A 70250-nucleotide genomic window follows, 5' to 3' on the forward strand; every position below is an offset into this window, starting at 1 on the left:
CATGTGCAGTTCTGTAATGCATACCTTCCACAACATCTATATATAAGTATGTAAAGTACACGCTGCAAGCACTACATGGCGTGTTTATTTGACTTGAGCTAATAATAGAGTTTGTGTGATCTTGGTGATAAACTGGTATGAGCACACAGATATACATATCCTGTCAAGGGAGCGAACCTCTGGTGTCTCTTTTATGAATGAGAGACCTCCGCCAGTGCAAATCACGAATAATAACAGCCTGGAAAATACAAACAGAATTCGACACTGCTGAGGGAAAGTTTCAGAAAAGCCATCCCAGAGGGTCAGCTCCAGCATCCGAAGTGAAGGGAAAGCAGGAAGCAGTCCTTGAATATGCAAGCACTGGGAGCAAAGGCCTGGGCTCTGGCATCCGGGCCACACCGTTCAGCAAGCCTGTGCCCTGCAGCTGTGTGAGCTGAGAAAAGAGGGAACTCATTTCTATACTTAACACTGTGTATATGTTATAGATTATAGAAGACTAATCAGTACAAGAATGGTGCCTCCATGCCTGAAAAACAGTTTAGTTTGATAAAGAACATTAATGTCAGACAAGTAAACCTAATAAGGTATATAACTAATCGCTAATCACTGTGTTTAAAGTTTATGTACATCTCATATATACTTTATATTTACATGTAAAAGAAATTTTAAAAGATTTTGAATATTAATAAATTCCCAGTGACATGACACTTTTGACCATGCAGTTGCTTTTCCTTTTCTGAAAAAAAGCCTGGCACTAAAACTGCAAGACAACGTGTGCAAATCCATTAACCTGCACAGCGCCTTGAAGCGATTTACCATGCTGTTTGCAACCACTGTAAAAGAGGCTGTTTTCCCATGGTGTAACAAAATGTATGGGTCAGTTTTTTGTTTTTTTTTGAGATTTTAGATAAAGTACAGTGCAGGTAAATCAACTATATTACACTGGTAAGTACAAAATTAAATTAAAATTTAAATTCAATTAAAATGAGTTCAATGTTTAAGTGGGCACACAAAGTAACAGGCAAATAAACCATGTAGCATTGCAATAAAGTAAGTTATAAAAATGAAACACAGTAAACAATGAACAATAACATTGTGTAATGGGACAAGGGGGAATCTAGAAGGGGGGGGTGGGTAGTTGGACATATGGATAACTATTAACGACAGGGGTAGATGTGATGATGACCAATATACAATAAACAAATAAAATTTGATTGATTTAGTACAAAACAAGCATAGCTATATGTTGTTTATCTCCATGTAAGTAAGAAAAGGTAGAGATCCAACAGAAAATGGAAGAGGTGTGGAGATAAGGGAGAATAGGTGCGGTAGAGGGGTTGGGGAAGGTACGGGGGACAGGGACGAGGGCTTTGTAATGAGAGGGAGGAGCAATATTGAGACCGGGATCCTCTCTTGGCAAAAGGTGAACAGGGCAGGACGCTTCTAACACTACCTCTGTTGCAATACTATTGTCAGCCAGCTTCCCTTCTCTAATTGAAAGTGCCACATGATCTATTGATTCACAATGCCAATCTGTCACATCATTGCTTTAGGCAACATCCTGCATAAGACAAGTCTAAAGCTACCTATATACAAATGTTTGATTCAGTAAAATTCAATATAAATGCTGTTCGTCAACTGAAAAAAAAATCAAAAAAAGTTCCAAAATTTGATCAAGCAAACACTGGTTGAGATGTCTAAAAATTAATCAGATCCAATACACCAGTGCAATCAACAGAAATGTTCTGATCTGACCAAATAAAGTTTTTGAATCTACACTCAATATTGATCACTTTTGAGCAATCAAATTTAGAAACTCTGAATTAATTTATAGTTGATTTGATGAACTGAAGCATTATTAGGGACCTTTTCTAATTTAACCATTTAAGAGGTATGTGATTTTTATTGAAATAGCAAAAAATAACTGCAAACCTCTTATATATTTGTGATGGACAGGCTGGGACTTCATAAGTCTGGAAAGGAAACTATAGAAGAATTTACATTCACTGACAATAGGTTAACATTTATCATGTGGTTAGAAATTGGGATTTGATTTTTTTACAGAAATAAAGGCCAGCATCATCATAAGGTGATCTAATAACCACAGAAAAAGTGTTTGCTTGAAAACAATTTTACTATTAAAAGACGGTTCTTCCTTCCAACACATTATGCCCAGAATTAGTATGGGCACTATACCATACAAATATATAAAGTTATATGGATACAGGTGCCTTGCTAGGAAGAGCTGATGGTGGGAAATATTGGTCTAGTGCTTAATGGTTTACAGGTCAATTGGGTCCACAGGAGTCTTCTACATTCAGTCCACAGGTGCCAGTCATACGCTTACGTGTCCTCTTTTTCATAAAGAAGAAAATTATATTTACAGTATGCTAGAAAATCAATGGGATAGTAGACTGTCAATGGTCATCAAAATACCTTTCTCTGAGTGTTCCTCACAAATAATGTTCAAGACAGTCCCAACATGCTTTTATCATACCCAATACTGAGTATGGATAACCTCTGTTCTGACAGGTAGTAGTAAGCGAAGACCTGTCAATGTACTTGATTTACAATATGGTAAAAAAATTAGGATTTAAGAGATTGAAGGAGATCTGTAGCTCTGAGCTGTAATAAAAAAATAAAACAAAACAAAAACCAATGTTATATATATATATATATATATATATATATATATATATATATATATAAATATATATATATACATATTGATTATGATACACATGCCTAAATTAAATGAATATAATCCAATAAGGGATTACATCTTCTTAAGATTGGGTTCCTAATTTCAGCCAAATTTGACATGCCTGTTTAAGAGCCAAGTTGGGAGAAGACTTATATACAGAGATAACTGAATGATTTGACTGTTTCTTTTTTTTGAATCACTGTAAGTGCAGGCGCAGTTTTAAAGAGTGGATTTATTCCATGACCTTGTCACCATCATGATCTCCATTCTTAATGTAAACTACATCTAGGAGCATTGAGCTGGCTCACATCCCAATAATGTTCTATTATCAGGGCTCTTGATCTATTAGCATGTGCACAGCATGGTGTCATAAAACTGCAACTTAGAAAATATGTTGACAGGATATTTTTTCTCAGCACTGACATGTCAAAGGGACCTTTCAATGTGTTAGAGGATCTAAATGAAATGCAGAGCAAGATAAGCACTGTAGCAGAGAGCTTCATGTTCCCTCAGGCCCTGTTGGTGGCAGCAAGAGGAAGATATTGACAAGTTTCCTCCTTTATAGTAGAGCAAACTCTCCAGATAAGACCTGGTAAAGATAACACTGCTGTCAGTGGAGATTTAAATCAGATTAGTGCTTTCTTTAACCAGTCTCAGAAATGCATTCTCTCCATTACCACAACATACAGTGTAAAGGAAAGAAAAAACAATCCACTGCATACTAATTAGGCAGTAAAATAACTTGCATTTTAAATATATCTATGCATCCTGTAGATGATATTCACTGATATTAGCAAACAAAACAAAATATACACCTGAATATACAACTTTTGTTAGATTGTTAAATGTTAAATATTCATCACATCTAATTAAAGTACCAGAGACTGTAAGAAAAAAAAATATTTGATTATTTTTTGAACCAGAATCAACACAATATAATACTATGCTAGATTGTATTGATTACCTTTGTCCATTGTTGTAGGATTCCACTGCAATGTTCGATATTAGAAGCATGGACATGTGGACATGATGCGACCACCACAACATGATAAGAAATAAAAATAATAAACCATTATTAAATAATAAATATGCACCCTTGAAAGATATGCCTTTGCATGTGTTTTTACTTTGAAGCAGGAGTGAAATAATTGCAGCTGACTAAAAATACAACTTGTCTGATAACTAGTTACACCACTGAGAATGATAGACGTTATCTGCTGTATGCTTTTACTAATGCTTTTACTAATGCTGATATGCCTAAATTATCATTATGTCAAATATCTTATGACTGTAAATAATAATGTATAAATAGTACATAATATACATTTATGTGCACACATGTGCACATTCTTCAGATTCACACATGGTTTCCACTGTAATACAGGAGTGCTGGGGAATGTAGTCCGCCAATTATTGTACTTTGTATGTCACAAGGTCCATCCGATTGACTCTTCTACTGATTGAAGATCACAAGAAATAGTTGTAATGTAGTGTGCAAGGTCATTTGGCCTATGAAAAAGATATTCTGTCATTTTGCTTATATGCAATGTTTGCATTCAGTGATCAACATGCTTGCTATTACAATTTGCTTTGTTTATTTCAGGTTAAGATGAACTTTAACAAATGTGTACAAATGACCCTAACTAGCAGAGTTAACTACTGAACATCTATTTCTGAAAGATTAAGAAGATCAAAATGTGTCATTGCACCGAAAAGCAGAAAGACCAAAGAATTTGTCTTCCAAGCGGAATTCCTGTTTCATTCTTATGGTTTAAGTAAAGGGAATAGCCTGTCTTCTTGGTTGAGGTGTCTACTTGAACTATATTAGGAATGGTAGAGCTAGTGGGAAAACATCTAAAGCTTTAGTGGCAGCTTGTTTAGTATTTGGATTAAGGTTTGAACATTCCAATATTTCCTTGTATGAGCTCCACAATATTTTGCTATTAGATTGAGGACTGCCAAAGCTCTTTGTGATCTACTAGAGGTCATAACTTTATATGGAGTCCGTGGGTGTTTGAGTGCACATATATAAATACCATCATATCACTTTGAAGAAATCTGAGTTGGGACAGTGGTACATGTCTTAAGGTAGTACAATATTTTTTTATGTGCATGCTTTTTATGAAGAGTGTGTTACATTTCATAGGATCTATATTAACAACACATTATCACGTCAGACTAACTTCATTAGGTCACATAATAAACTTGGTACCTCTAGGCATGGCGGGCCCACTCCTAGACTCGATAGGTAGAGTTTAATTATACCTAGGAGTTTATCCAATTTGTCCATCTCTATCACCATCATCACCTTTGTGGATCTGTCAATGTTTAGCTAAACATAGGTATGTATTATACAAGTAATGCACCCCTACTGTAATTTCAAACACTATGACAACACAAATTTAGAATTCTGTCACCTGCAAAAAAGAACTTGACCTTCCGTTTGTTGATACGTAATACCTTTACAACTGTTATAGAAGTTTCATTGCAATTGTTTTAATGGCACAAGTACCTTCATACTTTTTACTTTATGCTTTGGTGTCTTCTTGGTATTATTTTGTATTTCAAAGTTGTAATTACGTCTTTTATAGTAGTGTGTACACATATAAATGTTGTTCTTGAAGTTGTCTTTGTGTGATACAAGTAATATGTCTGTCACAGTGTGGAATGGGTGGCAGCTGGGACATAGGGCAGCTGTCTACTCATTCCTGCATTCATTATTTCAGACAAACTCACAGGAAACCCGCCCATCCATGCACTTTAATCTGTCATTGCCTTGGGAGTGTGTGGATAGTTTGAAGATGTTTGCAGAATCATCCAGTGTTGATGCCTTGTAGGGTTATTATTACCATCCACCTAGATGGCTCATTGCTGTCTATATATCACAAGTCTGAGTAATCTGAGACTCTGGGGAAAATTTTAGACAAACCAAAGAGTGGTTGCTAATGATACCAAACAAGAGCAATCATCACTGAAAAAGTATAGTTAAGTTATGCAATGATAGCATTGCTTTTTCTTTACACCACACAATATCTGATACAAAATAGACACCCCTCTAAATGCACTTGTAGGGTCATTTGATCTGCATAGGAAACCAACAATTTGTCTTCCGGCAAAATCGTACAAGTAAACACAAGGTACAAGTTGATTTACAAAAAAAAGCTGTTCCTCAGCACCTCAAAAAAAGAAACCAATGCTATCTAAAGGCCAACCAATGTGCTGAAACATACTCGCTAATACTTCATGTGTTTAAGTGCATTGGGGACTAATTTAAGATGCCAACCAGTCTGTCTGCCGGATAAAAAAGAAATTGTATTAAAAATGTCTTTATTTACTGAATAAATCATAGTAAATATTATATATATATATATATATATATATATATATATATATTACTGAATTATCTAATAGTTAAATATACTGGTTATAGGTCAATGGTATACAGTTTTACATCACTTACAAGGTATAAATTAGAATTTGATACAATTTTATTTCATTATTTGTTTACAACTTTCCTAAAATTTACCATTTCATAAAGGGGAGCTCCATGACAGAATGTTTGGAAAGAAAACTGGCCTTTAAAAAAGAAAGATCAACAACAGCTTTTTCTTTTCAAACTTTTCCTTTATTAGAACTTCATAGGCGCCCTATGAACATCATAGGCAGGTTCACCATCAAGGGATGGGACAAGGGATTATTCTGGACTGGGCCCTATTTAGAAGAGCTTGACTTTTGCAATGCTGTATCTTTTAGAAATGGGCGAGGGACCTCAGGGAGTTTACCTAGTATGGGGCCCAGAAATTTCTGATAGTGGCTCTGTTGATGGGCAGTGTGTAACTGGACTGGTATTTGTGTTTGGAATAGCAGATCAAATTATAGACTAAAAAATAGAAAATGTAGTAGGAACTACTACAAACTGTAGTAAATACCATTATTCAAGGTGTAATATATTATGAAGTTTTATTTGTGGTCTTGAACAAAGTACTTTATTATAAAAGCACTATACATTTACCTTAGTCTATAAGCTTTTGCTGTTTGTTAAGCCTAAACCTTACTCTGTGCATTCTTCTACAGACTTTTGTGACCATGTGCTTTGGGATATGTTAGAAACCAATATATTGTCCACTAGTCTCCTACAGCACTAAAATTTACTTTGATATAGCACTAAATAGCAATATGGTTTACTTAAATAAATACATATATTGGAAACCTACATATCCCAGATAAACACTTATATACTGGCAATGACATTATCTGCAAGGAGTTTGTATGTTCTCCCTGTGTCTGCATGGGTTTCCTCCAGATAGGCTAATCAGCTTCACCCCCAAAAGAAAAATTAAAATATAGACCTTAGACTGTGATAATGACATATGACTATAGTAGGGACATTAGGTTGTGAGCCTCTTTGAGGGACAGTTTGTGATATGACAATAGAATTTGTAAAGCACTGTATAATATGTTGGTGCTATATAAATACTGTGTAATAAAGTTATTTACTCATTTATATGTTTGTAATATACTGTTATCATATCATTGCTTATCATTAATGATATTCAATACTAGTATTATTAAAATCTTTTTCATATTGAAACTGACCGTATACCACCTATCCTATTCACATGGTTACAAAAGTTCTGTAAAATTGTCTGCTCTCACAAGCAACACATAAATCGTCATCACACCTATTGATTTTATTATTGACTGGTAATATATAGCCTTTGGTAGACCTATTGATACTATGTGATAACATATATACTCTTACCATCATTACAGTAATATTAGCCATTATTACATCCATGACACTATTGGACATAATAAGTATTGATTATTGATATTTTTGACTGGCATTATGTAGCCTTTGCTAGATCTATTGATATTATGCAATAACATTTAGACTCTTACCATCACGCACAGCAATTATATGCAATATTACACCCATTATATAATTTGAACATAAAGTGTGGTTTACCACACACTCCCAAACACTTACCAATAGCTCCACATGTAAATATACATTCCATAGTATGTAATTTCATATTCAATAGTTGTTGTCTTTTTCCATTATTGAATTCACACGTTTACTTATTTATTCCAATTTTTATTGGAAGCATGCAACACTACAACAAGTATTTTATACTTTTTTTTCTTGGCAATCTTTTGCACACTTTTTACATAAACTCATACAATTATTGTTTTCATACATAGTTACTCTCTGTGGTTATAAAGTCCCTTGAAGAAGCCTAGATAGGCGAATCGCATTAGGACGCTACATGTTACTTCCAATCAATTGTAAGGTTCATCTGTTGAGATTCACTATGTCTAGGGTGCCAGTTCCTTAAAACAATCCCCTTCCAGTATTACTAAGGGGACGGGAGCATATGATTATTTGTGTTGAATTTTGATTTTATTCCTTGTATTACCTGTATGTTATATGACGTATTATATAACTTACCTATGAAAATCGCATATTTTGCTTTGCTTAAAAAAACCCAGCTTTTCTCTCTGTCTTCATTTATCTTCTATACTGTAATTATTATAATTAATATAGTTATATGTATATAAATAATTTACAGAATCATTTTTAAAATAGAATGTTTTGCTCCAAAATATGATTGTCTACAGTAAAAGCAATATTAACAAATAAATTAAGGAAGTTCCATGGAAAAGCACAATAGCATTTATATTGTGGTTTAAAGTCAAAGCTTATTCCTTCTGGAAATCCTGTCTATGCCTCAAACATAACATTTCCTCATATAAAGATGTGACATAGACATGGAATTCTACATACTGTATTGTCTGGAAATTAAGAAAGCCGAAGGAAGATATCCGGGAATAAACAGGCTTCAAAAAATGTTTCATTTTCTAATAAGGCCTAATTAGGAGTCCTAGGCAAAATAATTAGTGAAAGCTGATTCCCCCCTTCCTGTCTCCAGATAGCAATTAACCAGCAGGAGGGGGTGTTCACTCAGTCTCTGCCTCCCTAGCCTGAATCAGGTTGTAGGACAAACCATTTACTCCGACTGGGATCACATTATGTTACAGAAAACTTTTTAGTTGTTAGTAACTTATTATATTTCAGCTGCTGGTAAATGGTAGTGTGTTTGATTACTATTACATTATCTGCTATAGAGATCTAAGGGACAGTATTCTGTTCTAAATAACTATTTATTTCCAAATCGATACCATGATTATAAAAAAATGGGGCACAAGAATAATGAAGTATGTATTGTGTTTGTTGACAGTACACACAGGATGTAGAAGGCGCATAGTTCCAATGCAGTAACTGTGAATGCTCAAACATCCCTTATATAAAAAGGGGCCCCATGTGGGGAACTACACAAACAAACTGGACTACAGCATCAAATGCAGCCAGATGCAGCAGTTTGCATTCATTTTAATCCAACAAAGTAAAACATAAAGCAAAAACTTCTGCTAGTGCTAGTCGTTTGCAGCTAGCCAGTTCAGCACAATTCTCCTGTGTAAAGAAATAGGGTGTTGATTTACTAAATGAGTGGAGACTGTTACCTTATAAAAAAAAGAAACACGTAGTTCATGTTCACTAAACATTAAGCTGCGCTCACCATTAGCTGTAGTCATCAGTCTAACATGCCCTGCACATGCTTGGATGTTTAAAGCAAATACAGCTAAGCTAGGTGAGCATTCATCTATTAGAAATCAGTGTCTACTTTTATTTAAATTTTTTATTCTATTTATCACAGAAGTAAAACAGAATAAACTATTCTGAACTTTGTTTTACTATACAGTTTTCAGTCTACCTTTTGTCTATCCTTTGTTTGAGAAAAAAAGATCATTTTTAACAACATTTTAAATAATTCGTTTTTCTTGTAAAGGATATTTCAAAAATGTGATTTAAAAAATATTTAAAGTCTGTATTATACTAGGTTAGAGAGATTTTTCTTGTTTGATAAAGGAAATATGTCACAAATGAATTAATATGACACAGAACAGTAATCAGCAGTGAATTATCAGTGATATGAAAATCTTTTATGCAACCACAAAAAAATATAAAATATATTCGGGAGTTCACAGTGTTCCCTGATCTGGGAATAAGATAATTATTTTACACAGCTTTTACACATTGCTTTTTTTATTATTATTACATTGTAGCATTGGTCTTCATGCTGGCAGACTCAGAAAACACTTTACTTATTTAATTGGTAAAATTGCTGTATCTTTAACATTTTTCTATTGGTGATTGATTTTATAGAAGGCAGTTATACCAAAACATCATTTTTCCAGTACATTGATCACAGTTTAGTAATTTAACGCTCTAATGTGTTTTGTGCATATTTAGTAAGAAATTAATACTTGTCAATATCCATGTTGTGTCTAATAAAAAAAAAAAACTATTTAAAAATTATGATAGTAAGTAATTAGTAATTACATTTTAAAATCAAATTATAAAACATAACTATAGACAAAAATAGCTGCTCCAATTAAAGAAAACATATAGGAATTTTCTTTCTACTTGTTTTTTTCTTTTACTTTCTAGCTGGCCCCAGGGAATCTTTGTTCACAAATTCCACTAGCTTAAGAAATATTTGCAGAATCACTATAAAGGGTAAAAAATGTACAATATAAAAATGACCACAACTAAATACAATATATAGGCACTTACGCAAAATTCATTTTTATATAAAAATAGAAATGATATATACTAATGGTTGTTAAAGAACAGTCAGGAAGATTTACTGAAGAGCTGCAAATCTTCACACAACAAATTGTATAAATATTTACCTAATTTATCCACTCATGTGCAAATAAAATATTAAAGTTATAATTTGCTTTTCACCTGATTAGACAACTGGAGAAAATATTTACACATTTCTGTGATTGAGTTATTGAGTGAAGATTCTTAGATTCTCCTAAAACAAACTTATTGCTATGTATTACCCGTATACATGTACATGTAAAACTACAATTCATAATTTTAATTTTTAAGGAATATTTTAATCAATTAGTGGATCTAATTTAAAGTGTTTAGGCATAAATTTAAACAGATCTATCAGCCAATACCCAGGAAAATACTTCTTTAACTCACAGGAACAGACTGGCAGGCTTACAATACCATAGCTTTATGTAAGGGAAGTTTCCCTATTTATAGAAGTCCTTTTTAAGGATAGGAAATCTGGCAACATGAAATTTTATTTACCTATTTATTGTACCTATTTTGTTTACAGCGCTGCATATTATGTTGGCGCTATATAAATCCTGTTTATTAATAATAACGTTAATAATAATAATCCAACACACACTTGTCATTGTTATTAGCCCTTTGTTTGATAAATCAGTGGCAAAGCACTCTTTGTGTAAAACAGCACACATGCCACATATGGTAAAATAATTTCATAAATCTTCTTTTACTTTAATCATAAATATCCTGCTGCCACCACAATATTGAGCAGTCCTCTTTTTAACAATCTACTTTAGTTGGTTACTGTAGCAGATTTTTCTCGTAAACTGAATTGTAGTAAGCCTGACCAAATTCCCATGCTCAAATAAATGTGCCCTATTACAGCATTGCCAAAAATATTTTGCTTTTCTACATGTAAGCTTAGCTGAGAGAAGTATATTGTTATGTACTATAGTACAGTAGCTTACTACAATGTGGCATATACATTTGGCTCAGAAAAAGCATTACTTGGTTTAATAATATATATCTGAAATGTGCAACATATTGACCCTTGTTATTGACTATTACAATATTGCTCTCTTTTACAAATATATATATATATATATATATATATATATACATATGTATATATATTATTATTATTTTATTACTATTAAACAGGATTTATATAGCGCCAACATATTACGCAGCGCTGTACATTAAATAGGGATTGCAAATGACAGACTAATACAGACAGTGATACAGGAGGAGAGGACCCTGCCCCGAAGAGCTTACAATCTAGTAGATATATATATATATATATATATATATATATATATATAATTGATTATATAATGTAACTAATTATATAGAAAGAATGACACAGAAGTTGATATACTAAGAGAAGAGGCTATTCACTTCACAAAGTATACATTAATAAATATGATCAAATTGCATTCACGTATATCAGGTATTTTGTAAATAAAAAAAAGAAAAACAGGATTTTTTCTAGAATCTAATGTGAACCTATCACCATGTTCACTAATACCCCAATAAAGTAATAAAAAAGCCTGGCCTGGCCCAACAACCCCAACCTATACATATCCACAAGCAGTAATTCATTATTCATAAAATAAAAAAAAGTAACAGTCTGAATTTTTTTTGCAGCAACCCCTCATAAATTAGCAGAATCATCATATAAAAAAGTAGCTGCTTTGTGGCTTCAATTTACAAGACAAAATCATGTGACATATGCCATGGAAAACCTTACTGAATGATGATACAATGGATTGAAATTATGTTAAATGTTTCCTGCTCAGTTCACTAATTTCCTGGTGTTGCAGTATAACAATGTTTAAAAAACAAGTTTAAGAAGGTTTCTAGGTTTTGTTATTTATTACTATTTTATGCAATGTGCTTAGCTCTATTCTTTGAGATTTTTAGAAAAGGGGCCAGCACTAAAAATAAACACAAAGCCAGCTGTATGGGTAGTAAATGTCAATGAGCTTTTCCTTACTAAGAATGCTCCCTTTCTTCAACATATTTTATTGCCTATAAACAGATAAAGTTGTCCTGTGTGCCAACACCAACATCTAATACATGTATACAGAACAAAGTATTTTTATAACAAACCTGTCACATGTCAAACTACATCACACCTCTGTAACTGGATAATTGGCTTCATTTTTCATATTTATTATGCAATTGTAAATAGTCATCAGTTTAAACATTAATCTTTTATTTACACTTATTTACATTTGCAACAGCAGAGCAAAAAACTGAATTGAGACAGCTTTTGGAATTCCTTTGTACATTAATGTTGGTAATTGTTATTTAAAATGATGATGATCATACTTAGTGAAGCATTACATTGAAGGATGGGTATGGACCCAACCATATACACCAAGGAAATATATATATTGCTTCAGAAATCAAATAATATGCAGATTAAATAAATAAAACAGGGATTTGTATTCACATGATTGGATGAAAAAGTGAATCATTTCTCAATTTATTGAAGAGAACATTTTACCCTGCTGTTGTAAATCAGTCCCAATAGAAATTGCCTGGAAAACAGTTAAACTTGCCAAGCTGTCTTCTTATCACTTTATTTGCACCAAGAAAGAAACAGGGGTCTTTTCTATAGTACATAACTGGGGGACAAGGAAGTTGGGTATACATATTAAACAACAATTTTGTCATGCTAAAACAAAATTGTTTTTTCTAAATGTAAACTTAACAGTAGAAAAGTATATTGTTATGTAGTATAGTTATTACAATGTGGTGAATAAAATATTATTTTTTAATGAAAACATGTATGTTTGATTCAGAAAAAGCATGACTTGATCCATACACATATGACTGATATGTGCCCCATATTGGCCCTCTGTGTACAGATCGTTATAGAATGTCTGCACATGTAGTTATCTATTTTACTCCCTGCTCAACAAAGGGGACTAAAGAGAGCTTTTGATTGATAAATTATACAGTGCAACTGGCAAAAAAATACTACATGGAAAGATGAATTAAATTAATCATTTCCATTTTTTATAAAATCTTTGCCTAAACCTGTACTTTTTGAGGCTTAAGATATGTAGAACCTTCAATAAAAAAGGCTTGCTTGCACATAGTAAAATATACTCAGAATTTACAGTAGACATTAGATCAGCATTATGGTCAGGAGGATAGAATTTTCATGAGCAGAGGTTAATAATAGCAACTTTTTTATTTCCTCGGTATAAGTTTTCTTTACATGCACTGATCAGCAGCTTCCAATGATAAAATGGGTACAAAGGCCCCCCTTGGAATGACTGTGTATCTATGAAATTGCAAACTGTTTATAATATTAGCTAAAATAAATCACTCACCATGCTTATCCTATCCTAGGCCTAGTATCCAATTGCTCTATGAACATGTGCCTGCGCCTACAAATATGGATCCCAAGAATTACACTTCTGTTTGTGTGAGGGGCTCTGATCTTTTCTCATTAGAAGTGAATTTTCCTTTATGTCATCATAAAGCAGAGGTAGTTTTGTGAAGCTTTGATTTCACAGAACACTAACAGGCCTTGAAACGTCTTCTCCTCTCCAAGAGTCATAAGTCTATCATTACTCTGCCCCATATTAAGCACAGCGATTAAAACTGAGAAAGCCACCCTGGAACATTATGTATTAAATCTGCTTGTAAATTATAGTCATAATCGTGCGGCCATCGTTAGAATGAATCATGATTCATCGTCATAGTTCTGAGCTATCTGGTTACCTGATTTTCCACTGAGCTTTGATTGACGCCTATTTCATGGTTAACTCTTCATCTGTTCTTCAGTTTCCATCATTCTGGGGGGTTTCCTATACACGGGAAACTCAACTGGCTGGAAAACCATGAAAAGTAGCTCACCTACCGAGATGACTGCTGTATACTGACAGGTCCCCTTGTGAGACTATGGATATATAAGAACCCCTCAGCTTCAGTCAGCCTGGGTCCTTGAACCTTGACAGCTTTGAGAACGTTATTGCTTCTTAATCGAGAAAGCTTCAAACAGCAGTGGGATGTTATCTCTGGCTGTGTTTAAACTGAGCCACTGCTGGGGCCAGGGGTGAGGAGGTTAATGTAATTCTTCCAATTTCTGCAGAGGTGTTTGCTAGATGTGGATTCATTGTGACACTTGGGGCATTCACAGATCACAGGGACCTCAGAGTACCTACACACTGTGATTACAGGTCTCTGTTCTAATTATCATCCGATACAGTCTAACATTGTGTGTAGTGATGATAGGCAACAATATTAAATGACTAAAGCGGTTTATAGTCAGAATGAGTCTGCTATGCAACTGAATGCAAATATATCCTGTGACAATTAGTGGCTCACTAATACAACAAATCAGAGACACAGGAAAAAGTTTTTAAAATCCCTGTGTGTGTGTGTGTCCTTATTTCGAGTGCCCTAAATGTTTACATGTATTACCAATATCCCAACAAGTTCCTTTACAATCCATTTTTGTTTTTAAAGCCAAATTCCAGGCAGAGATAAAACACAGACAGCTCTGTAATTATTCATATGTGATAAAATGTATTTAAAAAAAAACAAGTAGTATTAGCACCCTGCTTAAAAGTTCTGCTTGAATTGATTAGTCATCAGTTATTGTACACTAACTGTTATTAGGAACTTCATTCAGCAAAATGTAGTAGCTATTGAACTAAAATCTACATCATACAGGATCAGACTTTTGCTATTAGACATTAATGAACCACCTTGCACCATGCTGGTATTTGTAATCGGTGAAAGGACAAGGTTCATGGGCATCCAAGGCAAAATGGTCAAACTATGACCCATCTTTATAAGCTTTGAACTACTTCAGCTGCATTGGTTGCAGGCTCTGCCCTTCCTGCATAGTCCTCCTGTTGAGGACAAAGTTATGTTTGTAGTGGGACTAAAGGCTTTCGTGTAGAGGCATACCTAGAAATCAGTGGGCAAGCCAACAAACCCGGGAGAAGAGTGGCAACTGCCATGTTTCCAAGCCTGGCTGTGATTTATACATTAACACTCACGATAATTCTGATTTATTAACTCCATAGTTGGTGAGGATGGACTATCATGGGAGAACCTGGGTAATCCAGTAAACCTGGAAAGGATCTGGTCCCAGATAGGAGGCATTTGCCTACTAATAGCAAATGAATCATCAAGGTTCTGCCTTCTCCAATCTTAAAGAGCTTCAATAAATCAGGTCCAGTAAGTACACACTGTACTCTAAACATACACCTACGTGAATGCTCCCTAAAACCTTCAGCCACAGACATCTTACCTCCAACACTGTGACACCTTCTGCTGTTTCTCCCTTGGATTTCCCTTCTCCATCCCAAGCTTCTTTCCCCAGACAACCTAGGTTTCCTTAGGCTCCCCGTCTTACCTTCATTCTTCAGGCGCTAAGAGGAGGATCTGAACCCAGCAGGTGAGGCAATTTAAAGTAATATACCTGGAGATATGGCCAATTACAATTGTCCTCCCTCCTTAGCTCTGTACAGGAAATCAAAGGAGCAGAGGAAAGAAAAGTAGCAGAAACCCAAGCAGCTTTAGCACCTAAATGGGGTAACAAATGTCTGGACCTCTTACCTTTCTGGGTCCCATGAAACTAAAGAGGTCATAGGAGTGAAAGCTTTTGTGCCAGTTAATTCTCTGTTATTATTTGTAAATGTAGGTGAGAACACAAACCTTACTTTATTCTTATCAACATCATAATCAATAAAATATTTATTTAAGGTGGTAAAATAAAACCCCTAAATGGCTTGTGCTGGTTCTCTATAAATCACTTTTGAGCTGTTTATGATGTTATTCTATGGAAGTGACTTTGTCCCTAGGCATTGTTTTAAAGGAAAGGCATTCAAAAACCAGAGCCTGAAGTAAAAGCAGAATAAACGCTAAAATAAATGCTTCCCTCTTGGCTTTATGGCGATATTTTCCTGTCGAACCTACTAAATAAACACAGTATATATTTTACTAAGGTATATTATATACGGAAGAAAATTCCACAGCACTGACTTTATTTTCTTTTGCTAAATTGATTGCTACCTACAAGGTGACACATTGGCAGGTCGGGATGTGTTAGCCCACGGAATGATTCCGTTGTGTATCGAAGGATAAATCAATCAGCTGAGATTGGTTGTCAGCAGTGTGGCCCTATTCCTACAATAAGATGAGGAAAGTGGTTATCTGGGACTTATTGTGCCACAACAACTGGAGTCACAATGACCATGGCTTATGCGTGTTGGGTACTGGGTGGTATATTAGTAAGCCCCTTTTCCTGATTTATGCATAAGGCTGCTAGGGAGAGCCTGCAGGGGATTCAGCTATTGTATGTTGGGGTCACATGTAGCCATAAGACAATTACAGTCTCTCAAGATCTTCCTTTACTTTCTTTCCCAAAAATCTTAACTGAAAATTAATTATTTGCATGGGTTATACCTTTCCACGCAAGCAAAAAAAGCGGATTGATGCCTTCATCTTGGTTAATTGATATTTCTGTCTTGAACTTTTGGTGGTGATAGGTCTTGAAGCCATGTTATGATGGGTGCCAAAAATACATCTATGTTGCCAGCTGCAAGTTAATATTCCCTTAAATTCATAATGCTTTTTTACATAAAAAAACAGTTGTTGCCTTGTCCTTCCAATGAAATAGTTTAGCGGTATTCTTGTATGCATGGGCAAGGTATTTGATATGTGGTGTCAAAGTCAGTTTCTAAGCCTTTGTTCCTCCACAGTCAAGCCAAGAATCAAGCTGCATTTAGTAGCCAGTCACATAAAACATTGGTGCTTCATTTGTATAAAACACCATTGAACAATGAGAAATAAAGAACATCTATAATTGTCCTCCACTGGATGCAGTTAAACAGTTAAAATGTACCAATATTTTTTTTTTTGATAAATACATATAAGGCATATATAATACAATATTTCTATAGTTTACTTTATTTGTAGATGATCTAGTCACTTAGTACATAAAAGGTCCTTAAAATGACATATCTGTCATTCTTTTACCCATAATAAGGGTCTGGATTTTGTTTGCAGAAAAGAAAGAGTTAAGCGGCAGCTAGAAATTCTTTCCCAATTGCTGGGGTACTTTTACAAATCAAATAGTAAATAAATCCTGTAATTATTCATAGTCAGTTGTGAGGCCCTCAGCTTGGTGAATTTATCACTGTGTTTTTAATGCTTGTCTGTGTATCAGAAATGATTGATTCTAGGGAAATACAATCCTGTGATATGTATTCTGCCGCAAGCAGAAATGTCATTTATAATATGCATATACCAAGAAACACGGGGGATGCTATAGATCACTCAAAGTCTAATAACCATTTACCCAATAAAATGTTATAGCTTCTGGTGTGTTTAGCATGTAGTAAACCAGAGCTGTATTTATAGTAAGGCCAGTGTGGAATACTGTAGATTTTGTTTTAATATGAGACCAGGGGGTTCCTTCTCTGAGTTTGGGAGAAACATCCCATGCACAAAGTCTCATCTTGGATGTAATAGGGAGACTTAGCATTGTGTGCTATGTATATTCGCTGTGTAAGAAGGCCACCTATCCAGGCAGCAGGGCCTATGTTTGGAGAGCAGGCTCTCCCAGCTCCCACAGGATCAGCTTTCAGTGTTCCTCGTTTCTTTTGGCTCCTGGTGCTGTCTAGCCATGGAGACAGGGCCTGAACATTGAGCTATGAACTGACTTGTGTGTATGAGACCTTAGCTGTGAGGCAGTAAATACTCCTCGCAGGGTATAATCTGACAGGACGTTTTATGAATAACATTACTGCTCTTAGAGAATGACAAGGTATTCTGTACTCCAAAAAAAAGTACAGGGATCAATAACCCATACCCACAATTTAGAAAAAATGAGAGTTTATACAAAAAAAATAATAAAAAAAAAGAAAGATTTATTTATTGCAAACATTACTATATATCTGAAATTATTTTAAAAAATCCCAATATATATTGCTTGTTTTGGGCAATGTCAGTGCTATTTGTTTATTATTATTTTTTATTATTTAAAATTAGTAGTAAAAATTACAAACTGTTATTAGTTCTTTTATAAAAATGATATGGGGTACATAAAGTAAATGTAAAACCCAAACATTTCTATTTAAATATATTAAAAGAAGATTAAAATTGCTATGGGTAGATTGTTGTTATTTTTTGTTTTCCTCTTTTTGTTCTACCTGCATCTCATTAGAGAGATTTCCCTATAAACACAGCAGTAACATATATTCTCCATGCTAGGGAAATACTCTTAGACAGTTGTCACAGGCATCATTGGAAGATTCTCCTGGTGACAACTCAATATTTTAGATTTACTTTAATTCCATAGGACATTGATAATCAGGTCTACTTAGGGAGTGAAACGAGGCACATTAAGCACAAAAAAATAGGCTCTCACCTCCAAATGCAAAAAAATGTAGGCCCTTAGTTATGATTTAAAACTGAACTTGAGCTCAGTAAAAACATACACACTGTAGTAATACATGATATCTGAAATGAGCAGTTTTGTATGTGTAAGCACCAATGTGCTCTGTAATCAGAATATGATCCATTTTCAGTAGTAGTTCCAAATGGACGACCACTCTGCAGATCAGTGTCCCCACTGCATACAGCAAGCCCGGTCTCTGATACACTTACTATAGTTACTACTTACATAAGAAACGCTCTTAGTATCCAATCAGCTATTTATTTATGATTGACTCATAAACCACAGCAATGGAAGAAAAATCCCCACACATATTGACACCCTTCTTACAATCTCCTATATGGTACAGTGTACACTGTGAATTGCAGGTTTTATTAGTCATACGGGCAGCATAAGAGTAAAAGAAATGTTGTATGACTCCTCTACTGCTGTGCTGTGTGCTCAAATGACCGCAGAGGCATGGAAGCGTACTTTAAACTACAACAAGATATACAGAATGATATTCGTAAAAAAAAAAAAACATTTAGTAACAACACTATTAAGGGTATTTTTAATGTTATCCTGTGCCAGAGGTAAAGCAATAACTAGCAAATGTATACAGTTCTGTACATCAGACCTATGCACATTTTGAGAATGAAAGAAGGGTTTTGGGTAGGGGATTTGGATATGCAAGAAGGACAAATAGATAGATAGATAGATAGATAGATAGATAGATAGATAGATATCTGGATTTAATGACAAGATAAATGGAACTATTTCTTTCCACAATCAACAATTTGCTTCCTAAATGTAAAAGGGCTCCAGGCATGTGCACTCTTTCCTGTTAGTGGTGCTTCCTCCAACATGACAAATGTAATGGAATATGGACAGTTTATCTGGTGGCTCAAAGAACACTGAAGAGTCCTGCACTGATTTAACCCATTCTGTCTTGCATCAAGTCTTCACTGACGTAAGGTGTTTCGTCCATTTTCATGTACACTGATACAAAGATAGGCTAAAAAAAAATGGAAAAAATAAAACCTTAATTAGGCAAGTTTGCTAAGTAAAGGTAAACTGGTACTTTTTTTTCTTCCATATCGGAGTAGGTAGATGCATCTGATGTTCAGATAATTACTCATGACCACAGGTAATCAGCATTTGTGCCTTGCTGCATCCCCATACTTTCACAGATATATCCAAAATGATAAAATTCTCTTATCCATAATAAGGGAATAAAATGCTTTGTTTATGTGGAAAGGAAAGACAACATTTTAACAACAAAATACTGCTTTGATCAAAAGATTCTTGTAATTTTAAACAAAATAATTTTAACAAATATAAATTGTAGCAATAGTAGTAGTAGAATTTACTACAAGATTATAAGGAGCAGTTGCAATCGTCTAAGAAAAACAATTACAAATAGTTTATAGAGAGAATCATTTTTTTAAATATAATATATGCTTGACTGCCGATTAAAACTGAATATAACATCATCTTATTTGTTAACCTTAATGAGTATTACATTTGCAAAGTTAATATTTTTTTTTTCTTTCGCAAATCAACTAAAGTATATTTTACTATCTAATGGATCGTTTTAAAAATATGTAACACCCAACTAATTTTGTTTTTACTGATATATAATTTGCCAGTGAGAACATTTTATATACTATAACATGTGAAATGGGGGGGAGCTTTTTGCCCAGTGTTAAACATTCAGCATCAATACAAAGCCTCTGTGTCACTTTATAATATTACCATTACAAATCTATTTGGCTTTAGGCTTTGTGATCCCCTTGGGAGAAATATATATCTGGAAACCACGTGGACTGGTTTTAGATAGGCTGCACCCAATTTTGTAATGTGCTACTACGTCAAATGAAAGATCAGTTTCAATTTTTTATAAGATATAGGCAAACATTACAAGAAAAATAGCTGTTTATTTTAATGCCAAAACCATTAGTCATTTAAAGGTATGCAATGCATTAGTCATGAGGTCCCCACAGACACAGGACAAATATTAATCACATAAACCTTATGATTTAGTTATATACAAACAAAGAATGAGTGGCCAACTGGTTCCATCAGTAGGAATCTGCATACATGAGATTTTGGGCACCCTATACACAAATTTCCAGAAAACGTATTCATCACAATGGAGAGCAGGTAGTTGATCAACGTTTCTAAGTTTGATTTGCCACCCATAGAGTATCATATTAAGAAAGACAAAAAATTACTTTACACAACAAAAATTTCAAGAAATACAGTGTGTTTGTGTACCGAAAGTATCAAGACAGTTATCTATCACAAAGTAATATTATTTAATGTACAGCACTGCATAATATGTTGGCGCTATATAAATACTGTTTGTTAATAATAATAATTTGATCATGTTCCCACAAAAATCCAGTCATTTAAATTTCCCCTGTGTATGTGGCATAAAACACATAACCACTTTTTTTACTCACAAAAAAATATTATTCCTAATGTACAATATAAGCATATATGAAGTTAGAATCTTGTTTTTATTTTTATTATCATTTCTGAAGCTCCTCACTTAACCTCTGCATCCTGATCATTCCCATAATGTAATCACCTCCTCCTTCCCATCATGAATTTCATTGTTTGAAGATCTTCTATTATCTTCTCTTTTCAGTAACATTATTTCACATAATAGAAAGCTCACGTTCACATACAGTCAAAACAATTCAACCTCATTATTTTCTCCAGACTGCCATCAATTCCACCCCTTTGTACCTACAGACACGAGTCAATAGACCCAACTGCTGATTATTAGGGATAAACAGACTTCAGGAACATTAACAATTTTGATATCAATGATTTGCACTGGTGCAGAAAGTCTCATTGGGTGTAGTTCAGCTTGTTTTAAGGTGTCTATGTATTTATATTTAATGTTATTCCTATGTGTATTTTAGTTTTTTGTGTGTATTTTGTGTGTCACTTACTTATTTTACTTTTTGCTGTTTTCTGTGGAACCAAAATTAGGATTGGGAAGCTGTTGGGGGGCTGTTTGGATAAGTTAAATTGAACGTTCATAACTCTCAGGAGTCATTTATAGCCCCATGCAAAACCACCAAAGATAAGTAATTTTGAATTTGCAAATTACTAAAAGTTTGCTGTAATAGTTTTCACTAAAAATGGGTAAATGTTGACTCATTCTGAATAATTTCTGTAGGGAATCAGAAATGCTCCTTCTGATTCTCTACTGACCAGTCATTGTTTGTATTGGCTCATGGATTAAAATGCATGCCCATATGGTCTGGTGTGAATGTTTATTCACTAAGCAAACACTCCTGCTTCTACCTAACTTAGTAAGAACAATACCAATTAGCAATTCTATCCAATCTTTTTACATAGAAGAATAATGAAAGTGTTTTCACAGACTTAAAGTCATAGAATTGCAATGTTCATTTCTAGTGGTATAGTGTTGGCGAGAAAAAAAGACTTGTTAGTGCTTAATAATGATTATTGTAAAATGATCAAACATTATGACTGTACATACAGCCACCTGGCCAGTACTCTCACTTTCATACAGCTACTCCTTAGTATTGCCAATTCCATTTACAGAAAGCTCTGGATATTTTAGATGAAGTATAAACACTTTTCTTAGAAAAATCAGTAAGACATTCATAGGTTAGCCCAGTAGTACAAAACTCATAATGGTACTTGTCTGCCATTAGTGATTTTACTATTAAAACTTTTTTGGTATTTGTCCTTTTTGAGATAAGGAAATCAAATCAATGCCTGGGGGTCACTAATAGAGAGATCACCAGTAAGAGGAAAGAAGTCCCAATTTCAGGATACATGGATTTATTCATAACCTAGGATAGAATATTGTGTCCAATTCTGAAAACTTAACTGACAAAAAGATAGTAATGAATATTGGTATTCCATGGACAGGCATTAAAAATGATGCATGGCCCAAGGGATGAAATATATTTGGGAGGGACTAGGGAACTTATAATGCACAGACAAGGGGGAAAAGGGGGAACTTTGAGATGATAAATCTTTAATTAACAATCCTTTGCTATTATTAATAATCTCTGAATAAGTTTCAGGAGGGAAGTATTTTTATAATGAAGTTGGAGATGGAGAACACAAGGATATGGATTCAAGCTAACTGAAGGAAAGTTTAAAAATAACCTTAAGAGTTGGTTATTGTAGCAAAAGAGTGCTAGATGCATGGAACAGAACAACAACAATATATATATGCTTGGAAGTAACATTGGTCCTTACATGTATAAGTAACTCTTCAATGTCCTTAAGGGCAAGGTATGGTCAATCCAATATCTGGCCTTACTATTCTGATATTTAAAGTCCACAACAACTGCATAGCTACAAATTGGCAATCTTGTCCTACAAAGTCATTGCAAAAATGCTTTGCCGTGCCTGCTTAAACATCAGGCAGATATGATCATACAGTCACCAGGGTGTCTATTTCGAGTATTAATTTGCAGTGTACTTGACATACTTTCCTCTGTAATGTGTTATTGTTGCTGTATATTATGTCAATATTTGGCCCATGTTGCAGTAAGGAATTCCCCCTGTCCCTACAGACCTTCCCTTTCCAGCTCCTATTTATGTTTCTTTTCTTGACTGCTGGAAGGGAAACGCTAATTTCTGGCCTGATAGTTAATAAAAGTTTCTTAGTGCACAGGATAGTTTTCTTTCTGAAAGCTGAGAAATATGCAAACAGCCAGAGCTCAAGCCTTTCAAGTCCCTTTCATTAGCTGCAGGAATTCAGCCCTGTGTATTGTGCTGGCTCCTCCAATTAATGAGTTACTGATGGAGAAAGCATTAACTGGAAAGGGAGGCCTTTTCCCTTGCTTTCAGAAATATGCAAATAGTGGTCTGATGAGAGGAGTTCCGAAAATATACAATGTTATGGGACACTTGATGAGTGAAATTCAGCTTTAATGTGTCATCACAACACCTTTTTTCTAGAGCACCAACCTTGCACATTACAGCAAAACAACCCTGTTCACACGATCTCTGAAAAGAAGGGTTAAACCCACCCAGGACAAAACATAAAGCACCACATAAAACATGTTACTTTGTTGTGTCATACACAAAATATACTTCTAATTTGGAAATCAGTCTCACTTTAAGTGTTAATAAAAATCACAATAAAAGTGGCCACACATGTTACAATATTTCAGCACAGAAAGGATTATACCGGTAAGAATTCTAGTCTTGCATTGAAAGTATTAAGTATTTTCCATTAACACATGAGAGGGTATATTGGTGTAATTATTACTTATAATGGCTGAGTGTTTCTATTATTTGATCCCCTGCCTGGGATTGACTGGACTGTTGTGGTTTCATGTGCCACTAAATGCCACACAAGTGGCATTTTTAGCATTCTCTTCCCATCAAGCCCCAGGTGTGAGCTGTGTTTTCAACACAGTATAGATAACAAGCGTGTATGGGGAGCTGCTTTCCCCAGTGAGCTGAGAGCTATGGGACATAGTAACTGGGCTTTGTCCGCCCAGGCACACAATTTAACAAACATGCCGCAGGTTTATGTTTTACAATAAAAATTGCACAACTGGTGTAGAATTTCTGGTTTTAAATAATATGATCAGTCCAAATTCCACCATCTGCTTGATGCCCATTGGGGCAAGGACAGATATATAGATAGATAGATAGATAGATAGATAGATAGATAGATAGATAGATTGGTGCATGTATCTACAGACAACTACAACAATTATTAAATTATGTTGCAACTAAGTCTGTTCATCACAAATTCCATCGTATATCAGAAATAAGAATATAATTAATATGTATAGTGAATGTTGCTACTGTTATTTTTTTTTAATAAATAACACTAACCGTTGAATTTTTTAGAATAAAAAAATGGCATATTCATTTATAAAGATCATATAAACTATGCATATTTTAAAAAGGAAAGAGAAGAGGCTTTGGAATAGAAGTTTGGGGTCCATTGGGTAAATAAATAAATGAAAATCTGATACATGATATAATGCAATTTATTTTGGAGAATTTGAAACAGTAGTATAAAAAAAGAATGGGTAGATATAGGATGATAAATAGCTATTTGTGTGTTGTAATGTGTAACCTATTTGATATAAAAAAAGATGATGTCAGTAATACAGAAGTATCCTAGTGCATACAAATGCTAATCAAATACCACACAAAGTATGAACAAAAATACCAGATGTAATAAGAACCCTAGATCCATCAAGGAGTTAAGTGTTTTAAGGATTAAATCTGCAATTTTTATAAGAAAAAGGTATGTGGTACATTATGGATTTGTAGGGTGGGGTTGGGCATGGGGGTTTATGATGTGTCATTTGGGATGTATGATGGGTCATGAAGGTACATTGTAAGCCTTGGAGGTGTGCAATACAGTCATAGAGAAATATGGCTATTAAGGAGTGTATCATTGGATGTTGGTCCATAGAGGTGTGTAGTATGTCATGGGAATGCATGCAGTGTGATGGTGGTGTATGGTGTGCTATGGTGTGTTTATGGATGCCTCTTGGAGGTGCATGGTGTGTCTAGGGTGTGTAGGGTGAATTTTAATGGTTTAAGTTGTGTTAAGGTATGGCTTTGCCATAAAACAGGGATAAATAATGTGCCATAAAGGTGTGTAGTGTGCCATTTGGATGTATGGAGTGTCTTGGAGATGTATGTTGTGTCTTGGGAGTGTATGGTATGTAATGGGGGTGTATGACATGTCCTAGGCTGTATTGTGTATTTTATAGTGTGGCTAAGAGGGTGTATGGTTTAGAACTAGTATGTGCGTCTTCAGATTGTAAGGTTTGTCATGAATATTCCACCATACTGTAAAAGCAATGTGAAGAACTAACCGGCCCGCATTTGCCACTCTTAGATTGTAAGCTCCTATGGACAGGGTCCTCCTCTTGTGTCATTCTCCGTATCTGTCTGTCATTAAATTTACACGCCACATAATATGTTGGCGCTATATAAATATGTTCATTAATAATAATTAATAATAATTTATGAAGACCAGTAAATCCATATATTTACATGTATACTTATAAGGATAATGACTCATAAATGCACAGTTATATAATATAGTACATACATCCACTTGATCATTTTATACAGCATTTGTTTGGGCTAATATCTTATTATCTATCTGTCTATGACAATTTATAATATAAGATTTTGGACAAATAATATATGGGCTGAATAAGTTTTGTGTGTGGTCAGAAATGTTTATGTAAATACTATTATAATGATTGGATTATTTCATTTTGGAACAGATGTGTCCTTTATACCTGGCCTTAATAACATAAAACTTTCCGTGGCTCAGGGTGTGCCAGGAGCATTGTGTGGATGAAAAAACACAGCAGCTTCTACAGGTCCTTTAACGATCGGTAAGGGTAAGTCCGGAAAACTCCATTCACAGCTTTTCTTCCGTACCGTGCGCTATACAGAACGCATGTAACGGACGGTGCGCTAACATTACACTCAAAGCTCAAGCTAAGAAATGTACCCGGGTAAAAATAAGGTTTTTTAATGCCTGCTTGTCTCATACCCTGTAATAAAATTACGTTTGCATGCCTAGAAAAAATATTCTGAACATTTGCTAATGCACCGTATATCTAAATATATCAGATATTTAAATAAACGTTAAAATAGAAAAACTAAATGTAAATTCGTCCGTTTTCCGTGCGTATTTTGTGTTTTATTTTATTATACTCCTGCAATGTTTAAAATAAATCACTTTATGCTCTTTGTATTATTATGGGGAGAAATTAGTCTGAAAATATACATACAAATAATATTTGGTGTATATATTTTTATATACGTTTATATCTACAAATCTGACTATAAAAGTATCAAAACTGTAATAATAAAACAAAGAATAAACTACAAATATATATATTCAAAAAATAACAAACATAAATAATTTACTACAAATAAAGATGTGTATACATAAATAATGTCAAAGCTAAATTATATACTGCAAATATTTTAATTTATTAGAGATATTATATAAATTATCAAAAGTTAAAGTGCTGATAAATCTGATATTTGATTTACTATATCCCGGTCTAGGTACACACAATCATGTGTTCTTTTCTGGTTTGCTGACTGCAGCCTAGCTGAGGCTTATAAAGCTCCACATTTATAGGGGATAACATGAACAGCACTCAGTTAACAGATATTTAATAGATGTCAGGTCCAGACGCCTATTTGGACCAGTGAATCTCATAGCTTGTGCTCAGCTGAATTCGTGGGAATATTCTATAAAACCTGTATATTATAATAATAATGATGTACCTGTAAATGATATCAGTTACTGGCCGTTCTGCATCAATGGCAATAATTATGAGAACTAAATTTCCCTTCAGGAAACCCTAAAAGAACAATGTGATATCTGAATTGCTGGCCATGCAGGAGTTTTTATCAGCTTGTGATGTGCAGGATACAAACTATAATAGCCATAGAGATTACCTGTAATAAGGCTAGACTTGGAACTCACCTGTGATAAGACTAGATAGAAAACTCACCTGTAATATAACTGGACATATAGCTCACCAGTAATAAGATTACACAGAGAACTCATCTCAAATAGGACTGGATATAGAGATCACCTTAATAAGATTGCACATAGATCTCACCTGTAACAACAATGAATATAGAGATCACCTGTAACATAACTAGACAGAAAGCTCACCTGTAATATCACTGGATATAGAGCTCACCTCTTTTAGGACTGCACAGAGATAATATTTAATAGAACTGGATAGACACCTGTAATATAATGTAGACTTAGGGGTCAGATAGCAACATGTCACACATAGACATGATACATAAGTTACACACTGCAGTCACGTGTCATTTGTCATTTGATAATAATCTATATTCATGGTTCACCTGAGCTGCTGCAACAACACACACCTAACACAGTACACCGATAAATACTGCAGAGCACACATACATACAATATATACACATAAATAAATATATATATATATATATAGACAGATTTATTTAGAAATATAGACAGATAATGAGTGATGTGTAGTGGATGTTCAGATGTAAAATATATCAATATAATTGATGTAAACAGCTTATTTACTAAACCGCAGTAAATATTCATTCTGCTAACTAAATCGTCTCTATTTCTAGGAGTGCAGGATGTTCACTTAATAAATGTTTAGTATAGCGTTGTAAATATATTGAAATGTATAATATATTGGTATTTAAATAATAAGACCTCGATGACTGAAGTGATCACGGATTTAGTATGGTTATATTAAATTGTTACTATGCTTTGTGAACATTTTCTATGCTTTCAGTAAACTTTCATCGTTTTACATTGGGTTAAAACAGAGAAATAAAATAAAAAATGATAAACTTATTCATTATATAGCACAGTATGGATTACATATGTAGTAAAACTGATAAATGTAAAAATCAAACCGAATAAAGGGTATATGATATGAAGTCACCAGAGAAAAGACCTGCAAAATGTAATGTAGAGTCAGCAACCCACAATATATATACATCATAAATCTAACCCTAATCCACACATGTATGTGTATGTCATGGGAAGCCCACAAAGACAAATTCATGTCCTAAGTACACCTAGGTGTAAAATTGTCCACACACTACACTATTATATATCTAGACATATCCCTCACTATGTGTGTGTAGTGTATATACAGTAGATATAAATATATATAATTAAAGGTAGAGAGAAGGTTATATAAATAAAGCATTGAGTATGTATAACATGTTATGTATAAATATATAGATATGTGTATGTGTAAATGGAAATATAGGTAGATTGATATATAGATATATATTATATTGAGTTAAATAAAAATGTAGCTATATATAAATATAGGTTGATGGGTGTGCTTGTTGTTCTGGGTCAGCTGTGTGGGTCCCCACCAAGTGTGACTGCTCAGTGACAGATTGATCTTATGCCTAGAAAAGAGAGAAGAGGAATAACTGGCTACTGAGACCTACCTATCCTCCTCGGTGGTGAAAGGGTTAATGCAAAGCAGTGCAGGTTGATGACCTCCTTGTGATCACAAACAAGCAGCATTCATTTTACCTCCTAATAGGGATCGACAAAGCAGCGAACATGTTTTCACTACAACACTCACTCTGATCCAGCAATAATAAAGCAATGCACCTTTACAATGATAGTCTGTTGTGTTTAATAACACTATATACATTCACAATTGTATATCAGCCTATTGGTTTATTCTTGGTAAGTGTTCTTTGGCAGGGTGCCCATCGAGTGGCCAGGTAGATAGAAAAGTAGGCTGTGAGTGTGGTGCTCGCAGTGCAGTGGCGCAGTATATGCAGGAGCCCCTGGACTCATATAGCATACACCTGCATTCAGACAGAAGAGGCGCTAGTGCAATGAGAGTGCAATGAGAAGCAAGAACCCCCTGCCTACCTAAGGATACCAAGCACTGCTCACAGATAATACCAACTGTTCTCATCTCTGGAGGAGCTCTGCCTATACTTCCCATACAGACCTCCATTAATTAAGCTGCCATCCAAGGCATTTTAAGGGACACTACATCCATCAGAATAATCCATCCAGCAGGAGAGAGTCATGAGCTGAACTCTTGGAAGCACTCGGGTCATTCTCTGGATTCATATGTTCCACACCACTGCCTAATCAATTTCTACAGGGAAAAAAAGGTGAAGTGAAATGCCAGCCTTAGTGGTTGGTCCATGGAGGCTGCCTTAAGAAATCCTGTGTCGGATTTATAGGGCAAGAGAAAAAGGAGCCAGGACTGCATGCTGTGATGGGAGCAGTATAAATAAATCCCAGGCTACTGTGTCTGATCCAAGCTCCAAGGACTGCTCTGAGGACAAGTCAGGGATCACCCTGGGACTTAGCAAGTAAGGAGACTGCACACACTCATACAATTATTCTCATTGTTATCAGTGGAAATGGGGCTATTTATATATATAGTGTAATAATATATTTATATATTTAAAATAAAATGATAAAATATTATTAGATTCACAATTATTTATAGGCAGAGAGTGTCATTTATATTACCAATCAAATAAAACTAATTGTTAGTTTAGTGTTTAATTGTTCCTGTTAACACTAGAAGATTTAAATTGTCGTTTTCTATAAGTTCAGAAATTCTAGTTTTTATTTCTAAACACATTGCATTATCATTATCATAGATTTTGTACTACGCTACAGTTAGCTTTTGCTATGATTATAAATGCGGTAAATATAATTGTGTACAGTAATTTGCAGAGATCACTAATACAAAAATAAATATGCATATCGATTTAGCTGAATTAAATGTTAAATAAGTCAGAAATACAAAAATAATACCAGCATGGGCAATACATGATACTAATGATTTATTAAACAGCAGCGAATATTTATTTGGCTTTTAAATAAGTTTAATAAGTTTAATTAAGTGAAACCTTAATGAAAATATTGTTGTTCCATTCCATATACTGTTTGTTTGTTATTTGTGGCTTTTATAATCCCCTTTTATCTGATTTATATGACTGGGTATGCAAGCTGATCATAGCTGTTCTTAATTTACTAAGATAAGAGGATCACTTTGCTAATATTTTTGTAAATCGCCTCCAATTTGTAGAATGATCAGAGCAGATATAGTGATGGCCCCTGTGTCAGGCATTGTGTGACATTGCTGTGTGTACAGCTCTGTGACCTTGTCATTTCTGGATGGGTTCTGCTGCTGTGTCTCCATCGTATCACCATTGTATAGAAGAATCTTGTTTGTAGAGTCGAGGTGATCATAATATTTGAAGGTATTTTCCAGCCTCACCATGCTGATCCTGTTACATGGAATGTACTAAGTGCCAGTAAATATGCTAATATGTCTGCTTTCCATCCCAGGGAAAATAAGGCTTACATTGAGAAAAATGAAGAGTTGTAACAAATCAGTCATTCGATATGTTGATATGAGGATTAAGTGATGGCTAAACACAAATCTGGACTGGGGCTGTGCAGGAAATTTGCTTAGTGCTCAGGATCTCATTACTGCACAATAATAAACAGATTGATGTCTGTGCAGTGTGGGCACCGATTGTACACCGATTGTGTATTCCTGATGGATGGCAGCACTGGCACTATACCCAGGCTGGTCATACCCATCCTAGCAGGCTCACACAAAGACAGAAAACAAGGTTTGCCCTGCTGATTTAATAGAATTCTATCACTAGATCTGACTCGAATTTCCTGCAATGGTTGGGCATTTCAGTATAAAAGCAACAGGAAAAAATAACAAAGGCACAGAGCTGGGTGTTGACGTGTCTAAGAGTGATAAATTAAGTGCCCTTTAACCCCTTTCCAACCGGGGGAATGGACCGATGTGTGTTGTGAGAAAAGGATGTACATGATGATGTAGGATAGGAAGAACCGGGACATTTTCCTGACTTTATTTCACTCAGAGAAGAAGCAGAGATGTGAGTGATGAGCTATGAATGTCATCCATGGGATTGTCTGCCAAGAGACACACAATCTACACTCCACATCTCATAACACCATCATAAAAATAGTCATTAGTATTAATATTATCATCATCATTATTATTATTATTACTTTTGTTGTGTTACCCACTATTAGATGCAATTGTCGCATAGAATCATCTTCAGCAGCCATTGCTATATACAGATAGGCTTTGGTTATTTGGATAGATGTACATGTGTGACTGTATGGTTGGGTTGTCCAAGAAGTATAGAATATAGCTGGGATTGTGCTATGTACCAACCAAATTATATAATATACATTGCATAAACCCAGCCACAGTATAAACCTATTATGCCAATTCAATATTATGAAAAAACCCAACTATTTCACACACTAAATGTACAAATCCAGGCATAATATTTTCCTAATGTACAAACCATACTATATCACACACTAAACAGGATTAACACACTAAATGTACACATTCAATTATATAATACATTTGATGTACAAGCCTAAAACTATCACACATTTCATGTACCAACCCAACTGAATTATACATTTAAAATACAAACGTATGTATCATTCACTTCATAAACAAATCGAAATATATCATTTACGTAACATACAAACCCAACTCTATAGTACACTTGATGTGCAAGTCCCGACATATATTATACTAAATGTGAAAACCCAACCATATACCACATTTAATCTACAAATTCAACTATGTAATGCACTTAATATACAAACTCAGACATAATATATACCCAATGTGCAGAGCTAACAATATTATACATTAAGGGTGCGAACCCAGCTATATACTACACGTAATGTACAAATAAATATATTTTATATACTTAATGTGCAAACCTTACTACATAAAACACATAATATACAAACCAAAATATGTCATACATTCTATGTACAACCCGAACTATATAATACAGCTAATGTACAAGCCTTGCTATGTAATCCACCTATTATACAGAACTAACTATACCATAACATACACTCAATGTACGAATCCACATATATTATACACTTAATGTACGAACCCAGCCATAAGTGTGTGGCTTTGTCATTTTTGAGTAAATCATGGTTAAGTTTTTCCTTTCAATGTATAATACAGCTGGGGTTGTCCTTTAGGTGTAATAAGTAGTTATTGGTCTGCCATTGTGATTGGGGTTGTACATTGGCTAGACATTGATCATACAATTAGTATTCAGGGTATAGGTAAGTATGCACACAAATCTTCTGCCTCCACTTCTTTCACATATTTTGTACCCTAGAACCCCTGAAATTTTACATTTTCTGATTATGTATTAGATGGGCTGGCGTTTTTTTTTTTTTTGTTTGTTTTTTTTACCAAACTGAATCTGTATTCATTTTATGTGTATGATGTATTTAAAAAATAGAAAATATCCTGATATTTGTTATTTTAACTAAATAATTTAAAGTTATTCATTTTTTTATTTGGACACAATATACGATGACCATGATTATTACAGTAGCCAAGTCCATGATATTTTATATTTTCAAATAAAACCATAAAACCCCTGAGACCATTCTAGACATTTGGCATTAGGTTTACAATAAAAACTTTGTGACAGCCCACAGCCACCAATCATATTTAAACAATCCTTGTCAGTGGCACACTGATAATTCCTACAGCAGAACGTGTTAGTAAATGTTCCCTTCCCCATGCTTGTCTGTCTGCTTTCCAGACTGTCATAACACAGAACACACAACTAATAGAACCAGTTTACCAGCTACAACTAGCAGTACATCCACTGACATAGCTAGGATGGTTTACTAAGGACTTCACAATCCTAACAAATTATCCAAGGTGCAGATCAAATATATCAACAATGATCTGTTATTCATATGATTTATATGAATATATAATGTATACATAATATATATACATTGTGTAAATATGTACTATAATTATACCAAGGAGGTGTAAATAAAATAAATAAACAGGAGTTCTTTTTACATGATGATTTATTAATTGATAAATTATTAAGCTCAAACATTTTCTCTTGAAGAAAATCCAAATATATAGGAATTTGCTGTAAACATTGAAGGCTTCTCTGCTATGGTTTACACACATGTAATAAACATTTATTAGAGAAATGAGTGGAGATGTCCCCCAGTAACATGCATACAGAGCTGGCATTTATCTCATTATTATCTCATCACCAACTTCATGGTCACTGGGCTGTCACTGCAAATCCATATACACCAGACTTTTGTGGACAACCTTATCACCTGTGTGGGGGAGTAAAGAAAATAAATATATAATATAACATTATACCTTCATGTATAATTTCTTCTAGAAAAAAAAATGATCTATATAATAAATATATATATATATATGTATTACACATAAACATAAAGAGTTCATATTATAGACATTTCTCAAGTGAAAATGAATCTTAAATGTATTTTTCTTATTCGATATGAGATTCAAGGTTTATGCAGAAATGTGATGTAGTAAGCGAGGAATAATCCGATCCCAGGTCTGCTAACTCGATAATTTGGAGTGGTGGCCAAACCTTGGTCCTTCTCATTTTGCTACCTTATTGGACCAATGATTGATGTTAATATGTGGAGCCTTGGCTGAGTGCTGCATATGACATGTTGATGTGTACAGGTCTCTAATATATTATTATTATTATTATTTATCACAGATAGCCATCATTCTCCTGTATAGCACTGCACAATCCGACTTTTCTGAAAGAATCTCTGTGTTACCCAACAACCAATCAAATCCGCTTTCCCGTTCTTACACGTATCAGAGAAGTGAATGGAAGAATGTGATTGGCTGGGAGTTCTTTTTTTCTTAGGCCATGTATCAGGTCCATGGCGGATCATTTCAGCCTGCCAGGAGTGCATAGAGTGCAGAGCTTCCCCTGTACATTGTACACATCAAGAGGAGAAAGAAATTGCATTTCTTATTGTGCCATTTCTCCTGCTCACTTGTGTCAGGGTCCTTGTGAAAGGGCCGTTTCAGCAGGTAATGTGAGGAGGATACAGCAGAGTTTTAATCCCCTGTTAATAAGATCTGCCACTATTTCTGCACAAAGGCCTCTTTTCCCCCACAGTAATATCTGGACATTTCATCCACAGCCCCATTGTATATTCCCATCAAATCCATCTACAAGGCATCCTGCTCTCAGACAGATTACAGCCGATATTTAAATTTCAGATCGAATTTTGTATAAATATATCAGAATTCTATAGGACACAGGCTGCATGCAATCCCAAGCTCATGGTGTGTACAACGCACGTGTATAGGTTTAACCTGTGCAAAAAGGAAGTATTCTCCTGATATTTTATGTATACCAGTCACATGAGCAAAGGAATGCGAAGATATGTATATATATATATATTTATATATACAGGAGATAGATAGATAGATCTTCGCATTCTTTTATTCTTTTGCTCGTTAATTTTTTTTTGCCCGGTATTTTTATTATAGCCGCAATTTAAATTCATCCAAACTCTATCTAGCTCATCTAACCCCAAACTAAACATCCAAACTCAAACTTTAGGTTCTTGTTTTATTCTGCCCTTACATGTGTGTTTGGTGTCTATATATAATAATACAAATATAATAATACTAATAGTTATATTAGTAATTAGTGGTTACTTTTTATCATTTTAAAATGTATGTATTCGTGACTATATATATATAATACAAACACACACAGATATATAAAAAGTTTGTGTATATATATATATATATATATATATATATATATATATATTACAAACAGGTTTTAACTATACAAAACTGACACTATATAAAAAATAAACATATATATAATGTACCCCTATGTAATTATAAAAAGAATAGATGAATATGGAGATGTCTCTATATGTTGTATAGAGAGCTGTGATGGGATGACGTCCTCTGATTGACAGCACTCTATTTCCATCCAGGAGGCGGGTGCTCGGTGCCCTGAGGATATTCGGTGACATCACCCATCTACTGCCTTCAGAAGGGAGACTGGGGACAGATAAGGGCTGCTGGGGGACACCGAATCCAATCACATTGATACACACAGGGCCGAGCTATTTGCACAATCCAATCAGACAATGTAGTTTGCAGGACACAACTTGTTGCAGCTCATCTATAAGTTCTCTTGCTGTAACCTTTTTTTATTTTTATTGTTATTTTCTGTTGTATAGTGTTAGTCTCCTTTTTCTTGCATGGTGAGATCACTGTGTAGGGGTGCTGTATGTGTGCTCCCCTATGGAAGAGAGCAGCCCTCTGTCCCCCAAAGCCAATGCTTTCAGTATCGCCTCTCTGATTTCAGAACAAGTGGACACAGAGGAGCAAAGCGCTGCCCTGGACAAGCTCTGCAAGTTCCAGTGTCACCCTATGAGAATGCACTTCAGTGCTGTTACCAGGGATATGGAGGGTAAGTGTCCTCATCAACACCCCACAGTGTCACTTAGTCACCCAAAACCTCTATCTGTCATCATTACAGGGTCTCCTTGGCATCTGGCAGTGCCCGGTGTCTGGCAGCACATGGGCATTTTCTGTGATATTCTGAGAGCAATTAATAATATCTTACCCAATGCTGTTCGCTGGGTTGTAGCGATGTACAAATCATTCCCATACATTTTCAGCAATGAATAGTATTTTATCGATGTGAAGACATGATCTTATTCTAACTCCCATAATAATATATACGGGACTTTATAACTGATCACACAACACATATACCTAATGATAAAAAGACAAGGTGTGCATGTGAGGGGCAAATTGTACAGCCGATGGAGATCATTCAGTCTAATATCTGTGAAATTAAGCTTTATATTCCTATTATTTTATATACTAAACTTGTCATATAAATGATTTCAATAGATTTTATCAGCAGCAATTTTTTACATATTGTCCTATAAGGTGCCCCTTCCCAGTTTGTATTCTGTGCACTAATACATGGATCACAGGCAGTAACATATTTCACATTTTCCAGCAACAAGCAGAACCCAGTTTGAAGGCAGACAAAATCTGTGCCGATCCCTTCTACGTTTAGATACATGACCACTTGTATGAGATGGGGACACTACTTTACCCCTTCATTAGCTCAATAACACCCCAGAAGTGCCCAATATGCCCCCATTTCTGGGTAAAAGACCTACCATTGCAGCTTCTTGTCATCCCAATGTGCTTAGCAATGTGTCACCTATGAGTAGGGAGAAGCAGTGACCTGTCCCTCATTGTGTACTAGGGTAGGTATAGAGCCAGGGGGTTGGCACCTCTTTGGGAAATGCTATTTGCTTTATAGCTGTTTGTTTTGTTGTGGATTGAGCTGCACACAAGGGTTTAAACAATAGGAAGGGGAGGGCAGAAGGCAGAGAGAGGAGGGGGTGTACCAAGGGGAACGCCTTATATATCTGCCCTGAAAAGTGGGTGTCATGAGGAGGAAGCTGTGTTAAGAAGAGGCACTTGTGTGTCAATCATCCCATCAGGGTCCCACAGGCGAGGAAAAGGCACATTACCTGCAAGCTGCACCAAACAGAAAAAGAGGAACCGGTTTTGTAGCAGGAGGGAGGCCTGTGTGAGCAAGGATCAGACACACTGGGCTCCTGCACACACCAGGGATATGTACTGGCAAAGCTTCATTTAGGAATGCTGCCCCCATACTTCAGAACTCCAGGACTGTAACTGCTGCCAATCCACTTCTGTACAACTCCACTGCACTGGTAGCACTGCTTGGATAGCCCCCCAGGACTCAGCAGCTCCTCTATTGTTTTTTTTTTTATTTTATCTGCTGATTTTCTTTTTTTTCTTTGGAATGATTTCAGCAATTTCCAGCCCCTGGCTCACCCAGCTATCTCACTTTTGCGATGTTGCAGCTTTCACAGCCAACAGCTTGAGCAGTCTTAATGCATCGGGAGGCTACCACCTCTCCCCATCCCCGGGAGACCCCTACAGCCAGCATGAAGCCCACTATGAGCAGTGCTCAGCAGCCCAACACTCCTACAGCTTCGGCCCGGGATCCAGCCACGCGTGTCCGGAACCTGAGAGTGGGGCCTCGTCCTCCAGCTGCTCGTCCTCCTCCACCCCGGGCAGCAGCAGCAGCAAAGCTCCGATCAAGAAGAACCCAAAGGTGGCCAACATCACCGTGCAGCTGGAGATGAAGGCGTTATGGGATGAGTTCAACCAGCTGGGCACCGAGATGATCGTCACCAAAGCTGGAAGGTAAGGACTGACCTCTACCTGAATTCTCTCACCGCTCTAGTATAGCCCCTTCCCTGCAACCTGCCCCTGATCGCTCAGAGAGGGTGGAAGGCTGGGAGCTAGCAATGGAAAATCTGACCATTTTAGAAAGATGATTTCATGGAGCGAATATTTAGCCATGTAACTAACACAATTCGCATGCATAAACCTAATCATTTATCAATTATTGGCACACAATTTGTACTCATTTTATAATCAGTGAAAAAATCTGTGAATCTGGATACATAAATAGGCTCATCACCTGCTAGATTGTCTTTAGTACATTGAAGCAGGCATACATCCACAGACTATAAGCATATCAGAACATAAAATGAAAGGTTGATCCTTCTAAAATCTTCACCACCACCCAGGCTCACCAGTATAAAGACCCCTGGGATTATTGCAGAAAATGGGGAGATTTGGGCTTTGTCAGAGTCTGGGCTGCACAGGACAGGACAGGATAAGAAGTGTTAAAACACAGCAACAGTTCCCACGTCAAGGAGGCTTTCAGGACAATGGTAGAGATCAAGGAACGCTGGGGATTCCTTACTGAAATCATTTACTTCTTTTCCTTGTATTACTCCAAATCCTTCTGGGTGTTCATCCTGTCTATACATTCATACACCAGAAAGTGACACATCTTAGGGTATTTCATTCTAACTTGTACAAATGCTGCACAATTCTATCATCCTACAAAATACAGACTATGGGGAGGATAATTTACCCAATAAACGAATAGTCATTTTATTATCAATTCATGGACAGATAAAAGAAGTAAACATCAATTTGTTCTCACATGATTGGATAAATTAGGTTACCCCTTTAGTAAATATATATGTAATTAATAATGTGATAATTTCACAATTATTTATAAATATATGTTTAATAAATAAATAAATATATATATATATATATATATATATATTTCAAAATGTATTATTATATTTACATGTAGATGCTTAAAATAATAATAATAATGATAATAACAATAATAATAATAAAACATTCGTTTTTTATAAATGTTCCCATAAACCATTTCTTATGACACGCTTCTGATATCTATGGGTGCCTAAATATCAATATAATATATTATTATACTAAATTACAATTTACATTTTAGCATACACAAGCATGTTCATTGACATTGCCCATACACCTCAGTGCCTAAATATCATTCAATATAACAGTATAAATATATTTTATATTTTTTTCCTACTATAACTACTACAATACCTAATTTATTATACCCAAGCATTTTTATTGGTATTGTTCAAGTACACCCTAATGCTGCTTATTTTTAGGAAAATAATTAGTAATAATTAATGCAATAGAGAATACTTTCTATGTAATACATTTATATATATTTATACATGAATAAATAAACATATAATATTGTATATGGTAGTTTATTATGTAGATCTTGCTGAAAGAGTGTCCCATGCTTGTGCTTCATCAAATAAAATAAATTGTACTGTATTAGGAGAAAATCAGCATACATGACATGGCTGTTCTATATTAGGTATTAGTTACTAATAGGACCTCCTGGACACCAGGCATGGCATTGATAGTCCATATTGCAGGATAGTTCGGCACATTTCTTGTGTTATGGAAGACATAGCAGTGAGATCCCAGCACCTGGCCCAGTACAGTGGCTGCAGGGTCACTTCTACCCCCCCCCACCAGCCTGGAGATATGACCTGCTTGGGTATTTAGTTCCTGTGTTTGCTCATTTTTCCCCCCTTTAGAAGCTCAGAGTAAATATTATTCCAAGTTACTGAATCCAATTAGTTCACAACAGGTGATTGAGCAGAATGGGTCACTTTAGGCGAAGCAGATAGGGAAAGCAGAGAAAAATGTATGACATGGGGGTTGAAAAATGTTCTCTTAATTTCACACCACAGCCATGTACAGTTGGGTTTTCTGGTCGGCACACATTAACCCTTCCAGGGCCTGCTGAAAAATAAATGAGATCAGTTCCAGCTGATGGAGCAACATTATGCTATAAATTCACATATATAAAATAATTTAATAAAAGTGTCTGGGCCTGAACACTACAAATCGATGTGAATATATCCAATCTCACTAGTATCATTATTACATTGATAAGGAATGAGCACATCTGTAATTATTTCATACTAGCTGCATATGGATCACCCTGGGAGCCCCCTTCCAGCTGTTTTCAGGGCTGCCTTTTGTCCCTGGATATATCTGCAGGATGCGAGTGACAAATATATAAATCTATTTCTTATAAGTAAAAATCTGCACAAGGCTTCGATTGTTTGTTGCATGCAAGAAAAGAAAAAGTTGTGGCCTATTATTTACAAACGGAAACAATAGCACTGGTTTATAAAGTGATAACATTAGGGATCTGTAAATAATAAAATACATCATTATACCATGTATATATATTTTATATATCAGCCCAGAAAGCGCCTCTTACATTAGTTGTACACAGAAAGAATATACTTAATATTACTGTATTCACATATTAAAACTTTGCAACTGCGTTAAAAACCTATACACACACACATATATATATATATGTATAAATCGAACTTCCATGATTCAATTAATACAAACTACAAAGATTTGAAATATAGATATATTCTATACATTTCGGTAGTGCGTTAATATGAGTTAAAATGACAATATGTACAATATATATATAATGAACAAACAATACAATATTTTTTATAGAAAGAATATTTAAAATAAATTATTGGCCAACATAAAGTTATTATGTATATACAATTCTCCCGCAATCTATATAGTACAGATACATTTGATTTTTTACAAATCTAGGTTATCCCTATTTCTTGTGCAGTAAAATAGGCCATGTAGACTGATCAGGTCTTGTGTAATATATTTCCATTGTAGGGAAATGAAATCAGCTCCATGTTGAATAATTCACACAAGGACCGGGTCATCAGCCCTGCCATCTCCAATTACCAGGCGAATAGGGGGGACCTAGATGAGGGGAGTGCTGCCATTGTTTAGGGCCAGTCTTCCAGGAATGTGTGACATGACATCTTGTTACATTGGGGAGCTCATAGAAACTTGTTTGAGGACTAAATTAGTTAAAAGCGCCATTCAGAAATGGAAATGAGCAGGAAAATGTGTGTTCTGTGCGGCAGGTCATGTATTGTTCTGCTGACACTCCAACCTGAGCAATGGCATCTATAAGAGCCCAATCTTGGGTTGGAGAAGGATACTGGCAAAACACCTCCACATTCCTGAGCTGTCTTCACTTCTTCTCTACACTGAACCTCTCTAGTGCATTTCCTGCACAACACACTAAATAAATACATGCACACTGCTGGGGGAATCACTATTATTGCACACATTCTTCCAAATCTGGAAAACTCCCATCTCCAAATGGCATGCCATAACATTGAAAATAAAAACAGCACTTGAGTTTGCTCAGAGATAAGGAAGATTGCTGTTATCAGGGATACACTCAGTTTAGCCTGGAGTTAGTGGCTGCCCTGCACAAGCTTTGAAATGGATACCAAATCCTCGTGCAAGTTACAATTAAAGCTTTTCAGCGACACTCATCAATCTAAAGCAATGTCAGGGGAAGGAGATGAACGATAAAAATACGATTGCTTCCTTTATATAATTGTACATTGTAGTGCACCCGACAGCCTCTCTGCTTGACTTTACATTACTGACCGGTTCTCTTCTTTTCCTCTGACAGGCGAATGTTTCCCACCTTCCAGGTAAAGATTTTTGGAATGGATCCCATGGCTGATTATATGTTATTAATGGATTTTGTACCAGTGGATGATAAACGTTACCGGTGAGTACAATAAATAGGGAGAGGGGGTCATTATTTCATTGCATATAATGCAGGTCTATATGGGGGCAATTTATATGTTTGATTTTATTTGGTGTGAATGTCTTTTCACTGTTAGATCTGCTTTTATAATAATCTATAGTTAGGATGGTGTGAAGAAAATTTTATATATATATATAATATTATTGTGACATGTTCCTTGTATCATCATTCAACATATATTATATATACCTATACACAGCACATAGGTCCTACATCTGTTACAATCACACTTTATATATGGGATCCCCAAGATGGGACTTACAAGGTAAAGTTGCTACATTCCATTCACAAATCACAATTTTTATGTAATTATTTTGCGTTTTTTTTTTCAGTCCAATGCGATTAGAAAAAATATATTTAAATGTCTTGCTCTTTAGTTAAATGTAAATGAAACCTATTTATAAATATTAAGTATAACAATGAATAATATTATAAGAAGCATATTTGAGAATTTGTGTTGCCATATGGGACTTTTGGCAAAACTTTCATATAGCAAATAGATTTATCATTTAATGGAATAGATAAAGTACACTGGCTTCCAGCAAGACTTTTTATATTGCAGTATGAAGAAATGTATTTGTGAATATACAAATACTAATGGAGTATTGTATGTTATCCCAACCATGATCATTTTATATTGGAGAAATAGAAAATAATTTCGGTTAGGTATTAGAATAAAATAAATGATTTTGTTAGAAAATCCTATTGTCCTGAGCAGAGACAAGATAAAAAATTCTGCGTGGTCTTATACATTTAACATTTGCTGTATTGTCAGAAACAATAGTGTATGTGAATACCGACAACAATTTCTTTTCACCTTTCTCACTTTATATTACATTTAACACTAAAATAAATTGGAGTTTTCCCTTGGAACAGCCAAAATATATTAGTTTGTAATGAACAACCCTGTGGAATATTTTTTTCCACAATGTTAGTGTTTAAAAGAATGGCAGTAACAATAATAGCATCAGCAGCAAAATAAATAATAAAAATAGAGAAATATTAATAAAAAAACACAATAAAGCAATTATTCCTTTATTACAGTTATATCTGGGAAAATATGTGGAAGGACAAGATCGGCTTGGGGAAGCTGATGATGTGATGATTATGAAGAGTGATGTCATATAAAATTAGGACTGAAATAAAACTTTGGGGATGTGCACATAATGAGCCTCATTCCTGGAAGTGAGACATCATTTTTGGAAAGCGTTATTATTGAACACAAGCCATAACTTACTGATCTGCTATTTCTATGGAGGAAGCTTCTCCAGGAACTTTATTATGTCATGTCCCCAAGTGGTTGGAAGGGGCCAATATGTAATTTCGACAAAAACAAATGTTTTGTATGCATAAAAAAGCAAGGCGACAAAACTACATAGCATTTATTAAAAGTATATTAAAAAAGGGAATTTTATTCTATACATGAAATTTCAGCGAGACATAAACGCATGTATTGCTATTTACATACTTTCTTAAACACTGGGATTCTTTTTATTATTACTGATGTTGATATATATATATATATATATATATATATATATATATATATAGTTTTTTACTGTATGAATAAAATAATATAGTCAGTGTGATTAATTAAAGATTTGGGAATCTTCAGACAATAAAGGATGTGACTAATTATTTAAATATCCCTTTATGTGAAACCAACTTCTTGTTTACTTTAAATACCAAATCATTTGCAGATGAAACAAGTAAAGAGGAATTTGCTTTTCTCCTGATCTGATAATTGAATAGAATAGTCAGCCGATTTGTTGTGTGAAAGATTTCATCTTCTCCAGTCTATTACATGTAATGATCTGTTGACATGTTCTCTGTATTGTAGGTATGCCTTCCATAGCTCTTCATGGTTGGTAGCAGGCAAAGCTGACCCAGCCACCCCAGGGAGGGTACATTATCACCCTGATTCCCCAGCCAAAGGAGCCCAATGGATGAAACAAATCGTGTCCTTTGATAAACTGAAACTGACCAATAACTTACTGGACGACAATGGCCATGTGAGTGTGAATTGGGGAACAAGGCTGAGACTCTCTGGAGTCATCCACTTATATCTCTATTAATCTGATGTATTCATCCAGGCAACTGGAGCTGGGGCAGATAAATGGAAACATATGGATGGGAATGTAATACCTGAAAATTGCTGGGACTACTAATGTGTATTGTATATAATTCAATATAAATATGCAAGTCACCTGAATACACAAAAAGCATATATATATATATATATATATATATATATAGATACCAATGTAAATATATAGATTTTAAATCGGCTTGTGATTTTTAAGCTACCGATCAATTCCTAACATCCTAAACGTCTAATAATCTAATACTGTAATTTATTATATTATCGTGTAAAAACCACCTACACAAGTAATTTGTGTTTTACATGATTGGTTAGTTAAAGTGACAATTCGTACAATTTAATAAATTAGGATCGTTGTATCTAAGTGGGATGATATAGGTGGTGCACAGCAATCTTCTCGTGATCGGGCAGTGCTTATTACAGGAATCTGCCCAAAACTATACTGTTCCATGGACAGGAAACCAAAAGCCCAACTTGTAACTTTTCCTTAATCGTTTTATTAAATCCGAAGGATCAAACCACAGGCAGCAGTTTCTGGTTGTGCACAGCTCTGCAAGCCAACAAATCACACAATAACAATCTAGCAAAAACACTGAAATAACAGAACTAACAAGGAAACAATAATGTTACTAAGAGAAAATACAATTCACATCATTTGTAGCAAGTGTAATAAATGTGTCATGATAGAAGACATCGGCGGATGATGTGTGTACACATAAATAAGGGATCGGTGTGCAGGATGACCTATAAAACACAACACACTATTATAATATTATATTATTATGAATAACGGTAATAAAATGCAGGATTGATTTTCTTTATTAGCATATTATTATTACGAAGAATAATAATGATAATACTCATACAAATAAGGATACTTTGTTTTCTTTAATAAAATAAAAAATTATTATTATTATTTTATTTCTTAAAGAATATTGCTCTTCCTATTATTAGTATTTTATTAGGTCGGTTTCCTTATTGTTTGGTTAACTGATTGATTTGATAGTTTAGGTAACACTTGCTACAAATTATTCAAATTTGGTTATCTTTGTAACAGCTTGGATACTTTAGTAGATATGTTTTCAAGTCTTTAACACCTATATTTGTGTCTGAATAATAGACAGAGTGCCATATATATATATATATATATATATATATATATATTTATATTTATACATTACTTTTGCATTTTTTACATGAATATTATTGTTTCCATATGAACATACAGATGATATATGCTGGGTGTATACAGGATATAAATTAGGGAATAAGTCCAGGGTGTACAGATGGCAGGGGTGCAAAGTAAAATTTGTGAAAAGAAAAGAGAATTCTGTTGATATGTGGATAAAATGGCATAGGGTGTGTTTGATAAATGTGCCCATGTATCTCTACAGATCATCTTGAACTCCATGCACAGATATCAGCCCAGATTTCATGTGGTGTATGTGGACCCCAGAAAGGACAGCGAGAAGTATGCAGAAGAAAACTTTAAGACATTTGTGTTTGAGGAAACTCGTTTTACCGCAGTGACTGCCTATCAGAACCACAGAGTGAGTATTTCTGGAGTTTATTAGCGCTTCCAATGTATCATTTATCACAGCCTTCCCAATGATGGATGATGGCCTGGAGAAGGAGAGGGGGAATAATGCAGAGCAGCCACAGCTAGCATGGAGTCTGCAGGAAAGGGGAGCCAGTTCTTCCCAAATACTTAGACCTTACTTTTACTCTTCTCATATCCAGCGATCAGTAAGAAGCTTGTGATTTTCTCAGCTAGGATAAATGAGAAATGAGGGATAAGACTGCTTTATTGTGTTAAATAAAGGAGGCATGTAGATTGCTGTGATATAATGAGGATGAAGTGGTGAGATTGCTTTTCTCATATATAGCTGTGTTTTCTCAACAAGTTGCATCTTTATAGTATTATTTTATAAAATAATTTGTTTAATAAATAATTCTCCCATATTTGAATAAATGAAACAAGTTTGTATCACCCATTGGGTAAATGTGTATTGATGAGAATGGATGCATTGTCCGAATTGTACTGCACATCTGAGTATTTATTTTGATAGAAATCTTCTCATTTTCATGTATGGTGATATTTCCCTCTTTTCTGTAATGAACATTTCTTGCAATCTTCCAAATGCATTGGGAAAGTGAAAGCCATTGAAGATGAGGGGTTTTCTGAATAAATGGTGTTGTGTGTACTATAGATGCAGCAATATTTAATGTTAGCTGCTGACTGTCCATCTGGTAAATCACTTGTCTATGTAGGGCAGGAAGTAGGGAGCAGAGGGTTGTGTCACTGATGGACACTGCAGAAATCCAGTCACCAGGAAGGAAAAACAATTCTGAGGGATACCATTACCTATGTAAACCATAGACCCACTCTACTTTGACTTCTATTGCTTCCCACTGTCAAATGTCAATCACATTGTGTTTGGACAAATCTGCTTTTCTGTTTACCTAGATGTGCCAATCCCCATGTACAAACCTAACACAAAGGAAATGCCTATCACTGGTCAATTTCCACTAAATATATTTAGATAAACAATTGCAAATAAAGCAGCAGCAGCAAGCCTGTCATCTAAATGAATACAAGGTTACAAAAATATTAACCAAGCTATTCAGACCCCCATACTCCAATGATAATATTACATTCATTATAAAAGTGTAGAAATATTCAGTAGAGGAGGCTCATTACACACAAGCAAACTAACAGCTTGTCAGAGCCAATAGACTCAATAAACACCTAAATTGTGGAGCTTTAAAGAGAGAAAGAGAGCATCTGCAGCAACTGTGTGTCTCTGTCCATGAATATTTTTTGTTGCATTCATGTATGAGTACTCTGTGCTTTTAGGTATCGGTGTATTGTATTTCTGTGAGTGTTGAACGCTTCCATGTATGAGTGCTGTGTGGGTCCATCTTTGGGTGTTTTATACCTCCATCTGTGAGTTCTGTGGGCCTGCATCTCTGAGTGCTGTGCACCTCCATCCATGAAGCACTGTGTACCTCCATCTATGAGCACTGTGTACCTCCATCTATGAGTTTTGTGTACCTCCATCTATGAGTTCTATGTACCTCTTTCTATGAGCACTGTGTACCTCTTTCTATGAGTGCTGTGTACCTCCATCTATGAGCACTGTGTACTTCCATCCATGAGCACTGTGTACTTCCATCTATGAGTGCTGTGTACCTCCATCTTTGAGTGCTGTGTACCTCCATCTATGAGTGCTATGTACCTTCATCTATGACTGCTGTGTACCTCCATCTATGAGTGTTGTGTACCTCCATCTATGAGCGCTGTGTACCTCCATCTATGAGTGTTGTGTTCCCCAGTCTATGAGTGTTATGTTCCCCAGTCTATGAGTGCTGTGTTCCCCGGTCTATGAGTGCTGTGTTCCCCAGTCTATGAGTGCTGTTTTCCCCGGTCTATGAGTGCTATGTACCTTGATCTATGAGTGCTATGTACCTCCATTTATGAGCACTGTGTTCCCAAGTCTATGAGTGCTGTGTACCTCCATCTATGAGTGCTATGTCCCTCCATCTATGAGTGTTGTGTTCCCCAGTCTATGAGTGCTATGTCCCTCCATCTATGAGTGCTGTGTTCCCCAGTCTATGTGTGCTGTGTGCAGATTTTCTGAGCAGAATCCTTCAGGTTTCCAGAGAAGTGGTGTGTGCAGTGTTCATGTGAGGTTGGCATGTTCCTGATGACCTGGGACAGCTGCTCCCTTTCTCTCTCCCCCTCTCACTGCCTCTCTCCTGGTTTCTATCACTTTGACCTCTAAGTCTGAAACTGTCACTGAAAGGGCTTAAAGTTTGTTTTTCAACCCATTCCGGAAACTCACAATCACATACTTTATCCACGGATTTACTTAAATATAGAAAATGCCCAGCCTTGTCCCAGATGAATTAAATAAATACACACGTATGATTTAGGCAGCGATTTGTCTTAGCTGTTCTGCTGGTGACCCATTGGTGTAATATGGCCTATTCTTACAAGTGCATTACACACCCTCCTATTCTCCCAGCAGTCAGCTTTCTCCTCCATATAGCATTACAAGATCAGTTTTTTTTTCTTATAGAGAAGAACCATATGTTCCTCTGTAGATCGCCAAAACTGCTTACTTAGGCCATGGGCTACTAGTTGTTATTCTGTATGTATTTTGTCTGGTTCATGGTTATGGAAAATGTTTTAGTCAAAGCAAAGGGAGCAATAGCTGCATTGGAATTGATCTTGTTTATTTATTGGGTCTTATGTTGTCCACATAGACTAAAGAATTTTTACATTTTCCATGATATAGAGGCTGTTAAAATGTAATGTAATAAAAAATGCCATTGGATTGCTTTGTGACAACTGATCAATTTTTATGACATTTTTTATGCCACATATATTAAAACAAAATTGAAGCAAGTGAAAAATAGATAGTAACTAGTTTTTGTGATTGTTTGATGAGGTTGTTACAATTTTATGGGGAAAGGGTAATGTTGTTTTTCTGATAATTGGTCCTTCGGACTGTAGCTGATTTCTTTTACATTATAGGTGTCCTGTTATTTAGGGAGCAGATGTATCAAGTGTTAATAATTACTAGACAAATTTACAATATGAATTTTTGCAGCACTATCAGCGTTTCTGAGGTTTAAATTTCTTGTAACCCACAGACCCACAATTCCAGATATTTTATGTATTGTATTCTGTTTGAACGTGCTTTACCCTCCTCATAATATACCCTTGTATTTAATGTGATTACTTTAAATAAATCTACCAGGTCTTTCATAGAATAATTGCATGTATAACAGAAAATAAATACTAAATAAAAATCCTGATATGTGTAAATATGACTCTCAATATTATAAGATAGTCATAAACAGAATTTAGTTTTGATGGAATTTACGGTCATCGATTTTTAGCCCAATCAATAATGCTCAGCTCACATTTTAACTTGAAAACCCACTTGCCAATGCAATTTACATAAAGGTAGTTTGAGGTCCTGTTGTCTGTAAGTAAAGTTAACTGTAAAAAGATAAAAAAAATCAACTTCATAGTTAAATATGTGCTGCCAGAGTACGCTGGCACTTATACTGTCCATGGAAGCCATTGTGATTCTAGGCATCCACCAAAGCTGTCATTTAAAGTGTTTGTGTATTTTAAATGTTGATATCAATGCCAATTACAAAGGCTTCATTTTTTTACATGCAGTAAAGAATCAGTGCCCAATTTTTCTATGGCAGATATTTTCTCTTAACACTAATTAGGTTTGAACATCAACAAAGTTCCCCCCCCCCCCCCCCCCCCCCTCCCAGGAAGCAGCTGGTCATTTTTTATACTAAATTCTTATAAATACATTAAAGGGGATTTACTAAAGATGTAAGATTTTCAGTTAACCCAATTAACCTGTGTTCCATTTAGTTATTCAGGCAAGTGCAATGGAAATTCTTTTTTCTACTGGAAACAAGTGAGCATTTAATGTGAGAGTAGGTTCACCCGGCTAGGTGGAAAAAGGAGGTCTGTTTGGTAAACCAACACCACCGAGTCTTAAAAATTGCATTATTAAGCACTGTTTTTGTCCCCAGATTAAGCTGTACTGTTTATATCCTATGACTAATGTACTAAGAGAGTTTAGAACGCTCTTGGAAAAGTGAATCTGTATCCTTTCCTATGGCTAATCATGTGCAGGGAAAGGGGGGAATGATGACCTAGAAACAAGAGGCTTATCAGCAACAGGTTTCCTAATGTAACATAGATCATTGGGTGCAAATAATTGTCATCCTTCAAACCAATTTCAATATTTTAAAAGTTCATCCAGCCAGCAGATGTTGCTAAAGATTTAATATATATGTTTCCCAGGCTAACATTACCTGATTTGCAAAAAAACAAGAAAAAAAAACATAAAGATCGATAGCTGAAACTGAAATATACATATATGATATATAATTTAATCCAGCTGCCGTTCCCTGGGCCCTTTGCCTAGAGGATCTATATGGAGATTCACAGCTCCTTAAAAACCTTGTAGCCAACGTTATCAGTGCACACTGTATTTCAATTATTCAATGATGGTTTTTAAAAATTATAAAAAAAACAGTTAAAAAAACAAATTCAATAAATAACTATAATTATTAGAAAATTAAATTAAATTAGGATACATTATTGTAATCAATTGCAATAAACAAAAACAGACCCATTGTTTATACAGCTAGCTTTACACTTTCATTCTCTAAATACAAAACACAAAAAGGCATTTCTTTGTATTCATTCTTCTATGTCTTTCTAAAAACTGTAAAAAAAAAAAAACAACTTTATTTTTACAGCTTTGATAAACTGTACTTTATTTTTGGAAGCAAATATAGTGTAGGCAGGATTGAAAAAAAAATAAGTCTTGAGGTATTTTTCATTTACAGCTATTTAACTCAATAGTGTGCTGCTTACAAAACACAAAGGAGAACTGAGCCATTGTATTCACAATTCATATATATGGGGACACAGGCAGAGTGTGGCACAAAATTCACATACATGGTTTAATACAATCAATGGCTTTGTATACTAAAACTATACCTAAAAAAAGGCATTTAATAATAATAATAAATTGTAATAATATATAAATAAACAAGCATTCAGTAAGCCATTTTTTAATCATTTTAAAAGATGAGAATTCATAACTCTTACATGCCTATTTCATAGAACCTAATGAATGGAAACTCCAAAGTTATCTTTGTGTGTATTTTGTAATTCATATTTGCATTTCTTTCTTTCTTTTATTTATTATATAAAATAATGATAATAATGAGGGGCTGTTTTGGACACAAGAACGGGTGTATAGTAGCCAGAAACATACATTTAAAGTACAACTTAATTTTGCTTTTTGCATTGGCTCTGATACGTTTATCTAAAATGGCAAAAGTTTGCAAAAACCTTTGACAAAACATAGGTTAAATAAAACATTGCACTTTGTAAAGACTCCAAGTAAATTTGACTGGCAAATTTATTCTTAGACACATTTCAACCTTTTAACAGAACCATTTAAAAAAAATAATAATAATTGATTTTTAAAAAGAATAACAAATATATATTTTTTTTACTTTTTCCTAGATCACACAACTTAAAATCGCCAGCAATCCTTTTGCCAAGGGCTTCCGGGATTGTGACCCAGAAGACTGGTAAGTACTGTCTATTTAAAAATGTTATTGTAAAAAAACAAAAACACAAAATAATAAATGTATGTATATTTGCATATTTATGAACAAAGCTACTTGCAATGACAAAATCTTGAATAGCACTTACATTGTATTAACATTAGTTAAAGTGCATGTGGCTGCATGCCTCAGACCTCGGTGCAAAATGTTTGCACAGGGATATCAAGAATTTGCTAAACCGGTATATGAAAAGGAGAAATGAGGATGAATGTTTACTAAACTAAAATGTATGTATTAAACAGCTACTGTTTTATTTGTATAGTTTTCAGTAAAGCATCTTATTTTTTATTCCCTGTGTATTTAATTATAAATCAGAATCAATTTAAACATTTTGTATAATTTGTAATTTAATGAGGCAAATTACATTAAATTTTGTATATCTTCTATTATAGTCAAGCTTAGCTATGGGGCAAACTGAGAAGTCAATTATATTGTTTTTACTTGTATGAATATTTGAAGTATACAAAATCTGGTTGTTACATCGCCTGGTAAAAGAAATTGTAAGACTTTGCAACCAATGGAGAAAATAATATTTGAGCACCAGCAACTTCTGTTCAGTATTATTTATGCCCCTTTATCCTTCATATGAATATTAAAGCTGAGCAGACCACTTTTGTTCATAGACCTGATGGTTAATTCTATTGTGTGATAAGGATCAGCACATGAATGCATATCAGACCACCATTGTAGGTCATTGAGTGACCAACTCCTTTAAGTAAATGTGCAGAAAGAAAAAATATTGAAGACATGTAAAATAAAATTTAGGTCATTGTATGGACATGCTCACACATTTGCATCAAGGAGCATCTCTCTTATCAGGGATCTGTAAACAAACAGGTGAGAGATGGAACAGAGGGCAGAGCAGGATAGCCAAGAGACCAACAAAAAAGCAGCGCATTTTGCTTGACCTTCTTGTGACTTCCATTTTTTGGCAGACGGTGTGTACGTTACTAATACGTCTCTGCCTGGAGAACAATAGTTCTCTAATCTGCCCTATTCTGCTATCTCCTATTCTCCTGAGTCTAATCCACTTCATTTTATAAAACCAGCATGCAAAAAGACAATCCTTTCAAATATGTGATCCTAGCTTGAAACAGTACATGCATTGGTTCACATTTATCAAACTGGACATCAGATATTGTAAGCATATTTTATCATCTCTTCCGAAGTTTGCTTATTTTCAGCATTAGAGCTAATATAGCACTACAACTCATTTGTTGTATCCAACCCGGCTGGTAACTTCAAATTTTTATGTCATACAATGTTTCTGGTTGCTTTACAAGTCTTGTGCTTATTTAGCCCCAGCTGGGTCAACATACTGTACTTTTTAAATAAATACACAGACTTCTCCTGGAAAAACATATTTCATTTTGCCTCATTGCTACATCTGTCCAAGTATTCAGCTTATGGTAATTTACAAGTTTGGGATTCACTCATTTTTTATGTCATCTGACAGGCCAAGGAATCATCGGCCAGGATCCCTTCCTCTTATGAGCGCCTTTGCAAGGTCCAGGAATCCAGTTTCATCACCTCCACAGAATGGAAGTGACAAAGGTCAGTGAAATATTCCTAGCCTTGATGCTTATCAATATGCTAGCCCACAACATGGCTATGCTAGAAGAATTTGTAGTACACATGTTCTATTAAAAGGAATGACCCTATGAAAGCAAATAGTGAAAACTGACAGGTCTAAGTAATAACAGAATATAATAATAAAACCTAGATCCAGGGGGTTATGTTTGATAAGAAACATTTAATAATGTACAATATGTAAAACAGACCATAGATAATAGATATGTTGTTAAAAAAACCCACAAGGGGTCATCTGGAGAACATTCACTGGTAATTATCAATCCATGTTTATTATATTGGAGTGTAGGAGATATTAATTAAACAGTGGCTTCTGTACAGGAACATATATTTGAGAATTACTTAACAACAGGACCTATGACACCGTGACGTGATATTACTCTCTACAAACCAGTAAATAGGACTGTTGCCTTTGACCACATAATTTCCAGACAAATGGAAACTTTATTTCCTTACTAGAATAATTGCTTATGTCTGCAAATTATTATATTTACTTTGTACAATAATAAGTCAATAATAATTTAGCATAGCAGAGACAGAATACAACATGTACCCCCGCCCCAGCCATATTACTTATTGCATATTTAATAATCAGCATCTGACTCTGCAGTTTTGTGTGCTTGGACAGGGCAGTGGAAAGAAGGGGGTGTACTTATTTTGGCTTTTTTTTTTCTGGATCACCTCAACATCCCTGACGTCCCTGTCTGGCCCCCTGAACTTGGAGGAAATGCTAAAGACAACACATATAAACGTTGTCAGCATTTTCAAAGCAGCTCCTAAAGAGGAAACCTGGATTTTGCATCTGGCTTCTTTCTTGTAGGGTGCTTGCTTCAGTCTCGGTCATAGTGGTAGGATCTAAGCATCAGGATCCCTGCCAGCCCACTTTCTTTACTTTAGCAGACTTAAGAACTCTTAACAGTGCTGTTTTCAGATGCTATGAAAGTCTCCATCTTGTTTTGGCCTATTCAGCATTGTAAGCCTTAACACTATATTATGACAAGTACCCAGATAAAGGCTTATCGCCCACCCAGAATGGCAGATGATGCCAATGTACCAATATTTGCTTAGCATGTGAACTCCTGAGATGTGCTATGGTTATCTCTCCTTTTCTGGAAAAGTACATGTGTCATATAGTCATGTGAAGGACTATGCTTTGACTGTGGATGAAACTTTTTCTGATACATTTTAAAGCACATAAGAGGAAATCCAGAGCTCATGGGGATGTCATTTGATCAAAAAATCATTTGATCACAAAAATGTATGTCAGACGCATTTTATAAGTATAAAAAAGCAGTGCTATGCGGTATTTCCTCTGCTCTTCTGTTTACTACTAAAACAATATATTCTTTACATGGTTTACCCTTTACCCCAGAAGGAATTCACTTTAAAGTCTGGTTTGCTGATAGCCACTAGAGGAAGAATCATTGTAAACACTAAAATGTAATTCAATGGTAAAAATAATTCATCGTAAGCATAGTACAAAAACAACCAAAATGTAGATTTAGTGATAATACACCCAGTGAATGTCACAACACAAATGTTGTTATTATGCTGTCTGTATACACACACACACACACACACACACACATATATATATATATATAAATATATATATATATATATATAATAAACTGGTCACCCATTTGTATACGGAAGTAGAATTTTCACGTCTTTTCACCAATGTCTAATCATTTACTTGCTAGACTATGAAGAACAAGCAGACATTGTTGGTTTCTTCCATGTGCCCCTGCCATTTTTACGTGTAAAACCCATACGTGTCAAAATAGAAGCCATTTTCCTAATGACCTTAGCACGACAAGGTCTCCACTTGTATGCTTTTGTAAATGAGCTTAACTCCAGGAGTTTTCCTTGCTACTTGCACTCCAGACTCCAAGTGTCACACAGCAGTACATTTCACATGTATTTATTTTCCATTATGCAGAGCAAACAGTTGTAGAGACAACAAGGGGCCTATCCTGTATAGCACACTTTGGGTCTGGTCAAATAAACGCAGTCTGTGTTTGTTTAGGGTTACACAACTTTAAGAAATTTCAAGCGTGCACATACTTGTCAGTCATTTCTTTCAGATTTCATCCCTATAAGAATGTCTTGTCAGGAGGACACAGGTTTTAGTTATGCACAATGAGGTGGATTGGAGGCTTTTTGCTCAAAGCAGTTGTGTTGCCTTTTCGTCCCCTGTGAATTCGGAGTACGGAGAGCTGGAAAATGTGTGCTTTACTATTCACCTAGGCTCTTCTGCATTGTTGGCAGCTTCTGCTAGGAACAATCCCAAAGCCCCCTGTTTATTTTACTAACAGGGTGAAAGAACATCTGACCCATTGAATTCAAGAGAGCAATAATAACAAATGAGAATGTTTTACTCTTCTGCCTCCACCTTGGTCTTTATATTTTCCTTGTCTGTGCCCAAAATCAACTTGTCAGCATTATAATAGATTTGTATTACTAAGCAGGAACTAAAGATGATTTTCAGCTATAAAAGTATGTAGGTGTACCAAACATTAACTGTTTGTACTAACACTTGTATGTGCTTTCTCTTATTTAACAACAAAATGTACATCATAGTTGAACTCTATGCAGATAAAAAAGGCAACATTGGTGGCCACTTAGGCTTTGCCACAAGTTACACATGTGCTGACAAGGAACATGTTGACAGAAGGATATGGATTGGGTTATTGGGCAGATGCTTATCCTCCACTATCCAATCACAGGCTCAGGAGAGGCAGGTGACCAAGTTGTATTGCTTGGTTGCACTAGAAAAATATTGGGTCACTAACTTGGCTGACCTGCCTAGCAGGATTTTTTGTAAATTTCAATGCTGACAAATATACAAATACCTTGCCAAGTAACACAACCATCATTAAGGCGATTTACCTATGCCAATGGAAGAATCATTGTACGCATTACTTGAATATTCAGACCAGAAGGACATTAAAGACCCTTCAAGTGAAGTGAATAAAATGTGGGGTGCAGGGAGACCAAGTCACCCATCAAACACTTCTGATTTCAATAATCAATCAATAATCATCTCCTTCATTTATACCCTACACTAAATGAGTGTAGATGTGTTATGCCATCAATTTTAATACATATATCAATTGTATATCCTGTAATTAGGTTTAGTGGAAGTAAATTAGAAATTATTCTCATAGAATTTCCTTTACTAATACAAAAATAGCAAAATAATAAGCTTTAAAAAGAAGACAGTACTGAGACAAATTTAGGACCTTGCAAGTATAAAGTGTCTTGTATAGGACCACCAAACAGATTCAGTGGAGTTGATTTACTAAACAAGCGGATAATGTTTATTTAGCTTAGTAAATAAAGTGAAGCTTTGTTAACTTCAGTCAACCAATCCTGCAAAATGAATAAATGCTTTCCTTTAATTAAGGATTTGTTTTACTCTTTTAATGAATAAACTCCACTGACCAGCATATGTGGTATTGTGTTTATTGACTACCTGATCTTTGAGAAGGATGGGGCACAGGACCGTCAAGGCAATCTGCCATCCAAATGTGTGTATAGAAGCATATGGAAAAGGAACTGTAGTCTGTTAATTATTTAACATGACGTGAAAAAAAGATGTCAAATGTAAATAATCTGATCAAAGCATGATTGTATTTAAAAAAAAACTTTTAACATATGTAGAGCATATAATGAGTACATTATATTGTCATGTACAATATGAGAAGCATAATATGTACCTGTTGTTCAGTGTTGCATTATATGCTGCTGTAAAAGTATATGTGTAATTAAGACTTTTGATAACAGTTGTGAGGAAGGTCAAACAGGGCTAGGCACAGTGATTATATCTCCTGCACCTAATGTTTTTTTTCCATAACTCTGATTTTGTTTAAACAAAGTGTTCTATTGTTAACACTTCCTGGTGCAGGCTACCCACACATTTTTAGTTTTTTTTTTTTCATTATTTATAGAGTGAGTATTTCATTCTTGAACAGCCAGGAAAAAGAGTTTCCCTGTTTAATGGAATACATTTTTTTCCTTTCATTTCAGATGGAGACGGCAGAAGAGAATATGAGAGGGATACCAGCGGCACTCCAATACATGGGGATGCAGCCCACCAGCAACTTATGTCCAGAGTTCTTAGCCCTTCACTTCCTGTACCAGGTGGACTTGTGCCCCTTAGCACTGGCAGACCCAGTCCCCCTCATGAACTGCGTCTGGACCCACATTCTCAAGGTTCAGAACCTCTTCATCACCACCCATACAAGTACCCAACAAGCTACGATCACTATTTAGGAGCAAAAACGAGACCGACCCCCTATCCCTTGCCAAGCATTAGAGGACATGGCTACCATCACCACCATATGAACCCAGCAGCAGCTAATATGTATTCCACAGCTGGTGCACCTAGCAGTTATGAATATGGGCCAAGATAACAACCAATGGAACAAAACGATCTTACTGACAACTATTTAAAGTTATTAGACAATGGATTTTATGCATGATTTTAATTGTTCAGTAGTGTATGCTTTGGATATTACATTACTGTTGAAATTAAACTTGCCCACTCCCTAAACTTATTGGGGCAGACCTTCAGTTTCTATTGTGATTGTAACAGCAGCCATTAAACAAGCCGGGTCTTCTACATAATCCTGCTGGGCTGTTATGACAATACGTCAAGAGGAAGGACAAGCTCTGCCAGCGAAGGCACTTGGGAGGTGTCATTGACTTGCTGTGATGCTGTGCAATGGGTGTACACAGTGACAAGCTAGGAATACTAAAGTGGAATTCAGTACATGTTCAGTTCAACCAATTCTACTGGATGGGACAAAGCAGCTTCAGCCATCTCATCTGCACTGTTGGATGACTGTATCTTTCAGACTTACAAAGGGCATTGACTTCTGCAAGGTCAGCTGCACTATTCTTGCATAAATGAAGCCATATGCTTTTGTTGCTGTGCTCTTTGATTGTATTTTGTGGAAATAAATGTACAGTATGGTTCAATGTATGTTGAGCGGCAGAACTTTAAGGTATTAAGATACTTTTTTATTTTCACTATTTTGGAGAGTGAAGTGTTGGCTGCACTATTGTAAATGAAATTGCACATTTTGTGCTATTAAACTACAACCATGCAAATTATTGCTGTATATCTTATGTTCCTTCCACAAATCACCAATCCTGTAAAACAAAAGGAAAGTGCACATGTTGCTGCACTTCTGCCATAAACAAGGCAATCAAGGTAATACATGTGTTCATCCAACAACCTTTATCATAACTCAATGACTCAATGGAAAAAAAAGTGTTTTATAAAGTCGAATGTTAAATAATGTTATATATTTGCAGTGTATTTTTAAAATGTGAGTTTTATTCATCTACAAGGTTGTACCTTTAGTGTTGTAGATACTTTGCCAGGTTTTATCAAATATTTTCATATCGGTTGTTTGCAGAAATAACATTCTGCATATAAGTTTGTGCCAAATTATCTGACGAAGCCCAAAACATATGACAAAGCCAAACCAGAATTGATGTACTGCAGAGTGGAAGTGTCCCTGAATTTCTATTTATTTACCTGAACAGAATTAAGCAGCTCTTTTATTTATTTTCTTCTTGAGACTTGCTAATAATGTACCAATAATGTACAAGGAAATTCGATCTTACAGCATTCATTTCTGCAAGCTTTGTAGATAGAAATGCAGATACATTTGTAGATATGTATGTAGAGAAACAAAACCTGTTGAGAAATGAAAAAATGAATGGTTGCTTACATAAATATTATTTTCTTTGATCTATCTTGCATTCTTTATTCTGTGTTACATGAGAAAACTGGTTAGTCACATAGAAAAACGCAACAATGTGCCCTATTCCATGAAAATGTTCATCATAGCATGAAGCAACATGGCTTATATAGAAGGAAAGAGACAAAAAGGACAATGGATTCATCTATATGGATCACATCTCCTTGGAACTGAAGATAGAAGGAATCTCACTTTTCAGGATTAGTAAAACCAGGTTCTCTGGTTATAGTGGAGAGTGTATGTAGCATTCATCCTGTACCATGCCTAAGGTGCAGCTTTTACTAGAGTAATATTCACACAATATGTTGTGTAAATGTTCACTTCTATTATCCAGTCACAAGAAGAAGAAATAAGTAATCATGATTTTGCTTTATTATATTATCATTCATTTAAATAGCCCCATAGAGATCATAATAATGTCACAAACTGTCCCTCATAATCCGGAATTCCTACTATAGTCATGGTACAATGGGCCATGGCATAATCTAAACGTCAGTTTTTTAGGGGAACCCAAGTAACATACCAGTTTTTTGGGGGGAACCAGAGCAAAGGAAACCCACACAAACATAAAGATTCTCAGCTGCTTTAGTAAATATGTCTTCACATTTCACTTTGGCAAGTAAATGTTTTTTTTAGTAAACTGAATGAAGGCTGTATTCATTCATTAATTAAAATCTGGATTTTTATTCACTGTTTTTTTTTTTTAATATAATTTTTATTAGAAAGATAGGACAAAAGATATAAAATAATTAAAAACATATACATATATACATATACAGAAGCATTAAAAAAACAATCTTAATCAGTAGATTATGTACAGAAACCACCATGTGATAGTACAGAACAGGACATTAAAATACAAGTAAAGTCGCTTCCTATAACATTTTGTCCACACCCTCATTTTCCATTTTTTGTTATATTTAAATCCTGGAAACAATATATAACAGGTAACCAACAAACAGTAACCAGAAAAACATAAAAGAACTGTAAACATACCATATCCAATCAAAAAACACAGCCGCATCTCTTGTTCACATAACCTATGGCTATGTTACGACATATTCATTCACTGTTTTACATGATTAAAGCTAAATTTGAGGTAGATAAAGAACGCCCATATATATCTTAAAAAGGCATATAAATAACACACACACAAACACACATACCAGCTAGAAGATATACCTACCTTCCACCATGTTTCTGATAGGTGCTTATATATATATATATATATATATATATATATATATACATTTCTCAAAATCTTGTTTTTGCTGGTTGTTGGGTCCTTATAAAGGATTTATAGGGTTTACTGATTTTATTCTTCCGTCAATAGCATAAATATACAGTGGTACCTCAGTATAAGTCCACTTTGGACTAAGTCAAACTTGGTATTACCAAGTCCTATTTGGACACAAAAAATTTTGCTTGGTATACAACCTTTGTGCTAGAACTTGTATGGGTAAAAATGAGTCATAACACGGTGTGCTACCCTTATTTACCTCTCTCAAGACAAAGCCACGACTGCCCATGAGTGTCAGTACGCCAGTTGCCACCATTCAGTGAACAACTTGCGCTATAACTCTCTGTGAATTACAGAACATCTCCTCCTCCTCCCTTCTTAGCACCATCCTAGTAGGCACTCTACTCTTCTCAGCAAGGTAAAGGGAGGTTAAATTATCATTTATTTCATCTAATTGCTTTTGTATTTATGTATTTTAGTATTAAGCAGTGTTTAAATTATTTTTTACAACCCCATCAATGTATATTATGCCAATAATTATAGGATTTTTTTTCATGGGAACGGATTATTCATTTTCCCTTTACTTCTTATGGGAAAAATTTGTTTGGTATAAGTCTTGTTTGGCATAAGTCCAAGGATCTGGAACGGATTAAGGATTTATACCAAGGTACCACTGTATATATATTTGAAACACTCTTTAAGCCAAGATATGTAGCATACAAGCTCTAAGCACATCTCTGATGCTTAAGAGGTTAATAGGATTTTGAAACTTTGACTTTACTTTTGTTATTGCCCTGTGTTTGTCCTGCTGCTGTCTAATATCTCAGCCTTTTTATGTGTGAGTCTGAAAGGCTGTATTGTACTCTAGACATGTTGTTCTTCTTCTGGTATCAGTTCTATGCACCTGCTCCAGGATCCCTGAAGGTACACTCAAATCAAAATCAAGCAACACACACAGGGGACATAGTGTACATAGCCAGGACTTTTTTATTTAATAATAACTAGATTACACCTGGGTGCAGAAATCTACTTGTTACTGGTAACCTGATTTCATAGGAAAAATTAATAAATGTAAAAGTAAGGGCCTGATATTCTACTTGGTATCTGTGTATACTGAGCACCATGGCTGCGTCATCACCTTTGTCATATGTCATAAACCAGCATGCTCCGCTTTCCATCATACACCGTTAATCAAGTAGCTGTGTGATGCCTCCTCCTGTCTACCCTGGAAGATTTATAATTTGCAATCCTATCCAGAAGATGTGTAAGAAAGCAGAGAAGTCTGCAGTCTATGAGTCCTATAATTCTATATACAAGTCCTATATACAAGTTTATTGATTTATCTTATTTGTTCTTTTTTGGTGATTATTCAAAGAGGCCTCTGAATACATTATGCATAATACATTATTATCAGACCACCTTTATTTTCTTAATTATCATCGGAAACAAGAACATACCGGTATGTGGTATGTGAATGGCAGAGATGGTATATTGGATCATTCAACACACAATAATAGCTAAAGGGACAGTTTTTTACTCCACATAAGTATATTATCTTGAAAAAGAGTATTAGTTTAAGTTTGCACAGACAAAAAAAAAAAAAAATAAGGGAAGGTTTTCTTGGAGTTTGATGATTCTCTTACATTCTGTTGTAATATATTCTGCATCAGGTGGTGGTGATTGGGGACACTTCTTTTAAATGCTCTGATTTGGGTTTTAAAATCTGTAAAAAGCCCCTTTTTAAAGGTTATTTTCTTTCACTTCAGGAAATGCAACAGGATGCAAAAGAAAATCTCCCCAAAGTTCCCCTCTTAGGGAGCCGTCACAGGAATTGGGGTCCCCAGTACACGGTTTTTCTTCATTACTTGCTCTGATGACAACTCAGAATTTGTGTTTTTTCCTCTACATAAACTTAGTGACAATGGTCACCAGGACAAATAAAGGGCGAAATCTCTCCAGCAGGTACACAGACAGCAATAAAAAAAGAAACAAAGAATTAGAACTCTTGACAAAGAGTCTAACCCTCCTCCTTTACCCCAAAAAGATTTTCTGTTCAGGAATTCTATTTACCCAGCCAGATATAAAGGTCTAGAGAGGTAAAACTAAGAAGCAATAGAACACACTTTAAAATAGTTTCAGGCAAATCAAATTCCCAGGTCTACCTATATTAAATGTATTGGGAGGATGTCTGCTCCTCATTTTCTACCTTTATTAAACATGATAGACTGGGTGTTCTCCCTGGCTCAAACTCTCTTTGGGCTCAGGGTGTGAAATGATGATGTGCAGAGATGAATGAGGTTCTTGGCAGTATCCCATCCATGTGCATTTTACATATCCGCAGCAAATGAAAGGTTCTGGATGACAGAACAATTTACTATATTAATACTGCTGGTGTCTTTTCTTGGACTAGAACACAGTGGGAACTCAGTTTTCACACTCATCCGCATAAATGTTCTGCTAAAAAACAAGTTACCGGTTTAAAGTGGCTGAGTTATTAAAATGAGATTGTGAATAACGCACTTTCCTGTATTGAGGAAAGTAAATCCTTACTCTTCCATTGCCCACACTGCTAAATGCCACCATGATAAATAAACCTCACTGCCTAAAGTCTGTTCAGAAGCCATCATTTTCAGTTATGTAGACCTCCGGGTTCTTCTTTGCTCTCAGTAGTGATGTAGGAATTTGACTCTACCGGAAGTATCGGCAGCAATGTAGGCAGCAGGAAAGTATTTCATTTCATTCAACAGAATTCCTTCTATTTTTTTAGGATCTTTCAGGATTTTGTCATATATATCTCTATTCTAACCTGGACAACAGCGCATGCTCTGTACACGCTAAAATCTGTCATATGTAATACATTTCAAAAACATCCATATATCCAACTAGAAAAAAATAAAATGATGATCTTCATCACCAGGCAGCTGAAACTCGGAGCCTTATAATTCTGTGTAAAATAAAGTTCTTTATCAATACTTGGATATCCTCTTTAACCTAGCTCGGTTTGTAAAGAGAATCCATAGACTAGGAACTAGGAAAGGGTCAGCTTAGGCTTTGGGCTGGTCATAGAGAGATATCATGAGGTTGAAGATCTAAGAAATTCCACATATACACTAATTTGTAACTGTAAGAAAGGACTGGGGAAGTCTGCGGAACACTGAAGAATGGGCTTAGGTTAGTAGACAGTGGTTTGCTAACACCTACATTTTTTTTTTTGCGTCAATCAGTTTTTTTAGGTTTTCAAAGAAAAATAAACAAACATACATAAAAACATTAAAGCATAAGACATGAAATCTTATTTACACACAGCGGCATTAGTTTCACCTGACCATAAAATAAACTGCTCAAAATAGCATATACACTGATATATAGCAATAATCTGTCAAAACCTGCATGAACCAGAGTAAAACAAAGCAATACAATTATGCAGAAATTATTAAAAACACTCATAAAGAGGTATAACATAAGTAATACAATACATGGCAATCCTAACCGCATAACATCACCATATATTCGTACAAACGTCTCTTAACAAAGAAACATAAAAACAATAAACTATAAAAAAAAGAAAGAAAAGAAAGGGGGGAGAACATTACAGCCCGAGGAAGGGGGTTGGGAAGGGGAGGGAAAGGAAAATGTACACCATCCAAGGTTGTAAAAAATATGAAAAAAAAAAAAAACCCTTAATACAAAAATTACGGAAAAGGCGCTCGAACAAATATACAAAATTATTAATATAAATACAATTGGAATCGAGAAGATTCCTTAAACCAATCCCAGGCAGACCAAACTATTTTAAATTGTTCCGACCTATCATCATCCTCTGCCACTAGCATTTCCATATGACGGATTTTTTCTAATTCGGATACCCAATCAGCTATAGAAGGAGCGACAGGCTGCCTCCATAATCTCGGAATAAGGACCCTAGCTACGGCAAGAAAATGCTGTAGGGCACCTCTTTTAATGCTTTCAAGCGAGCCTGGAATCATGGATAAAAGAGCCACTTTGGGGGAATTGGGTACTGTAGAACCATAGCAGTCATTAAATATCTGAATAATCAGATCCCAGAAATGATATATCTTTGAGCATTCCCACTAGATATGAAGCATTGTCCCCCTATGCAACAAACATCGCCAACAGCGGTCCGAGTTTGTGGGAGAAATTCTATGCAGATCTACTGGACAACAATACCACCTAGACAAAATTTTATAGTTAACTTCCTGGGCCTTACAAGTCAGTGCTATCTTGTGTGTAAGGGTAAATGAAGTTTCCCAGTCCTCTCCAGTTATGGAGCCGGTCAAATCCCTCTCCCAGTACCTGGTGTATGTAGGGCCTATAGCCTCAGGAGTAGCTCATATAGCCTAGAGACAAAGTTGGGAGGACGACCAGGTGAGCTAACTAATTGCTCAAATTCCATAAGATTTCTGTTTAGTAAGGATGGGTCAGTAAAGGAAGCCACAAAAGATATTAATTGCTTGTATGAAAGCCAGGATAGCAGCTTACTTCTATGTGGAAGATCCAGGGAGGATAAAGTGGGAACCCGACCATTACAAACTATATCCTTTAGGTGGCGATGTTCAGGGGCAGACCAGGATAAAAATTTGGTAACCCGCAATGCTGGTGGGAATGCCGGGTTATCAAACAATGGTGTCATGGGCCCATGAACGTAATAAGTCCATAGAAAGTGAAGGTATGGGGGAAGTCAATCGTAATAATGACCGGTCCACCCACGGCAGGGACCGGAGACTCACTGGTGACATAAGTTCTTCCAGCATCACCCATTCTTTCATCTCTCGACTATGAAACCAGTCTGTTAGGCGTACTAAGACAGATGCTCTATAGTAGGAAACAATATCAGGGGCCCCCACTCCTCCTCTACATTTAGGTTTAACCAGGACGCCGAATGCCAATCTGGGGCGCTTCTTATTCCATAGAAATTGTATAAACAACCTATGTATTTTGCGCAAATATACTGATGGCAAGAATATGGGAACCGTTTGGAAAATATATAACAATCTGGGGACAATATCCTTTTTTAGAGTGTTTATGCGAGCGAACCAGGAAAGAGGCAGGGAGTCATATTTCTGAAGATCGGGTTGAAGTTTACTATATATAGGGGTATAATTAAGGGAGAACAAAGCAGAAGGGTCGGATGGTATCATTATACCCAAATACTTAATGGCGGTAGAACAAATCCGAAAGGACATATTATGGAGTATAGTGGACATTTGAGTCGAATTTAAGGTAATATTTAGAAGTTCGGATTTGGAGTAGTTTACCTTGAAATTGCTAAGTAATCCGAATTCGTCAAATTCCTTCAGTACCGAAGGTATCGTGACATGTGGAGACGTTATATATAGTAAAAGATCATCCGCATATAGTGAGAGTTTGTAATGGGTATTGCCTATCCTGATCCCTTGAACATCCGGATTGTTGCGCAAGGCTACAGCCAAATGTTCCATAACTAGGGCGTAAAGCAATGGGGAAAGCGGACACCCCTGTTTTGTACCGTTCTTAATCTGGAAATAGTCAGAAAGGGTGCCGTTAACCCGCACTCGGGCCCTGGGTGAGGAATACAAAGCAGCAATTCTAGAGACCATATTGGGGCCCAGGCCTACCTGACGTAGCGCTAGATACATGAACTCCCAACAAACCCTGTCGAAGGCCTTTTCTGCGTCTATGGATAGCAAGCACATAGGAGTACCTGTAGACTTAGAAAATTGGGTCAGCAATATAGTCTTAATAGTATTGTCCCTGGCTTCCCTTCCATAGATAAACCCAGTTTGATCCAAATGGATCAAGAAGGGCATATAGGGGACACCTACATTTTTTAATGTAATTAGAAGGAAGAAAATCTGAAAAATATTTAAATTTTGAATTAATATGATATTTTATGTAGTTCAGAAACAACTTTTGATTAGTTTCAGCTTAATTTTGTCTTGAATTTGTATATTGGTGCCCCACATTTCACAACATTACTTCTGCAGTAAAACAGAAAGGCAGGCAGCAAAGAATGCTGGAAAAACATTACAGAATGATTACTGTATCCCAGGGGCGTCATGTTACTGTAATAATTTCTCATCACCACATAGATTTGACTATGCAAATTCACCAACTTAAATAGCCCATGTCCTATGTTTCAATATTTAAAATATTATCCTTTGTACAGTAATAGGTTGCACCATTATTCAAAACTACCATCAATAGATAACTAAATCCAAGAACAAAGAAAGAAAAAAATACATTGCATTGTACTAGTTTTTAAATGTGGTGGCTGTATTAGTTTTCATTTTTCAGGCTAGGAATCCTGAAAGCCATTTTAGAAAATGTTTTTTCTATCACAACTATGTAATCATGATGAACAATAGCAATTATGTTTGAAGCCTGAAAGAACCCTGGCTATATAGATATAGAACTGGTGATTACTTCTATTTGCCAGTGGTTCTATTACTGCTGCATTTACAAAGTGATTAACATGATCACCACTTTGAAGATCTTTATAGACCACATGGGAGATTAGTGGTATTTCTTTCAAAAGCCTAATTGCCAATTTTGAAATGATCACAACTTATTACATGTAAGACAGTGGAAATAGAGGCAAAGGGGCCACAAACACAACTTTCACATATTGTGAAAAGTACTCAAGTCAAGTGTTTGGAAATCTTTATCACCAATTTACTATAACTACAGCACTGATTAATTATAGCACTGGGGACACTACAAAACCTAATTTTGATTTTTTTTTATCTAAAAAGTTTTATATATCTGACATAAAGTGGAAGTAGGTTTATTTATACCTTGGAGACCAGATTGTTGGTTATGGTACTTATTTTATGATTGAGTTATGGTCATCACAGTCTGGAATAAAATAAGTGCAAAAAATAATAAATAAATAATAATAAAATAAGAACAACTAAAAGATAAGGAAAGAAGGTTTAGTGACACTTTATTTAGGATCACATAGCTGCTCCTCAGTTTCAACTTTTCAACATAGAAAATAACGAGAGTCTTTTCTTGAGTGCATTATTAAACTTCCTACCAACTGTCATAACAATGTCAGCCCTGTTTTATCTAATTGGGAATTACTAGATAATCATGCAGGAAGTGTAAGCACATGGCAGCTGGAATGCCCTGTATGGTGGGAAAAAATCCATACCTTACTCTCTTCTTCTGAGAGAACCAGAAAATCATTAAACTGGCAAGGAATATAGAAGATTAAGCCAGATGAAAATTTCTGAACCAAAGCTTTCTATGTCATTTCTGGAAATATTTAAAATAAATCACAATTTGAAGTCAGTATTGTAATCTGTAGTTGGAAAAGGCTTACCTTACCTCATTTTATGGCACTGGATCCCCTTAAGAACTTCAGACTTGGAAAAAATGCAATGCAGGCCAAGATGGTTATCCATAGTCATCTAAAAGCAGCAAGGAGAATGTTCCTTTGCTTGGCTTGTACCTAGTTAAAGTCTTACCTACTATCACTATCAAAAATAAAATTATTAACAACACAACTAATATCACTTTAAAAAAGCAAAGCAAAACATTTGTATACATGGCCTTCTAAATGTTTTCTCCCCTAAAACTAAATTCCATCAATCCACAGACATTATACTCAATACTAATTAATTATAGCTCAATGCACTAAATCAAATATTGGAAATCTGAGAATACACCTACTAATAAAATATGGTATGAATTTTCCCCCCACTTTATTTCTCTAGAAAACATTATTTCTTAGAACAGTGGTTGGTGTACACTTCTCACACATTTCTATTTTTTTGTTTAATATGCTAGGATGGCAGATGAAATAACTGAAAGGTAATTGAGAATTTATGTAGGGTTACCTGGTTACCTTTTTTACATTCTTGTCTTTAAAAGTTGAATTATATTAAAAAATGTGCATTTTGTGAGTGCAGAGGTGATTCTGTATTCTGTATTTTTTTTTTAATTGTGATGTTGTGCTAAAAAAGCAGCGACTGCGGATGTATTACTCCCACATATAGCAAGGTAAGTAAGGAATGATACTAAAATAAAACATTTTCAAAAATAGTTCAATATCTTACACTTCAGTAATCCCTACCCAACATACTCATGCACTTATCCACTTAGATGGACCATTCAAACAAAGACACAGTCAATGTATGTGTGAATTGTAAAGAAGTTAAGCCCCTTCTCCTGGAACATTGGACTCCATTCATCCTAATCCAGATCTCCGGAGTTTATATCCCAATGAGCTGTTTCAATGACTGTTACTCCTAAGGATAAAAAAAGACCAATTTGTCCTTATTTCAAATGCTACAGATAAAATGTGATAGAAATATCTAAAACAACAGCACACATAAACATCCATTAGGAGCCATAATCTACTTGTGGCCTCAGCACTCCTGAACTACGTACACACGACCAACGGTTCTTGCCCGATAATCAACTCAGGGCCGATATCGGATGAGAATCTGGCATGTGTACAGTGCCAGTCGTCCATCGTCTGAACAACTGTCCTGGCAGTTCCACGAATGTTGGACGACTAACGATCCTAATGCAAGGGAGTGAGCGTGCAGCGATGTGCCGCCCCGTCGCTCTCCCCCTCCCCTCTGCATAGAGCAGAACGGTGCAGTATGTACAGCACTCGTTCATGCATCATGTAATGATAGTCGTTGGAAAGGATCGTGAAAGATCCTTTTTCAACGACTTATTGCATGTGTGTATGCGGCTTTAGCTCCGTCCTTCAACTTACTACATAGCTACGTACAAGACAGAACCTTAAAAAGGTAAATATTAACTTTTGTTCACAATCCTACATTACACAGATACAAAATATTGTATGTAAAACCAACATTTCCCGATACCATGGCATATTTATTTTAATAATGAAAATAATTTTGGCCATTCTTGGCTCATTCTTTAGAAGGCCACGTTTCATGCAAAACAAATCCAAGCTTCGGATATACAAGGTTAGACTGTCTATGGACAGGAGAAGACCTCCATTATTAAACTATCTGGAATTATTAATCAGTTTGATAACTTATAGAACCTTGTCTAATCGCAAGCGTTTCCTCGTAGCCACTAGAAGTGTTTGGCTGAATGCTCCTCTCCTTGCTCCATAAAATGCACAAAATACAAATACTCCCCTGCATATAGCCCTATAAACCAAGACTAGAGTAGAATCCATACTATACAGAGGTATCTTGAAGATGGTGTGTGGCTTTTCTCTAAATGAAAAAACATTTAAAAGCTTAGGCTGTCTTTTGAAATATTAGAAACAGGCTTTAATTAGACTTTTATCCCTAGTTAACAGGGATGAGAACTGGGGAACTTTTGTAGTTTGTGTATAGTTTATGACCCTTCTCACTGTTCATTTCCCTAATTAACTATAAATTTCCCAAACCATTTGTCTGTTTGCCCTGGTGTAACATGCAGTTTTATGCCTGAAGCTGCTTAGCAAGGCATCTCTTGACAGTCAGATCATGCCTGATCGTGTCGGCACATCCTACTGTCCTCTGGTCTATGGCCAACTTTGTGAGTCATAAATTACATTTTATTTCTTTGTAAAAGTAAACATATATTGAATGCTAAGTCCACACCAAAGTTATCTTTTTTTCAGTAGAATATTTCTTGGGAATGGAATACACTTAATTGACCCCTCAAATTGAACCATGGAATAATAAACTATCTCCTATAGCAGGTGTCTTGCATTCCTACATATTTTCTGTTGTGTAAAATACATTAAAATAAAAAGACATGAAAATACACTATTCAATAATAAAGTAAAAAATACAACAGCTCATAATGACCACAGCAGGAAGGCAGACCTGTAAGTTCATACACAGAGATCTTGGCACTGAAGTCCCCCAGAGATGTAAGAAGTCAGCTGGTGATTTAACTGAAATATCATTTTTGGCCAGGCTGACTTTTTAATCCTAGTCACAATGGAAAATATGTATGAGAGGAAATATAGCTAAGAATTACCATGAAACATGACCTTGACTGGTTTATTTTTCTAGAAGATATTGTAAAAGCTGTGGGGGTTACAAAATTTCATTGTCACAGATTATTTAAAGTACTGGGCAAAACTTTTTCTAGTTTGGACAGCATGGAGAAAGGTAGGAACCTATTTCTGATATTTATTGATAAATGTGTCACTATTTGGGAGATAAACTCTTACACTATCGGATCATTCTATAATGTTATGACTAATATTTTAAATTGGAAAAATTAACTGGTCAACTTGGGACACTTCTGTCACTTCATGTTGTGTCTCTGCGTAACAGTAATAAAATACTATGAGATCTTTTTTCTGCTGGGAAAATCTGCAGTGCATTTGTGCAGTTGTTGTACATCGTTCTACTGAATGAACTGCTTTTAGGAGCACCTTGCCATGTAAGATATTTCACATGACCTGGCTTTCCTCCATTTACAGAACTTTTTTTTAAAATAGTGATTTACTTTTACAGGTAGAAGTTCTATGTGTATGTGGTCTATACAGGAGTTTGGAAGTGATTAAAAAATGCATTTAACTGTAACCAGGGCGCCACTGGATGTAATTAGGAGCCCACGAAGATGTCAATTACAAAGGATGATCTACCTCACTGATATCACTGAAAGCATAGGCCGGTCAGTGGCCAAGGAAACAGGTGAGTGGAAGATATGTGTCCACACACCTACAATATTTCTTCTCTTGTTTGAACCCTGCAGCAGGTATATAAAACTCTAAGGCTAACTGTAGAACTGAAGGTGAAGGGCTTGGGTCTATTCTGGGGTCCAAAGGTACAGCAATTGGAGGTGTGAATATGCATTTGTTGGGGATGTTCTAGGGTCTGAATGTGCAGGAATTGGAGCTGATCTGAGGTATAAAGGTGCATGCGTTGAGGTTGATCTGAGGTCTAAACAAGTATGAAACGGATTTCAGGTGTGAAGGTGTATGCATTGGGGCTGATCTGAGGTCTGAAGTGCAGAATATTGGAGCTAATTTGCAGTCTGAAGGTGCAGGAATGGGGCTGATCAGAGGTATAAAGGTGTAGGAATAGGGGCTGATCAGAGGTATAAAGGTGTAGGAATA

The 70250-nt window shown here is 35.4% G+C and overlaps 1 protein-coding gene across 4 annotated transcripts; it reads left to right on the forward strand.

Annotated features, from left to right (window-relative positions):
- The first annotated feature begins 29249 nt into the window (after positions 1-29249).
- Positions 29250-57941, forward strand: TBX1 (T-box transcription factor 1). 4 transcript variants are annotated; one of them, XM_072415669.1, is made up of 9 exons: positions 29250-29658; positions 35551-35655; positions 37049-37445; positions 41161-41262; positions 43142-43313; positions 44797-44952; positions 50487-50554; positions 52047-52144; positions 56213-57941. In XM_072415669.1, exons 2-9 carry the CDS (start codon positions 35616-35618, stop codon positions 56596-56598), a joined length of 1419 nt encoding a protein of 472 aa, XP_072271770.1. In that variant the 5' UTR covers positions 29250-29658; positions 35551-35615; the 3' UTR covers positions 56599-57941. The 4 variants fall into 4 exon arrangements, with proteins under 4 accessions (XP_072271770.1, XP_072271771.1, XP_072271768.1 ...); XM_072415670.1 differs by having other exon boundaries at positions 37100-37445; XM_072415667.1 differs by lacking the exon at positions 29250-29658 and having other exon boundaries at positions 35161-35655.
- The last annotated feature ends 12309 nt before the right edge of the window (positions 57942-70250 follow it).

The sequence above is a fragment of the Pyxicephalus adspersus genome, chromosome 6 (genome assembly GCF_032062135.1).
Source record: "Pyxicephalus adspersus chromosome 6, UCB_Pads_2.0, whole genome shotgun sequence".
NCBI lineage: Eukaryota > Metazoa > Chordata > Amphibia > Anura > Pyxicephalidae > Pyxicephalus > Pyxicephalus adspersus.

Excerpts from the sequence above, each read along its gene's own strand:
- TBX1 (XM_072415667.1), top strand. The coding sequence starts at position 35,487 with ATGGAAGAGAGCAGCCCTCTGTCCCCCAAAGCCAATGCTTTCAGTATC. Across the intron at positions 37,446-41,160 it reads ATCGTCACCAAAGCTGGAAG|GCGAATGTTTCCCACCTTCC; the intron begins GTAAGGACTGAC and ends TTCCTCTGACAG. Across the intron at positions 43,314-44,796 it reads TACTGGACGACAATGGCCAT|ATCATCTTGAACTCCATGCA; the intron begins GTGAGTGTGAAT and ends GTATCTCTACAG.